The 72,089-nt window shown below is 41.0% G+C and overlaps 4 protein-coding genes across 7 annotated transcripts in view; 1 reads left to right on the top strand and 3 right to left on the bottom strand.

Moving 5' to 3' along the window:
• The window catches only part of adpgk (ADP-dependent glucokinase), an 8,857-nt gene extending 1,413 nt beyond the window's left edge, over positions 1-7,444 (bottom strand). Inside the window, exons 1-8 of one of the 4 annotated variants that reach the window (XM_083666626.1) lie at positions 7,393-7,444; positions 4,348-4,582; positions 3,789-4,014; positions 2,667-2,729; positions 2,452-2,572; positions 1,686-1,882; positions 1,337-1,435; positions 1-945 (exon numbers count right to left, since the gene is read on the bottom strand). The exon at positions 1-945 is cut by the window's left edge and continues 1,413 nt beyond it. In XM_083666626.1, coding sequence (XP_083522752.1) covers positions 382-945; positions 1,337-1,435; positions 1,686-1,882; positions 2,452-2,572; positions 2,667-2,729; positions 3,789-4,014; positions 4,348-4,568 — 1,491 coding nt within the window. In that variant the 5' untranslated portion in view covers positions 4,569-4,582; positions 7,393-7,444 and the 3' untranslated portion in view covers positions 1-381. Of the gene's footprint in view, positions 946-1,336; positions 1,436-1,685; positions 1,883-2,451; positions 2,573-2,666; positions 2,730-3,788; positions 4,015-4,347; positions 4,583-5,907; positions 6,045-7,392 lie in introns of those variants that run through there. The other 3 variants (XM_083666627.1, XM_083666628.1, XM_083666625.1) reach the window with 3 other exon arrangements.
• Positions 7,445-29,673: 22,229 nt separating this feature from the next.
• oaz2a (ornithine decarboxylase antizyme 2a) lies at positions 29,674-45,226 on the top strand (the record flags this gene model as incomplete). The annotated part of the gene is made up of 5 exons (XM_083666542.1): positions 29,674-29,742; positions 39,954-40,091; positions 41,376-41,548; positions 42,423-42,508; positions 42,892-45,226. 5 exons carry the CDS (start codon positions 29,674-29,676, stop codon positions 43,020-43,022), a joined length of 597 nt encoding a protein of 198 aa, XP_083522668.1. The 3' UTR covers positions 43,023-45,226.
• A 4,837-nt stretch (positions 45,227-50,063) lies between these two features.
• On the bottom strand, positions 50,064-56,103 carry psma4 (proteasome 20S subunit alpha 4). Its single transcript, XM_083666631.1, has 9 exons — positions 55,969-56,103; positions 55,685-55,709; positions 55,553-55,595; positions 54,787-54,949; positions 54,403-54,480; positions 52,546-52,634; positions 52,121-52,251; positions 50,977-51,100; positions 50,064-50,525 (listed from the first exon to the last, which is right to left on the bottom strand). The coding sequence occupies exons 2-9, from the start codon at positions 55,685-55,687 to the stop codon at positions 50,371-50,373; spliced, it is 786 nt and encodes a 261-aa protein (XP_083522757.1). The 5' UTR covers positions 55,688-55,709; positions 55,969-56,103; the 3' UTR covers positions 50,064-50,370.
• Positions 56,104-59,827: 3,724 nt separating this feature from the next.
• ireb2 (iron-responsive element binding protein 2) overlaps positions 59,828-72,089 on the bottom strand; it is a 16,468-nt gene continuing 4,206 nt past the window's right edge. Inside the window, exons 6-22 of the mRNA XM_083666274.1 lie at positions 71,741-71,810; positions 71,420-71,603; positions 70,779-70,918; positions 70,227-70,398; positions 69,994-70,094; positions 68,390-68,506; positions 67,567-67,726; positions 66,954-67,089; positions 66,791-66,875; positions 66,464-66,620; positions 66,008-66,132; positions 65,277-65,381; positions 64,787-64,929; positions 64,355-64,502; positions 63,269-63,391; positions 61,721-61,906; positions 59,828-61,433 (exon numbers count right to left, since the gene is read on the bottom strand). Of these exons, the coding sequence (XP_083522400.1) occupies positions 61,323-61,433; positions 61,721-61,906; positions 63,269-63,391; positions 64,355-64,502; positions 64,787-64,929; positions 65,277-65,381; positions 66,008-66,132; positions 66,464-66,620; positions 66,791-66,875; positions 66,954-67,089; positions 67,567-67,726; positions 68,390-68,506; positions 69,994-70,094; positions 70,227-70,398; positions 70,779-70,918; positions 71,420-71,603; positions 71,741-71,810 (2,263 nt within the window). The 3' untranslated portion in view covers positions 59,828-61,322. The remainder of the gene's footprint in view (positions 61,434-61,720; positions 61,907-63,268; positions 63,392-64,354; positions 64,503-64,786; positions 64,930-65,276; positions 65,382-66,007; positions 66,133-66,463; positions 66,621-66,790; positions 66,876-66,953; positions 67,090-67,566; positions 67,727-68,389; positions 68,507-69,993; positions 70,095-70,226; positions 70,399-70,778; positions 70,919-71,419; positions 71,604-71,740; positions 71,811-72,089) is intronic.

Genomic DNA, 72,089 nt, shown 5'->3' on the forward strand with positions numbered 1-72,089 from the left:
AAAAGTCACTGTACAGATCAAGACATCACTGGTGGGGTAGGTGGGTATATGGCACACACCACCTTCAATTAAGAGATAGGGCTCCAATTTACCTGAGCAAAAACATGCCAAAAAGTGAGCAAAGTCAGCCATATTAACGGTAATATTTCTAATAGACGTGATGAGACATAATCCAGTTGGAGTTTTGAATATTGCAACTAGCGTGCGTGATGTGCACGGCATTTTTAAACTTCACTAAAACAGATTGAATGATCACTGTTTTCTCAAAAACATTGTTAAAGACAAGGTACAATAACAATCATGCTGTATTAGGTATGTTTTTGCTCAGTTCAGCACCATTTGCTCAAACAAAATGGAGCCCATGGACTGCAACATAGGAGTTCACAATGGCTGCTGTGGCCTGATTTCTGAGTATAGAAGTCCCTCTGCCGAGATGGCATCCCCAAGCCCTACTGTCCGGAGTGGCTGCTTACACACCAGCACAGGTGTGAGATGGAAGGTCACGTTGCCACGGTGCCACACCGTGACTGGCTCAGCTGGGTTAAGAGACAGCCTCTCGTTGGGCTCCTGGTGGGAGCTGTGGAACTCCAGTGGAACTCTGAGGGCTACTTTGCTGGGGTCGACGGTTTGGAGGCCACAGGCCTGAGTGCTGGCCACGCGCGCCCCTGCCGCCACCGCCGCTGCCTGGTTGGCCCAGTGACCGTCCACCGTGGCCAGGACGTGGTAGGCCAGGGTGTGGAAGTGGATCCTGGTGAGGTCAGCCTCTGCCTCGGGGTCACTTCGTCCATGCTGCTCCAGGACCCAGAGGAGGATGTCGCTGACACGGCCCACGTCTGGCATGCCGTCCCAGGAATCCAACTCCCTGTGAGGCCCCGCGCCGGCCTGGGAGAGGAACAGCAGCTCCTGCTCATTCAGACCAATGGAGTTGACAATGGGCATGACCTGCTAACAGAACACAGCAAAACTGGAATGATGCTGATGATGCCTATATTATACAAACACAAGACAGGGTCAGAGACTCTCCATTCCACTACCATAGAAATACCTTAAGCCGGCAGGAGCAAGCACACAAAGTAGCACGTGCATGTCAGAATCTCTCTCTCCATTATCACATAGCAGATAGACGTTTATCTGCTATGTGATAATACAAAACCAAAAAAATCTCACTCTGAATTTGAGCCTGGCAGAATATCAAACTTGTTCATCATTGAATAATACAAAACCATACAAGTGTATTCTACTAATGACAGATATATTTTTAGATTATGCCAGACATATTTTTATTTTTAGATTATGCCAGACATATTTTTGTCTTCTTTTGGACATACACTTATACCTCTTGCATAATGCTGTTCATGTAGTCTTTGTCAGTCATGCTGGCCAGCTCCAGGTGAATGGGGACCTCGTTGCGGATGTCAGAGATGGCCACCACTGCCTGAAAAAAGTTAAACAAACCAGTTGTTAGTTGCACATATTTGTTTAGTCTCTGCTGGCAAGTCTTAATAGTGATAAGTAAGAGTGCTATGCATCAATTTCGGGCACACATGTGTGACTTGAAAGTTAAAACATTAAAACAAATTTGTAAATTTGTAAAAAAAAACAAATTTTAGTTTAGGGTTAGCATGTTGGCATGGTGTGTCTAGAACCCTGAATGTACGGTGTTCTGTTTGGCCTTGGTAATGGACCTCTTTGAGCCTCTCCTCCCACATCTGCCTCCCCTGGCCCTCCATCATGTGCAGACCCGACAGGACCACTAGGTCTGGCTGGAACTGGTCCAGGCTGGCCACTAATGTCTCTAGCGCACTCATCCCCCCATTGGACACGTCATGGGAGAAGATGAAGCGATTGGCCTGAGGTGCCTGCGTCGGACCCCACTGCTCACCTAGATGGAGAGCAACAGGAAGACACTGAGGATGGATTGCACTGGTGAATCTGCCACTTTAGGTTGGTCATCTGTCAGTCCCTTTCCACACCATTTGATAAACCCCTTTCAACTTACAGTTCGGGATTTGCGAACGGATCGGTTCACATATTTGTGTTATAATAGTTCATTTATGCAGTAAGGTACGAGAGGCAGTGCTAAGCTACTTTACATGTTGTATTCAGGTGATCCGCCTGTTAGCATGGTTACTACTACTACAAAAGTCTGCATAGGCTGTATTGGCTGATCGGGAGGCTCCTTTTCCATTTCCAAATGGTATTTAATTGTTAAAAAAGTATTCTTCACAAACCATTATCACACAGTTAAATGAACACTTCACCGATTTTTTACCTCAAAATCGAAGAGCTTTGGGGAGGAGTGAGCTTACCGTTCCTGAACTAGCTACTGCCTGGTTTGTTTACATCCATAAGCACTGCTCTAGCACACATCGATCACTTGTGTTTACTAACATGCATCCTAGCTGAGACACACCTCCATGGCTGGCTGGGAGCTGCAAAGCAGCTTCTTACCTGCTTTGTACTCCAGAATGAGGTGATACTCATCTGTCTCCTGTAGGGATTCAGGAGGGACAACTATCTGCTCATCCAGCATCTCATGCAGTTTAGGTCCAACAGGGCCACACAGTAGAACCTATGACAAAAGCCTCAATGGTCAAGTTCCAGAAAGGAAGACGTGAAATGTTGTGCATATTGTCATACATTTCATTTAAGAGCGTGCAACTTACCATCAGCTGAGGATAGGTGGCAAGTTTCTGGCCAATGAGAGCAGCGTTTCCTCCAACATAAAGCTAAAAGCAAAAGTGAAGTTAGAGGGCATTCGCATATAATTGATATAAAAAGGTGTCATAGTCGTTTTGTGAGTTTCTACCATTATCATTAGTGAGGAGCAGATTTGGCAGCCAAATACAGTATCAATTTTCATATCAGTTTTATAGCACTAAATGCTGGTTTGTGTGTCTCCAAAACAGCGAATGGCATTCTATTTTACCAGCGTATTGCACCAAGGTGTAGCCCAGAATTGAAACTAATTAATTACTGTGGATCATGCTGAATTAAATTTGACACAGACACTCAATCCTCCCTGGATGCAACCTTTATTTAAAATGAAGACTGGCTCCTCTTCAGGGGGTGAAGTCAATTACCAGAGATGCCAGAATTAAAAAATCATTAATGAAAGCTGTACAATGAGCAAGAGACTATAAACTGACAGAACCTGTTCAACTTCTCTTATTCAATCTTCCCATAGATCTAACAGAAAATAAAAGAAAGTAATCACTTCCACTAAACCAAGTTTTTTTTTTTTTTAAGCAACTACACCTGAGGGGAAAAGCCTCCTTTTAAATTCTATCTCACCCTGTGACAGCACACAATAAGGCTATCACAAGCCATCATAGCGGGCTAGTGGCAGTCATGGGACGAAAAGGGCAAAATGGAGACTAGTGACATCATACTCTCTTGTGCTCCGACAAGGCCATCTTCATAACCCCTCAAGGATTAATAAAGTTGTATCAATTCTAATGAATAATCCTGTCACGTCAGATCAGTGTATATGGATATGTTACACCACTGTTTTGAAGGCACACTCCAAAATCAAAAATTGTGCCCAGACATCAAATCCCCAATTTGGACGTCTCACTCCTAAATAACATACAACATAAGGGGTGAGAACCACTGCTTTAACTCACTAACTGCCAAAGAATTCCAGAACACTCACCACCTAGAGTGCCAAGTGTTTTATGTGGTATTTGTCTAGCAACAATACTTTGATGGGCTACAAAAGGATTGCATTATAATGTATGCATTTTTGGTGAATAAAGTCACCCTTGTCATTAAATGAGTTAACTCACCTGAGCACCAGGGTACTCCGCGGCAGCTCGCGCTATCCTCTGGAAGACCGCCTTGTCGCTGAAGAAACGCTCTGCCGCTGCTCCCTTCTCCATGTAGTGGATAAAGGCTTCCTTCAGGTCCTCTTTAGAGTGCAACACTTCATGATCATAGCCCAACCCAGGGTCCACAGCCAAAGCCTGCAGCAGGCCTACCCCCGATACCACCACGTCCACACACGCATTTACCCTAAGGGGAAGGACAGGCCACAAAGTCACACACAATACACAGTAAAAGTTGACTTGAAGCCCAAGTCCTACAAACGTACAGGACCAACCCAAACTACATTCCGCTGGGTCAGATATTTTCCATTCACACCGCCCTTTCCAGCACTGTTTCTGCAACCATGGTGGATGTGTAACCAGGCCAGCCCAGTACAGCTCAGGTCAGTTTGTATCTGTAGTGCGACCGTGACATGATGTGTTGGCATTTATGAAAGCTTACACAAAAGCGGTCTTTTAGACACCTCAAGTAATGTTCCAGGTGTGGTTCTCTAACACCGAAATGATCTCTGAAACTCACCCGACTGCCACTCTGCCCCACTGACGAGCCGGGATAGTGATGATGGCCTCCCAGGCCGTGGAGATCACCTGCTCAAAGGTGGGGGTGCTAGGCTCATCAAGAGGAGAGGGACGAGGCAGGGACAGGTACTGAAGAACGTGTTCTGGAAGCTCAGGGTTGATGTGGTAGAAGTACCCAACGATTATGGCCAGTATTGCAGCTGCCGCAGCCTTCCTCCACATGTTTCCAAAGACTTCTGCGACACAAGACAACAGAATGCCAGTACATAAGTTATGAACTGACCAATGCAAAGACGTGTGCATGCACTCGAGAGATATAAGATATCTAAAAAATAAACCAACTATGTAAAACAAACTTTATGTCTGTGAGTGGTCTGGGTGACAGGAGCCAATCCCACTTGGTTTCTCTTAGTCTCTAGTCAGAGTGTCTGAATCAGAATGAAATAACCCAAAATGTATTGTTTTAAAGCTATGTAGCAGGGTCAGAGATGCTGGGTCGGAACCCCGGGCCTAACTGATGTCGTCTGATGACGTCTCAGACAATCATGCCTGGGAAAATAAATCATATAAAGTCTTCTTTTTTTCTTATGTAAAGGCTGTTCAACCTTTCCGGTGTGTCTCTGGTGTTAATGAGGTTGATTTACATCATTCCATCGTGTGGTTGAAATACTATTGAATTTTAAAACAAAGACAAATAACACATATGCCTATAAATTCATGGAAGTCGTGTTGTTTTTTTTGTATCGTATCGCTAAAGTGCTATTAAAGTTTAAACATAATATTTTTCTTTTTTTTTTTAAATAAGTGGTCATCGTACACGTTTATTCCACCATGCTGAGCTATTGAGATTTGAAGAGACGAATATCCCATATGAAACTGTTCCTAGTTAGATAGATAGATAGATAGATGGATAGATAGATAGTTAGATAGATAGTTAGATAGATAGATAGATAGATAGCTCTAGCCAACGTTGTTGGGTCAGTCTTTACTCTGACCTCAGTAGTCAGCATGTTAGCTAGCTATCCAGTAATACTGGATGCTGTGTAATACAGCTAGGCTGTTTTACTCTACCTAGTTAAATGTTTCCCTCTGGCTAGTAGCTACTCTGAGCAGGTCGATTCATTTAATTTCCGCTGACTTAAAATGCCTTATGTAACGTTAGCAGGTAGTTGGCCAGCTACATCGAAATTCAACTCTCCAGGCTGAAAACATATAGCTTAGCTACCTAGCTAAATTAGGTAACGTTATTACTGCTGTACAGCTCACACAAGCATAAAATAAACTAATGCATAAAGTAGCTGGCAAACGAGTCCATCACGTTAGCCAAAGTTGCCTCTAACCTACCGGTATACGCTTCGTATATCTTGCATGTATTAGCTAACATAGACTGTCTCATTCATATGCGCTACCTCCCTCTGACAGCCCTAAATCAAAGATTAGAAATAAGCAAGATGGTTAGGTAACTAGCTAGCTTAGTAGCTAGCTAAGAACAGTATTCAACGGCATGATAGCTAGCCACAAACTAGGTTCGTTCGATTTATTTGAAATTGTGATTAATTACCTCGCTAGCTATCCACCTGGATATGCGCTGATTCTAAATCGCTGGGTAGTCGTTAATCAGTTCTGATCATCCAACTTCAGACCCTTATGTTGGCAGTGATGTTTCAGTTCCCGGCGCCACGTCTAAACCAAAGACAGAATTTATCAAGACATCTAGGAACTGATTTTCTAAGTCATCCCCCGATCACGATTGTAGGAAGTGTCATGGCGGCGCAAGCTTACTGCGCTCATGCGCAGAATGATGTGGTGGTGGTGTCAAGTTTCTGTGGCTAAGGTGTGCACTGTTACTGTACACAATCAAATGAACAGTAAATAAGAAGACAATATGTTTGTCATAAACTGCAGAATGTAAACATAACTGGAGACACTCATCACTTTTGGAGTGTCCATATGTGAACTGTACACCCCCCCCCCCCCCCAGAAGTACCAGAAGTAAGAATTTATACAGGAGATGCTCCATCGAGGCTTTGTACCATCAATGATTTCACTTAAATACAAAGATTTGACTGTTCGAAACTTCCCTGATGTTATTAATGACATATCAACCTTACACGAAAGCAACCAAGATTATATCATAAAAATGTTAAGGGTACAAGACTGTGTACAAACACTATATGAACTACTGTACATATTCCAAGACCAAACACTGGCACACAGGAGATGTCATCACTGAACCTGATGTGATACTTTTAAAAACACAAAATAATGTGAGTGAGGTCTAAAATAACAATAAAATGTTGTTATTATAAATATAACAAATTAATTGTGTGATCAAAACCGGCAACTGTTGAGCTATATTTGTAATTTTATGAGTGTTGAGTCGCTAGTCGTCACTGTTTCACACCTGTCGTTCAACATATCCACTGTTATCAGTCTATCCTGAATAAATGGGAGAAAGAGAGAAGTCTGTGTCCTGGGCCTTCACTCTTTTACGGCTAGATGTATGGAGCTGTATTACAACTTAATATTTTGGCGACGATTACGCATGTTGGAGATGGGTCATGATGAACAAGCGTGGAGTGCATGCGGAGATTCAACACCGGAGCGACACAGCCTCAAGGGAAATGTAGTTCATTAGAGCTCTTCGCCTGTTACTAACACCTAACTTTTTTGTTGTACATTTATATCACACATATTGTCAGGCTTGACTGACACCAGAGCATGTGCGCGGAGCGTCGAGATTCTCTCCCGCTCCAATACCGCTCACATTACAAGCTCAGGACATGATCCAACCAAAAATATTTTGCAGATATTCCAATAAACCCTGCATGGATAGTCAATGACATGATAAAGCCATGCCAGCCGTCCTACTACTGCCTTCCAGATCAGTGTCACTTTCACTTTTATTACTGAGAAAATTGTATGTTTTCTCATTGCTTTAAAAGCTCCAGTATGTAATATTCAAGCGTCCTAAAAGCTTCTTAATGGTTGTAATGTTTAGTCGGTCGCATCAGGGAACGAAACATGAAAGAAACATTTTACTTACGAACGCTGTTTTAGTCTGGAAAAAGTGCATTAAAAAATGGACTGCCTTACCCGACACTTGGTTTACATATGAACATGTTGTACTGCCAGAGGTGTTCTAGGGGAGTGGACTCACCGATTTTCGCCTTTCTGTTACTGGTGGCTGCCTCTTTGAATCGTGCACGCATGCAGAAACACAGCAGATAATGTTTGACACTGCATTATTTACATTAACAATATTGGTTTATCTGTAAATAATTGTAACCTGCATGTATATGCCAATGACACTGTTGTATATATGCTTTTGCCCCCACGATTGACCAGGCTCTTTCTGAGCTACAGTCTGCATTTACTGTCCTATAGATAGCATTTGTTGGGTTGAAATTGGTACTTAACACTGGAAAAAACAATTATATGTTATTTTCCAAATCTGATTCGTGCATATGTACTTTGGGTGTTGCCCCCATTGACCATGTCCCCACATGTCCCACGCTTATAAATACCTGGGTATTGAGGAGCTTGTTAAAAAGCTAAGATTTCAGGTGGGCTTCTTTTATAGGAATAGATCTTGCCTTTCCCTGAACAGCAGAAAGCAGATTGTGCAATCAACCTTCATGCCAGTGCTTGATTATGGTGATGTCATCTACCAAAATGCAGCAGCCACTATACTCTTAAACCTTTGGATGCCATCTACCATAGCGCTTTATCACAGGTGATTTTAATACTCATCATTGCATACTTTATCAAAAGGTTGGCTGGTCCCGTAGATCTCTTAATCACTCTTTTTTTGTGTATAAAGCCCTACTGTATAAACTCCCAGCTTACCTAACCTTTCCAAAACATGAACTCATTCTCAGTGTTGGTTAACTCTTGAGGTTCCTCGGGTATCCACGGAATTGGGTAAATCTACAAAAAAACATAACAGTTGTTTGTTCTGGTGCCACTCGGGCAACTAAGGTGTTGATTGAGGACCTCTTTGCTGAAGGATGTGATTGTTTCTATTGATATATTGTGGTTTTATATGATGTATTGATTTATGTATTTAACTGTGTTGTATTGTGCATATGTTGTTTTGTAAGATATTGTGCACAGGGTGCACCAGCAAAAGAGACCTTGCTCTCAGTGTATTTTCTGCTGTATAAATAAAGGTTAAATAAACAAATTTAAAAATTAGAAGGCATAACAAATGGCCTAAAGGACTGTACTGAATAGCAGAGCTAAGGAGGGACTATACAATGGGAGGCCATAACCAGCATCAGTCAAATCACAACTCAACATTGAGAGTTGGTCACTACCATGAAGTAGATAGAAGAGAAAAACATTGACCTTTGCATGAAGTTGAACAGGTTTAAAGAGGAGCTGATCGAGAGAGAGCAACACAGCCAATCCCTCGAAAGAGAGCTAGTAAACATGAAGAACAAACTGCTCTGCAACATTGGCACAGAGGTAACACACTTCTCTGTTGGTGCACCTCTCCTGTTCAGCCAATGCCTCCCAGCAATAATACCTCCTAGTATAAAAATACCTCTATTGGTAAAACTTACATGTGTCACGATCAGTAGAGACCAGCTCACAACCTTCCAGTCCAGATGAGAACCTACGTCAGTGGAGAGCACACTCACAAAATGTGCTGCTCATGGATTCCAACGGGAAATTCATAGAAAAACATGAACTTTTCCTTCATCATACATTGGCAAAGATATGGTGCCCAAATACCCAGAGAGCTTGGCTCACCCAGCCATTCACACCGGTACCACTGACCTGAGGACACAGCAAGAGAGGGTGTCTGACTCATTCAGGGGAGTGATAGAGAGGGCATCCACTACCTTCCCAAACACTCAGATCATCGTCTCCACCCTCCTGTGGAGGAGGGACTTACACCCTCCTGCGGAGGAGGGACTTCTCACCTGGATGGTGACCCTCTCACCATCCAGAAGGTGAATTCCAGCCTCTCCTGTGACTGTGCCCCGAGACCCAACTTCCATCTGGTCCAACCCTGGAACTGCCTCTACTACAAAGTCCACCTCAACAAAGAGACAGTCCCCATATTTACCAGGACCTTACAAGATGCTGCCCTCAACTGCAGGCCCTCCATCCCATTGATGAGCAGCGCACCAGCCCAAACCCCTCCAAGACTGTTCAAACCCCTCCAAGACTGCCCAAACTCCTCCAAGATTGTTCAAACCCTTCCAAGACTGTTCAAACCCCTCCAAGACTGCCCAAACCCCTCCAAGACGGATTTGAAGACAGGCTGATTATTAAACTGGTTTGGAAATATGATTAGTGTGGGAAACTCAACTGTTGACCAAGCCTGTGGCTACTGCATTCTATTTCCATTTTCATGTTATCTGGATCATTGTGTCACAGAAGAATGGGCACGCCTGGCCGATAACCTGTTGTGAATTAACTCCTTCATGACCTTTCCTCACCCTTTCCTCCAGGAATGCTTTTCTCCAGGAAGCATGTGTATGTGTATCTTACAAGTATTTTCATTATTGTGTAATGTATCTTTGATAATGCTCCAGAGGATTGCAGCCAAATGGCTGATCAGTTTGTTATGCAGGTCGCCTGGAATGTAAATGGACTGTTATCTCCGGAAACTGATTGCCTGTGGAGAACACTGTTTATGATTTGAATACTGTTGTTATTTTATTGCTTGCCAGAAGGTTTCCCCCATTTGATAAAAGGTCCTTTGATGTTTTCCGTTTGGTCTTACGTATAAATTGTGTTCAAAACTCTTGTTCGAGGAGTCTGCTTATCTTCTAGGTGGCATTAGCACATATAGTTTGCTAACCACAATATTATTCTTTAATTGATTATTTTATTAGAACTTTTGCCTCTAACGGTATGTTCATATTTTGTGTAATTACATGTTGATTGCATAATGTTACATTATTATTTGTCTAAATAAATCTACTCAACTTTGATATTATGCTATCCTCATTTATCCTATAATCCCTCAAACTGTTAAACTGCAAAGAATCTAAGCAAGACATATGCTTGACCAGGTTAAGCCTAGAAATGACTTCATAGTCATTAGTTGTGTTGTAAACTCAAGCATTATCGGACACCACATATTTGCATCTGTAGTAAATAGTTTCTCACTCGAGATACTGTATTTCCGACGTGCATATTGCATGATCAACTAGTTATTTGCATCCCGACTAATTAATATTGAAAGAATCCAGTGAACAGCTCTTACTGAGGCCACAGTGTTTAGGACTCTCAACTTTAAACCTCAGGCTCATCTATCTCTTTATTTATTGAAGTCAGAAAACTTCTTTCACTAACTATTTTCCACTCCCTGACAATCCAAGATATACGACCTCACTTCACCTGCTTCTTCCTTCCAGTAGCAGGAGCCGAGCTGTGACAGGAGCTGCAGACCCTCCCCCCACCAGTGACCTCAAAGATATCCATTACATGCTGAGTCTGCTCTGCTCCCTTTCCTTAGGAGCATGCAGCCCCCATCAACAGCTTCAATCTCACCCCATGATGACAGGGCAGCATCCTCTCTTCCCACTGGCTCCCACTATGGTAAATTTAAAGACAATATAAGGGTTAGTAATCCCACACCTAGCGAAGAGATCACAGGAAAACAGATGGTCCTAGAACATTTGGAGAATTAAGGCAGTAAAGAGGGGTAAGGTCAGATTGAGGGGTTGCTATAGGGGAAGAAAACAAAGGATCAAAGCAGGAGGAAACAGGATAGAATAATTAAAGATATGGTAATTAAGTAATAAACAAAGTTGAAAACAAAAGGCTTTTGAAAAGAGCCGGGGTGTTAGAAAGGCCCGATTAGACAAACGGCCGCCAGCCAGGTGGGAGTCGCCCACCTTGATGACGAAATGTAATTCTTCAATGTTATTGGTGTATGGAGACAGGAAACAGAAATGCGTTGAATAGAAGGCGTTAACCTGTGTGAAATCTATAAAGACAGGTGACTGAGGTAAAAACAGGGTCAACTTTGCAAACCTGAACAGCTACATATTCTGCATGAATAGTCTTTGAATGAATCAACAGCTCCGGTTAACGGTATTTTATTTCAAAGTATTGTTACTTAAATTCTACGACACCACCTTGGGAGGACAACACCAACCACCACCACCCTTCATAAATGCCCTGCCACACCATTGGTCGCCATCCAGAGAGGCCAGTACCCCCCTCCACACCCCACCTTTCTGCACCCAGCACACCCCAACCAGAGAGGGCAGTACCCCCCACCACCATTTTCCTCGAGTGACAAAAAACTCCCACCCCCCATGTGTTCAGCTTCAAATTTAGCTTTGAATCTAATCCCACTCCAAAATGTTAGTGGTAGTTAATATAGTCCTTTCCTTAAATATTTGGTTTCCTAAACATTAGGAATAATAAGTCATTCATATATAATGATTTCATAACATCAAATTGTATAAACTTTCTCATGTTAATAGAAACCTGGTTGAATGCGGAAGAATATGGCCCCTTGAATGAAGCCACATAACCTGGTTTCTCTTTTCAGAAATCTAGACTCACTGGTCATGGTAGGGGGTGTGGCTGTCATATATGGAGGAGGTTTTTGGTGTAGCCCTGTGTCACTTGGGAATTTCTCTTCATTTGAATCTCTCAATCTCACTCTATATGTGTATTAATATATCTCCCTCCTAAACCTAACATTTTATCAAAGAATTCTCCTTCCTGTCAGTGATAATGGCTAAATATGACACAGTCATAATTCTTGGAGATCTGAACATCCACATATGCTGCCCAAATAATCCTTTAGGTCTTGAATGTATGAATCTAATAGGGTGATTTAATCTTGTAAAATCTCTCACAGGGTCTACACATGAACATGGCCATACTCTTGACCTTGTAATGTCATATGGCCTGATTTCAAACAGCCTGGAGACAAAGGATAGATGTCTTTCAGACCATCTTGGTATTGTTTTTAACATGCTGTGTTCTACCCCTACCAACAACCTTTCTAATTGCGTTAGTTCTCTCATCATTAACTCTACCAATGCAAGTCATTTTGCAAATGTTTTCATATCTTCTTCTGCTTACTCTGTTTCAATTCAACAAACTGAAGAATTAATCAATTGTTTCAATGTATGTGTTTGGCTACTCTGATACTGTGGCCCCTATTAAAACAAGGCAAAAGTAAACTGCCAAAGCTTTACCATGGCTGAATGACCATACCCGTGCTATAGAAAGAGAATGTAGAAAAACGAAAATGGGAGGCTTGTAAACTACAACTTTTCTACATTCATATGAAGGACTTGATGATGAAATTCAATACTTCTGTTTGGGATTCAAGTGTATTGATGCAGTGTACTGAGACTTTTTGTTGTCAAATAAACCTAATAATAATAATAATAATAATAATAATAATAATAATGATACAACTGCCTGGTTATGCAGCATTCAGTCTTGTGATGAAGAGAAAAAGTTGTACGCCTCTAAGTTTTTTAAAGCCTTAATTTGGTCTTTTGAGTAAAAAGTTGGTAATGTTTGGCAAACAAAGTAGTTGTAGATGTCTGGAAACTAGAAGTTGGGAAGATGATTTCTCAGTTGCACATGGTGCCTACGTGCTTGGACCACAAGTGCAAGGGCCTGTGCTGTGGTGCTGTACCACATATTATCCATAAGATGGTGCCACTGGATTATACTAGTGCTAAAGTGTTTTTCTCCATCGACATTGGATGCATATCCCATTCAGACACCACTCTGCCTCCCATAGCCTTTAACCCTAACCCCCTGAGAGGGCAAGAGAGGGAGATCCAAAATAAGTCCAGGTGTGGTGTCCTGTTGTGGGTGATTGGAGTGGGGGCATTGGCCCTTGAGGGGTTAGGAGAGAGTGAGGGAGAGCTATTGTTCTATAATCTGCTTTTAAATGTTGATTGGAGGTGGTGGTTCCCGGCCCTGAGATGGTGGTTAATGAGCTTGAGGCCCACACATCCACCGCAGGCCTTGGCAGTGCTGCCCCCTGATGGTAGGATGATAGGGTGACAGGAGGGGGTGGCAGGGGTGGTGGAAGGAGTCGGGTGATGGGAGGTTTTAGCATCAGAGGTGGAAGGTTTGGGGGACTAGGGTCCAACTCGTAGCATGTGTAGGTCCAGGTTGGGGACGAGGCTTCGGGTTGGGTCAGATGTCCAAAGCACAGCCAACAGGTGGAGGTAGGCCTAACAGCCTAAAACAAAACATCAGTATACAACAGAAATATTTGGGTATCTGTATTTGCCCAGGTGAAAATCATGTTTTTATTTGAAGACAGGGCATATTTTCACAAATGTTTTTCAGCTTAACACTTTGATAGGTAGAAGGGAGGAAACCAACCCTTTTACAGCATGTTTGGAGCATGTTTAAGGTTCCCGCTAACTCAAGGACAGAATGCATGTACAAGCAGTAACATTAGCTAGAGGATACACAAAACAGTGACTTCTAACCATCGGTCGGGTGAGCAGGGTGAGCAGGGCTGTCTCCACAAACTATATAGGATACCACGCCATGGGCATTTTAGAAGAAACTATTTTGTATTAACATAGTTTTTTGGTCATTGTATATCGGTCATGATGGAAAATGGTAATATGCAGCAATGTCTAAATCCAAACATTGTATAAATGAATCTAAAAGGATGTTGATTTATTGTCTTGTGCCAACCATAGAGAAACTATGGAGAATAACTGTTGGACAACGTTAAAACCAAACATTGCACAGTAGAATGTGGTAACGCCATCATACCATATGGTTTATGGTTGCCATCCAACGTTGCTACATTGTTCATCATGGGTTGTAGTAGTTTTAAATTGTTGCCCATCACACAACATTGTGACAAGGTTGCATGTGGACTGTAAAGGAACGTTTTCTCATAATCCAACATTGTAACAAAGGGATGTAAATATATATTCAACCTTTATTTATACAGAGAAAACACATTGAGACCAAGGCCTCTTCTGCAGGTGCACCCTGTCCACAATATTAAATACAATTACAAAACAAGACATAAAAAAATACAACACAGTAAGATACAGAAATCAATACATCATATAAAACCACAATATTATGTTATATCAAGAGAAACAATCACATCCTTCACCTAAAAGGTCCTCAATCAACACCCTAAATTGCCAGAGCGGCACCAGAACAACCAACTGTAATGTTTTTTTTAGATTGTTCCAGAAGTGAGGTGCACCATTTAAAAACTATTATTTTTTAACTGTGGGATGGTCTGACACTGACCATCAACTGTCAATGTTAAGAAAACGTTTATTTTCAACCCATGTGCCATCATGTAGCAACGTTAGATGATGAGCATCAAATGACAACCTTAAGTCAAGGTTGAAAAATAACCATCACAAAATAACGTCTAATAAATCGCTAAACTTTCAAAAACAATACTCTCCCAACACCAGTTTGGTTAGTTGTTGCATAAGTCTTTATGCAAAAGACTGTTGCATAACTGTCACATAAAAATAAAATGCCCGTGGGGCAGTGTTGTTGTTCATGCAGAGACATGATACATCCATTCCTCACCAGAGAAGCAGCACAACTTTTAGTCCAAACACTCGCCTTGACTACTGCAACACCAGTTTGGTTAGTTTTTGACTGTTGCACAACTGTCACATAACATAAAATGCCCGAGGGGCGGTGTTGTTGTTCATGCAGAGACATGATATGTCCATTCCTCACCAGAGAAACAGCACAACTTTTAGTCCAAACACTCGCCTTGACTACTGCAACGCACTCTTGGCCGGATTCCCTGCCTCCACCATCAGGCCTCTGCAGCTCATCTAGAACGCTGCCGCCCGTCTGGTGTTCAATCTCCCCAAATTCTCCCATGTCACTTCCCTCCTCCGCACCCTCCACTGGCTCCTGGTAGCAGCTCGCATCAGATTCAAGACCCTGGTGTTCGCCTATCGGGCGACAAAGAGAACAGCCCCTCCCTACTTGCAAGTAATGGTCAGCCCCCAAACCCCTGCACGATCACTCCACTCTTCCACCTCGGCTGGCTGCCTAGCACTGCCACCTCGTAATGCAGCAGCCGCACTACTCGGTCACGGCTTTTCGCTGTCCTGGCGCCCCGCTGGTGGAATGAGCTTCCCACTGCTGTCATGACTGCAGAGTCACTACCAATCTTCTGCCGTAGATTGAAAACCCATCTCTTCAGGCTACATCTGAACAGCCCCTCCTAAAGACCTCTTCACCCCCACTACCCCCCTGTACTAACCCTAACCTTAACCCTAGGACGTCTTCACCCCCACTACCCCCCGTACAAGTTTTTCTCCTGCCGCCCTGCTGATCCTGATGAAGTTCTAGCTCAAGATTCAAGATTCAAGATGGTTTTATTGTCATATGCACAACAATTACAGAGCAATCGCTGGCAATGAAATTCTTAAGCCTTGGGCTCCTCCAACAGTGCAATAAGAAGTGTAAATAATACAAATAAAAGAAACAACAACAATAACAATAGTTACCTAAATACAAAACTAAATAAATGTAAATGTAAATGTAAAATGTAAAAAGTGAAATGTAAACAGACGTTTTTATCCAGATGTCGACAGGTCAAGGCCTACTTGTTTTATAAAGCGGTTGCACTTTTACAGAAGTAGGCCTAATAAATTCATGGAAATAATAGGACACACTCCAGAATAAATTGAACTGAATAAAAAAGAAACAGAAAAACAAAATCCATGTGCTGGCCTTACCTAGACACGTGCTGGCCTTGCCTAGACACCTGTCTTTTAACTAGTCTCTGTGTGCAAGACAAGCATTATATTCAACCCCTACAGGCCATAAAACCGGTTATTCATCACATAGGCCTAATCATAATAATACAACACTGTCTAGAGTCCCCCAAGTGCAGTCAGTCAACCACAAGAAAACAGAGGACATTATAATTATATATAATGACATACATATTGACAACTAACTGACATGGAATGTCTAGGTACAGTAGAGAGCATCTGCTCCAGTCCAGCACCTGTACTTTTACGTTTACAGAGACTCAGTCTTCAGAGTGAACAGGACACACTGCTTCTCTTGCACCATGGCATCACAGCCAGGTTGAGAAACCGGTTAGTTCAAGTCCCAGATGCCTGCCTGACACAGGGCTGTGGAAGTAATGGGGGTCAGACAACACCCTTCTCTGCAGGCAATCTTTCAGAGAAACATAATCAAGCAAGCTCAGAAAATCCTTTCTGACCGTTCCAATGGGGTCCACAGCTTCTCCTCTCAGGCCAATGTTATAGGGTCCCTCAGTGGAAGTTTTTGTTCCCATGTCCTATTGCTCAGGCAGTACCAAGCCAAATGCTGGCACAGATGCTGTCCTGTCACAATGCATTTTCCAGCGCAGTCTGGGTTGTTAAAAGCTGCTCAGCTGGCCCCAGAACATATCTGGTACCAGCCTGCTTGTACCCATGCTGAGGGTCAGAGGTCAGAGGTCAGTGGTCAGTGAGGCTGTCCAACCAAGCCTGTCCACTTGGTGGTGGTAATGCATAATGTTTTACTTCACTCCAGGAGGTACGCATGACTGTGCCAGAGACTACCATATGCAGAATATGTCACCAGCACAGAGGCTTCACTCCAAGGTGCAAACCACTACCTCAAAAAGGATATTCAGGTTAAAGTTTGCTAAAAAAGTAACTAAAAAGCCTGCAAAGGTCTGGAAAGGGTGGACAGATAAGACAAATATATCCATGGACCAGAGTGATTACAAGAGAAAGTTTGAAAAAAATGGATCTGCCCAAGGTTTACAGCATACCGCCTCTGTGAAACATGGTGGTGGAGGGGGTGTTATGGTTTGGGCAGGTATAGCTGCCACTTGAACTGGCTAATTTGTCATCTTGTCTGCTCAAGTATAAGCAAATTCATTGAATGGCACTTCATCATACAGTAGAATATACCCAGTGTTTGGTGGGGTCAATGGGTCGCAGACTTCAGGCAGTTATTGCATGCAAAGGATTGTCGACCAAACACTGACCATGAGTGCATAATTTGGACATCATATGAATCTGTCCCAATATTTTTGGTGCCTTGAATAGGGGGACTATGCATAAAAAGTGTTGTAATTTCTGAATGGTGAAACAATTTTTGGTGTACAAAAATACCCTTAAATAAAAGTTCACAATCTCTAATTTAACTATTTATACCTCATATTAATTTGAATAATTTCACTTAAAATCCAAACTTACTATACCGCCTAAAGAAGAAAAAATGCTTCACTGTTCCATTACTTATGCAGGGCACTGTATGTATGAGATCTGTGTGTAGGAGGGCAGTGGGCAATGTGGGATGTATGTACAGTTAGGTCTGGAAATATTTGGACAGGGACACAATTTTCATAATTTTGGCTCTGTACGCCACCACAATGGATTTGAAATGAAACAATCGAGATGCAATTGAAGGGCAGACTTTCAGCTTTAATTCAAGGGGTTGAACAAAAATGTTGTATGAAACGTTTAGGAATTGCAACCATTTTTATACACAGTCCCCCATTTTCAGGGGCTCAAATGTAATTAGACAAATTAACATAATCATAAATAAAATGTTCATTTTTAATACTTTGTAGAGAATCCTTTGCAGGCAATGACTACCTGAAGTCTGGAACCCATGGACATCACCAAATGCTGGGTTTCCTCCTTTGTGATGCTTTGCCAGGCCTTGCAGCTGTCTTCAGTTGTTGTATGTTTGTGGGTCTTTCTGCCTTTAGTTTTGTCTTCAGTAAGTGAAATACATGCTCGATCGGGTTGAGATCAGGTGATTGACTCGGCCATTGCAGAATATTCCACTTCTTTGCATTAAAAAACTCCTGGGTTGCTTTCGCAGTATGTTTTGGGTCATTGTCCATCTGTACTGTGAAGCGCCGTCCAATCAACTTTGCTGAATTTGGCTGAATCTGAGCAGACAGTATATCCCTAAACACTTCAGAATTCATCTGGCTGCTTCTGTCTTCTGTCACATCATCAATAAACACTAGTGACCCAGTGCCATTGGAAGCCATGCATGCCCATGCCATCAGACTGCCTCCACCGTGTTTTATAGATGATGTGGTATGCTTCGGATCATGAGCAGTTCCGAGCCTTCTCCATACTTTTTTCTTCCCTTCATTCTGGTACAGGTTGATCTTAGTTTCATCTGTCCAAAGAATGCTCTTCCAGAACAGGGCTGGCTTTTTTAGATGTTTTTTTTGGCAAAGTCTAATCTGGCCTTTCTATTCTTGAGGTTTATGAATGGTTTGCACCTTGTGGTGAACCCTCTGTATTTGGGTCATCCCAAATACTATCTGCGATCATCCACCACTGTTGTCTTCCGTGGACGTCCAGGCCTTTTTGTGTTGCCAAGCTCACCAGTGTGGTCTTTTTTTCTCAGAATGTACCAAACTGTTGATTTGACCACTCCTAATGTTGCCGCTATGTCTCTGAAGGATTTTTTTTTGTTTTTGCAGCGTGAGGATGGCCTGTTTCACTTGCATTGAGAGCTCCGTTGACCGCATGTTGGTGCGTTCACAGCAACAGCTTTCAAATGCAAATGTCACACTTGGAATCAACTCAGACCTTTTACCTGCTTAATTGATAAAGAAATAACAAAGGAATAGCCCACACCTGTCCATGAAACAGCTTTTCAGTTACATTTGGTCCCTTGAAAAAGAGGGGGCTACATATAAAAGAGCATATAACCCTTCCTCCAATTTGGATGTGAACCCTCAAATTAAAGCTGAGAGTCTGCACTTTAAGCCCATATTCATTATATAACTGTAACTTGAATATGTTTTGGTAAACAGCTAAAAGAACAAAAATTGTGTCAGAGTCCAAATATACAGTATATGGACCTAACTGTATGTACAGTATTATTCGAGAGTGAGGGATGTGATGTATGCAATATAGTATGAATGGGAAGCGTGCAATACAATGTGTAATGTATTGAGATGTATTTTATTTTTCTTCCAATTTTCCTTGGGGACAGTAACACTTATCTTACCTTCTCTGTCATGGAATTTCATAATCAGATTTACGTAGGCCTAATGGTGCCGTAACATATTTGACATATATACATATGTTTAGCTCAAAAGAAGAAGAAAGTATGTCATTGTAATAATGTAATCAGGAGAATTCTTATCCATAAATCAGTCTGATTCCCAATCATAACAGGGTATTTTTTATCATTATAGATAAAGAGAGGGCGCAAACCAAAGTCCTCATTTAATCCACTGGGAGCCATCATGTCAAGAGTGTATATCCAGTGTGCCTCTCTTTTGAGAAGCATCTGGTCCACATCTCTCCTCTTCATGTATCTTGAACCTGTTTAATTCCTATGAACTCGAGCGTGGATTCAGAATGAGAGAGGGGTGACAGACAGCAGATGACTCTGGGCCAGAGCTGGCTCAGTGCTGGCATCATGAAGTGTCACCAGATCTGGTCTGAGTGTGGGAGATCCGTGCAGAGGAAGGTTTATGAATTTTCTTACGGGCCAGCTCTGGCATGAGGTATGTTATGCATTACAGTTTATGTTGCATGATTAGGTAATTGGTTAGGGTTTAAGGGTCGTCCCAAGGATCGCACTTTGTATCTACCTGTGGCATAGCTGTCGTTCTGTGTTTATGCTTTTCATAAACAACAACAACCAAAATTGATGCTGGGCAATAATGTAATGTTCATGATGTTCTTGTGACTTGTTGTGTCTAACTACATCTATGGTATAAACCAAGTCCAGAGAAAGGACTTTTTGTAGAAGATATCCAGCCTACAGTTTAGTTAAATGGAGATAGTCAACTAAGATAAAGCCAATGCATTTGTGGGACATTTCTCTATTTATCTCCATAAATAGAGCCTTCTAAGACATACGTTTCACAGGTGCATGGAAATCATGTGATGGCAGATACATCAAATAATGCTTTTAAGCAGTAGTTTCAAAGTGAAAATAATAAAGCATATCCTATTCATAAGTGAGCAGACATCTGCTGAAAATAATATAAATTACTAGAAAAATATGTTCCAGTAGAAACTTGTGGGCTTGCAAATTGTTATTTTGGTAGTGGAAAAGGTTTAAAGATGTTTCAATAGATAGATAGACTTGCTGGGTAGTTGAAAGAAAGTGAGATCATTTTATGACGGTAGCAAATAAAGTTAGAGATGGTTTGGTTGGATGGATAGAATGTTACATAGATAAACAGATAGATAGGATGAGCCAGGGGTACTTCAGTGGAGTGGGTAGAGAGTTGGTTGGATAACTGGATGAGAGTTTTTGGAGTTACAAAAAGCTTAATAGTTCAATGGGTATGAGAAAGAAGATTTTCTGAGTAGTTGAAAGAAAGTGAGATAGGTTGGTTGATTGGATGGTTGAATGGATAGATGAAAATAGAATTATCAAAACAATTAAGAGGTTAATCAGTATGGGTTATACTTTCACTGTCCTGGCGCCCCGCTGGTGGAATGAGCTTCCCACTACTGTCAGGACTGCAGAGTCACTACTGATCTTCCGCCATAGATTGGAAACCCATCTCTTCCGGCTACATCTTAACAGTCCCTCCTAAAGACCTCTTCACCCCCACTACCCCCCTGTACTAACCCTAATCGCAACCCTAGAGATCTCTTGACCCCCACTACCCCCCTGTACAAGTTCTCTCCTGTTAAAAAAAAAAAAAGCCTTCTGGCATTACGCCTGCCAATGGCCCCTGGTGTGAGCATTGATTACTTTGTCTTATGATGACTGTTGGATAGATGATTCACTTACTTAAACAAATGTATTTGTTGTAAGTCGCTTTGGATAAAGGCGTCTGCTAAATGCCAAAAAAATATATATATAAATGTAGATAGATAGGTTGTCTGGGGTTCAGTGGAGTGGTTAGAGTGTTGGTTGGTTGAGTGGTTGAGAGTAGTATAGTTGGTTGGTTAAGTGGTTGAGAGTGGTGTCAGTGGGGTAGAACTGGTAGCTAAGAGAGTGCATTGTTGTGTAATCATTTTAAGAATGTTCTGCAGGTCTCCTGCTGTTTCTATTTAAGAGTCCTGAAAGTTCCATGACAGTTGCAGTAAAAATGTGCTCACAGAATGTTGGCCTAAATCAACATTCCACTATGTTAACCGGATAAGAAGTTTTGGAGTTACAAAAAGCTTAATAGTTTAAAAAGTTTAATCGGTATAAAAAATGAGAGATTGTAATTTGGAGTTGTTGGCACATTTTACAGTTTAAATAGTGTTAATAGCTTAAAAGGTGTAAGATTGGCAGTGGTTAAAAAATTGCATCTTTAGGTTTCCGTCGACCTCCATGTAAAAAAGTGCACTTTCAAGTTTGTATACTTTAATAGGTATCAAAACCAAAAGTCATAGCAACATGAGTTTGACCTCTGTGCACGTTTTAAAGTTGGATTGGTGTGAATAGCTTAAAAGTTGTAGGAGCAGGTACAACAATTGGATTAATAATAATAAGTATGTCAAAGAACAATAGTTGGACATGCTGAAGCAGGCCCACCTAATTATGTAACACAGGTGACTTGCTTGCTCTATAAACCACATTTAACTTTTAATTATTTTTAGAAAATGTTTTATGGAAAAGGACCTGGATTTGGGACTAAAGTTGTCTTATAAAATATAATATATAAAATAAAAATATACCAGTCAGAGCTAAAATGCTACTTCACGTGGGCAGTTCTTCAGACATTTATGATACATGCTTAGTGGTGTGCCTGCAACATAATTCATTCATACATAAACTGTGCGCTGCTCTCACATTTTGAGAACTGATTGTATGCTCAAATTTAGTATGAGACTTGAGCAGATTTTATTATTCAAGCCCCTGAATACTGGTGGCCCTAGATCCATCGGCTCAAAAAAAAAAAACAGAATCTGTTTTTCTGACACAGAAAAACACCACTGGCCCACCAGACCTGCATTGGAGCTGCTGCTGTCCTTGTTTTGCCCAAGCGCAGTCAGGCATACAATGACTCACCCAGAGGAAAGTATGGAAGGAATTCCCCAGAGTCGGCACAAACGTGGACTTGGCTAAATCCACTGTTGTGGTGCTTGGCCTTGTTTGTGACGATTGGGGATTGTTCGGTGAAACAGTGTTATTCTTCACTTGCGGAAGGGCATGACGGGCCGGACATATCTGGCATAGCTTCCTGCAAGTGGCTTTGTGACAGAATCACAGAGATTAAAAGAACATGGAGGGAATCACAACACACTGCTCGGATGCCCGTAAACGCATTGAGTCACACCGATGGCCCACACACTATTTCTCCTTCCTGTTCCCCTGCCCACTGTGGGGCACAGAATGGTTTCATTCAACAAAACCAAGGGTATTGACTCCACAGATAAATAAGAACACATACAGATGCAGATGTATCCCTATAAAAAGGCAAAACATATGGCCGTTGCACAATGCTTTTGAAAAGTTTTTTGGTAAAACACACCAGACAAGAACAGCATTGCTGACAGTTACTAAGAACACTGTGTACCCTGTGTTTGAGACTTCTAATGTAATGCTGACTCAGACTCATTTATCAAACAAGCATATAGTATGCTCAAATCAGATCATAGTGAATGTACGTACATTTCCACAATAAGTTTTAATAAGATGTATACATTTGCACATGATTGTATGGTGCATTCAAATCTCATGTCAACTCTGAGATTAAGTGGAGTGGGTCAAAATCCATACAAGATTAGGGTTAGACAACAGCCATAAATAACACTTTCATCAACATAAGCAAACAGAAACAGACAATCCATTTTCAGTCTTTTTCCAGTCAGTAAGGAAATGGATCAACAAGAGAAATGTAAATAGAAAGCTTGCAGCTACCGTGGGAATGGTCACCGTGGGAAACTGGGCCTTTTTTGTCCATTAGCTTGGATAACCAGGCCCAGACCACAGTAGCTTACAGTGGAACCCCACCCATATCACCACCATAAGATCAGTGCCTTCCCAGGCAGCAGAGTAATAATGGCCCCGGCCTGTTTTCTACCAGCACCTGGATGTGGCCCAAGTACAACTTTGTTCCCCATGCCAGAAGTGGGCCAGCTCTGGCTGCCATTCCTAAGCCTTATCTTTGCCATGAAAAGGCCAGATCTTGGCCAGCATTTTGGATGTGGTCCAGTTATCACTTGATAAATGGTCCAGATATGGGCCAGGTCTAGTTGCTTAGATGTGGTAACCATTTCTGGCCCATTTCTGGCCATAATTCCAAGTGGTAACTGGGCCACATTCACATGTTGGAGATTGAGATTTGGCTAGGTTTTAGATTTTCATGGTGATGATTGGGCTTAGGTCAGGCCACCAGAGTTGCTCCACTTCAGACCCAGGGAACAAACAATCTGGCCCATACTTGGTCCATTTGTGGCAATGTTCTGGCTTAGTTATGACAATCAGATCTGGCCCTGTTGTGGTCAAGATTGATATTTCACATGTGTATGGTAACTAAAATTCTGTTCCATTATTCCAAGTGGGATGCATTTCAATTGGGTTCACTATGTGCTTATTTTGGACAAGATACCAATTTAACTTATTGAGTGTTGAGGGTGAATAAAGTATTTAATAAACATTTTAGAGCACCAAGGGTGACTTTATTCACCAAATTGCAGAAATTATGCTTTGAACATTATGTTATGTTCATTTTGTAGCCAATCAAAGTATTGTTGCTAGGTAAATGCAGTGAGTGTTCTGGAATTCTTTGGCAGTTAGTGAGTTAAAGGACTCATGATATTCAGATAATTCCTTACCCTGAAAGTAATCTATGGCCCAGGAGAAATGTTACCATTCAATAGCCAATGCTCACTTTAGTCAATTGTGCCACTTCTAACAAAAAAGGTGCAATGGAAACATGTGATTATTTGTTACTGGGGACAAAAAAAATTGATTGTTTAAACAAGTCCAAACCATGGATAATGCTGCATTCATGATAAGTCAGAACTCAAGAGTTAAAATGAATGCAAGTTATTTACATAGAGCTTCCCATTTGCTGGTTGAAACCCACATCGTATCATCTTTTTATAATGAGTTTCCAAGTTGGAAATATCAGAATTTCTTAGTTCCGTAATGTCATGAATGTAGCATGAGTTTCTCCTGAAATAAAGACTACTTTCCAAATAAGGATCCATCTGATTATAACATTAAATATCACAAACGTATCATTTAAGGAAAGGCAAACAGTTTGAGCACTTAGGAGGGAAGTAGAGACGCAATATAGAGACTCCACACACAACACACACCACGCAAAATACAGAGACTCAGGTCAAATACAGGCAGTGCTGGGTATTTATTTAACAAATTCCAAGAACATTTAAGACAATAATAAAAAATTAAAAAACACCTTTCGTACTTGAAAAATTAAGAGAAAATTATTGATTACAAGAGCATTTCACTATCCAGCAACACAGCAATCTAACCAAATGCATAAGCAGCCTAGCCTTTGGCCTCCTGCCAAAGAACTCCCACTAAATTACACTGAGCGTACATACTACCTTAATAAGTGCGGCATCAGGTGTGTTGTGTCTTAATCAGCCACATCTAGGAGGTGTCGCTTATAAATGGAGTGTGTTTTTTGGACGTCAGAGGACACTGATGTGTTATAAGTTTGTATTCTCAGCCAATTTCTTCAGAATTATACCTATATATTGTATTGTGTGTATTGTATATTGTATGTATAGTGTATTGTGTTGTATCAGTCCAGTAATTTGTTAACGTCTTGGTCTGGGACACTGATGGTCTGTCTGATGAAATCTAGACTTATTTCAAGTTGATTTGCTCAGATCTTGTCAGTTTGCTTTTTTTACTGGCCACACCAATATATTCATCAAAAACAAATGAGATGAGTTTAGATCACTGTTGGCTCAGTTGGGTTGGGATGTGACTTGGGATTGTGTACAATTTCACAGGTGCTTTGAAAAGCCAAACCACCAGTTTATCAATTTCAAGATATGTCCCAGAATTTATGATTAATCTCCTCATTGGCTAGGACATTGCTATATTGTTCCCAGCAGTGGATCAGCATTTCTCATGTCAAGTAAGGTGAGAGGAGGGATGAACATAGGGTTTGCGGGGAAACGTGGAATAGCTTTCACAGAATTAACATTTTCATGGAATTTCTTAGCAAATGAAAGTGACCCAGCAACTACAGTAACTTATTTGGGCTACAAACCTCAAGCCAAAGTTTGCCAATAAGCAAACAGCCAATCTCTCACTCAGTACTGGTCCCCCACATTCAGACCTACACTGGCATAGTAACAATGTGAACGTAGACCAAATATGGCCCAGTAACTACAGGAACATATTAGGGCCAGATATCACATGCCAGAGCTGGCAAATGAGCAAAATCACTCAGAAATGCCCCCCACATCCGGACCAGGTCTGGCCCATATAATACTTGCAGTTTCCGGCACTCTGCCACATGTGCCACCACAAGACCAGATCTGGCCCGCAATTGTCTGCTGGCTGGGTTTCTTCTATGTGAAACGTCCATTTCTTCATTGTTCTCAAGCTTCCTCCGGGTTCTTTTTTTTACTTTGACTTTTTCCGGGTTTGTGATGTTGTTCTCTGGAAAGAGCTTTCACTGGGACATGGATGCGGCCGTGGCGGAGAGCGAGTTCCCACGACCCCCTGCACTTCCTCCACCTCCTTAACTGCTCACTGAGGGCTCGAAACAGGAAGGCACTGAACAGCCTCCAGTCCATTCGGAGAACAAGCTATGTTGGGTAAGCAAACATGGCAGACAGGACAGAACAAGGTCTGGCCATCCCTTTTACTTGAAATACATAAATACAAGTGATATGATACAGAATGGTGGGAATGTCAACAAAGATGCCTAGACACTGCACAGAGACAAATGAACTGGCAAAAAAATAAAACAATTAATGATCATGGATTCTTTTGAAGAATGTTAATAAAATGCCCCTACCTGTACATCATGTTATGTCAAAAAGCGAATTGTTGATTGTTGGTCAAGCTACATTCCATACATGTTGGAACCTCTGCCTGAATAGAGCTGTGTCCCTTTGATCATTTATAAACACGGATTAAAATATGCATCAATATGTGTGAAAAATGTAGCCTCACAAAATCTCATCTATTTCGATACTTCCAGGTGCGTAACTTTGTTAAGCTAAATAACGCCTCCTTCCCCAATATTCCTCCTAACTCGATAATTGACTACATTTTGGACATAGAAAGAAAGGCCTCATCTCAAAAATGTACACCTTAATCTCCCATCTCACAGAGGCCTCTCTTGATAAAAAACAAAAAAAGTTTGGGAAGATGAACTTGGCAAAGTTATAGATGACAATGACTGGAATGGTGCATTAATTCGAGTGAATGACAGTACGTTTTGTTCCAGGCTTAATCTGATACAATGTAAGGGCTGGACAGCTATTATCAAGCACCTTGCTGAGGCTTTAAACATTGTGTTGACACTGTGTGCAGAAATGGCCATTTTTGGAGTATTATCAGGTCATCTAATAATCAGGAGGAAAACTAGAAATGATATGTGGGACCAGGGGTGGGGAAAGGGGGGGAGGGGGGTTAAAACAAAATTAGTCCTTAATGTTCATTGTATTTCATTGTACCTGTTAAATGAATAAATACATTTATAAAAAATAATATATATGCATCAATATTTTCCCCAAAGTAAGTCGTTTCATGCAAAATCCACCAAAGGAGCAGATTTATCAAGGATTAGCCACTGGCCAGTTCCATATTGATTGTTACAGTAGATCTGAAACAGGTATTATAGTGCAATGGAACACTTGCCTCCCAATTCACCTTTCCGTGTGGTGAAAAATACACTGTTCTCAGTGTCAGCTCTCTCACTCTAATTATTTAATTATGATCACTCATGACACCGCTGGCTCTGAAAGTGACACCTGAGTACTCTTGGAAGGTCAGTTGAGTTGAAGAGGTGACAATGTAATACTCTAAACATGCTCTGAGCAAGAGTCGCCCCCAAGTGCTCTCGAACCCTTAACTCTATACTCTTGAACCCTTAACTCTTACACTAACCTTGACAATCTGAAGTTCAAAGAAAAACTAACTTTCGATCAATGCTAACAGGTAGGTCCCATATGCAACACTTCAGACAGGCTGCAAGGGCATATTTTCATTATTTGAAATCACTAGAAATCTCCCACACTGTGGTTTTAAAGCACTTGCAGTCATAGTCTAATTTATTATTAATAATAATTCTAATGATATAACAGTGTTTATACTGAAGACTCCAGTCAAACGAAGCATACAGTACCTGTAATCTCCTGAAGTGTGTGTGTGTGTGTGTGTGTGTGTGTGTGTGTGTGTGTGTGTGTGTGTGTGTGTGTGTGTGTGTGTGTGTGTGTGTGTGTGTGTGTGTGTGTGTGTGTGTGTATTGGTGTCTGTTGGTGTAATGTATGTGTGTACATCCCCATCATGGACACTGAGGTAGGCATGCCTTGGCCGCATTACTGTCAGACATCTTAACTGCACTGAGATGTGACTCTGCACCTCTGGGGACACTGCATGGGAGCTTATTTCACCTGCAGGTAGCTATCTCAGCTCTCTGACACAACCCACAATAATCCCATAACTAGAGAATGACATCATCTTAATATGGGAGAATGGACAGAACAAGGATGGCCTCCACAACAACATGATGCTTCTCTAAACTTCACCCCAAAACAACTGAAAACTATAAGAGGAGACATTTTGAATCATTGAAGGTCAACAGAGGTTGAAATCCTTCTTCAAATGTAAATCCAATTCACACAATTACCAACCACTGCCCATGCGAACGTCTCTAGCTAGAATTACCCCTGTGTGATTGGGTTTGACCTGGTATCTTTACAGTTTTAAAACCACTCCAAAGTTGTATTTGGCCAAAGAAAAAAGTCACGTTTACAGTACATTCTACTGCGTGAAATAGAGCTTGTCAAAGTGCTTGTCAAACATTCTCAGTAAGCAACATTGTTAAGATGGTTTGCATTTTTCCCAGACATACAGGGAACTAAGGTTACGGAGCGCATTTCTGAAGAAGTGGAAAAAACCGAACTCTTCCAAAGCAAACAAATCAGAGAGAAGAAAATAGGGCGGACCATGTGCAGAAACAGAGATCAAGTGCATTTTGGAACCAAACATAACTTTTGTATTCAGAGAGTGTCCCGCACTTCAAACATCCTTCAAACACCCCTCTAACACGTGCCAAGGGTCTTAACTGTGATTTCCCTGCCACACAATCAGGACATTCAAGCCAGCGAGGAATTCTCCAGCATTCCCATGTTTGTTGTGATTACCTGCCCGAGTAAATATACATGTCCCGGACATACTGAGGGAGAGTGCCAGAGGGGAAGAGATACAATGGGTCCTTTAATTAGATCAAGGAGGTTGTCCAGAGAATACGATCTGATGGCAGAGGCCAGTAGATTGGACCCTATTTCACTCACAGACACAAAAACACAGTTGCTCATTTACACACATGTACACGTACACGTACACGTACACGCACACACACACACACACACACACACACACACACACACACACACACACACATACATACATAGACACATAGACACATACACACACCGGGTAGAAATGACCGTAGAATAATTAAAATATGTAGAACGGACACACCTATTCACATCAACGTGGTATGCTTGTGTGTGTGTGTGTGTGTGTGTGTGTGTGTGTGTGTGTGTGTGTGTGTGTGTGTGTGTGTGTGTGTGTGTGTGTGTGTGTGTGTGTGTGTGCGCGGTGTGTGTATCACATGAATAGCACACAGTCCTGCCTCTCTCTGGTTTGAGATGAGCTTTCTTTCGGATGCTCCAGCGCCTTTGACTAACCCAGTCAGCCATATTTCCTTATCTAACCTCTCCATCTGGCAACAGGAGGAGGCCTCCTTTTGCTCCAATTTTCCACACTTTGTTCTCCACCTTGTGCTGCTGAATATTTCATCCCCATGGGAGGGATAGAGTCTCAAGCATTGTTCGACTATCTCCTTACTTCTTCAGCATGGGAAGATCGAAGACAATGAAGTACTAGGTACTGCACGTTGAGTCAATCCCACACAGCGACAGGTTGGGATGCTGAAACTTGAGCTCTGTTTTCTTTTTCAGCAATCGTCTCATGTACAATCCTGTGACCCCTCAGCAGAGAACATTAGAGGCAGCTAGGAGTCAGTTTGTTCTACACTGGTTTCTGCTGAGTCCCACTTTAGGTAGGACTTTGTTAGAGTATCTGCTTACGCACAAGATGTTGACCCTAACCCTAACCCCTATAGTGATGACACAATGTACGCTCGAGCTGTCAAATTGCATTTCTATTTAGTCTTGCATTGCGTCACATCATTGTTCATATTTTCCACTGATGGGACAGGGTCATGGCCGTAACCAGGCACAAAATCAGGGCCATAACCAGGAACAAGGTCACGGCCATCACCAGGGACAAGGTCAGGGCTGTAACCAGGGACACATTTTTACCACGGTCATATCTGTCTTCCCACTCCTAGTACCCCAATTTGCACCCAGATCAAAATGATCCTGTGTTGTCTTTATTCAACTTCCATTACATTTAGTTCCCTCCATCCTCTTCCTAAAATAAACTGGAAAACCATCTCACAACCAAATGTTATGTGGTCATAAAAACATGAGTTTGATTGTAGCATGTGATGTGTCATGCTGGTCTTCAAATGTAAGTCACAAAGGATGATCCAAAAAAAATCTGAAAGAGGAATTTGAGAAAACACGTGATCATTTTGATTAGAATTAAATGCTCTGGAAAACCTGTGGTGATTTTCACCCATCTCTCTGCTAGGATCAAGTAGCAGAGTTGGTGTCTTTTTACTAATCTTTTAATCTGCTTGGCAGAGGGGCTCTTTTCCACTCTTGTCTTTACATAAGTGTTTCCATGTTGGATATACTGCTCTAACATGAACCACTAGATATGCTCATCACAGTCACAGAGAAATCAAGATATGATGAAACAGTATGTGTCAGATTATCATTCAGCTAATGATGTGTGAAAAATGAATGAATAAAAATAGCTCTATTCCTGGGAATTCTCAGGACAACCTGACATGGCCCCTCAACACTGACACTGTGGTCAGAGAGGCACACCATACCTCTACTTCCACAGAGGAAGACATTTGACATGACGACAAATATGAACTAACTTTTACAGAAGATGAGAGCATCACAACTTATGTTAACTACACTGAGTATGACCACAAGGTCATACAGAGGAAACGTCACAGGTTATTATAACCCAGTCTCCAAATTATTACATTATTACGATCGTTTCTGCAGACCAAAGAATATGTTCTGTGTGAACGTGTTATCTAGCTATACTGACAGGTAAATACAAATGCAGAAGGCCACATAAGGAGATTATGGGTGGGTGGTGGAGGCATGAACCGCCTGACTTGGTTCGAATCATGCTTGGGACACTATGTTTATTTTTTTTGCTAATTGTTGTTGCTTATGCTAATATTTGCTAATGCCTTCCCCTGACAAGTGACCCTAACCTTAACCACTTGAAGTTAATGCCTAGCTTTAACCACTCAAAGTTAATGCCTAAACTTAACCAGTCAAAGTTAATGCCTAAACTTAACCAGTCAAAGTTAATGCCTAAACTTAACAAGTTGAAGTTAAGGTCTAAACGTAACCAGTAGAAGGTAATGCCTAATACTGCATTAACTATGTCGCAAGTCGCAAGAGCCTAATAATGCATTAACTATGTCGCAAGTCGCAAGAGCCTAATACTGCATTAACTATGTCGCAGGTCTTTTTGCCTAAAATCTTATCATCAGGAAATTAAATTGTTGGATTTAAATCTGAAGATTGACTTGGCCAGTCAAGACTTTTCCACTTTTTGGCCCTGAAAAACTCCCTAGTTGCTATGGCAGTATGTTTTGGGATATTGTTTTACTGTATGATGCAGATTCATTCAATGAATTCGGAGGCATTTGCTTGCACTCAATCAGACAAGATGTTTCTGTACACTTCAGAATACATTCTGCTGCTGCCGTCAGCACATACAATCATCAATTAAGACAAGTTAGCGAGTTCTAGTGGCAGCTATACATGCCCAAACCATAGCACCCCCTCCACCATGTTTCACAGATGAGGTGATATGCTGTAAATCTTGGGCAGATCCTTTTTCTCCCAACTTTCCTCTTGCAATCACTCTGGTCCATGATAATATTCATCTTATTTCTCCACAATATCTTTTTCCAGACCTCTGCAGGCTTTTAAGGTCCTTTTTAGCAAACTGTAACCTGACCATCCTTTTTGAGGATGCAGTGAAGCATCTGTAGTTTGGCTGGTGACGTATTCTGCGGATGGTAGTCTCTGTCTGACGCATTCATGCCTACCTCCTGGAGAGTGTTTCCTGATCTGTTGGACAGTTGTTTTTGTTTTTTTCTTAATTATGATGTAAGGTAGCTAATATGCGTTTGTATCGAGCTAGCTTTATGGATAGTAAATTAAGTGTAATTTAGCTAATATACATTTTTATTGAGCTACCTTTATATAATGTAGAGTCACTACAGTATGTATCCAATTAAACATTAGGCAGCTATAAGCACTGTTCACTGCTTGATCATTAAAATGTACATATGACAATACATTTTGAACTTGAACTTGAGAGTGGGAGGGAGGGGGAGAGAGCACAGTCTGCTGCAAAAGGTTTAAAACATATACATATATATATATATTTTTATAAATAAAAGTATATCCCCCACTATATCCCCCTGCCCCCTCGCATTACATTTTTACTTCCATACGTATACAGGACAATTTCTGGACAAGATCCGTGAATATTGCCAGGCTTACTTCCGGCTCTAAACTACCCATGATCCTTTGAGCGGGGCATATAAATAGCCTTCTTCAGCGTCAAGACTGCAGTAAACACGAAGCGGTGGCTGAGCATGGTAGTTAACTGATTCAAGCAGTAGCCGCACATATTGTTATATCGTGCTAGAATCGCACCAGGGTTCACTCCAGTCCGTTTAGTTACGGATGGTTCACTTCTCTGTGGAGCTTCTATTAAATAGTCATTGCTTTGGTTGTCAGAAAGGACGTCAAGTTGTCCATCTCCTCAAGGGTATCATGCTGAATACCGAGGAAAGGTAGGCAGTTCATCTTTTTTTTCGGAACAACAGTTTTTTTTATTTTTATGATGTTCTACAATTAGGTTTTTATGCCTCGGGACATTTTAGTTGTTTGTTTGTTTTAGATGTTTTGCTCATCTGACAGTTGATTTACAGGTCTTGAATTTGATCATGAACTAACTTTTTTTTATTTTATTTTTTTTATACAATAAACCGTTTGAAGAAATGGTTTTTAATAGCCCACCTATGCTGTACCAAAAGGCTCATTGTAGGCTCCGGTTAATGCCACCAGCCTGCTTCTCATTCTACTGTCAATACAAATAGCCTATGATGGGTAGTAGGGTACAGTAACACTGGACTTATTGCACTTTCTGCAAGTGCAAACATCCAATCAATTGTTGCTATTGTTAGGCTATTATTCATTTTTTTGTGAGAAGATGAACCGATGGCGCACTGTAGTTTGTCAAATGATCCTCGTACTCCAACATGAATCCAAGTAGGTCAAAATAATATGCTTGACGTCCAGATGAGTTATTTTCATGGATCAAATTACCAAAAACATTTCCGCCTTGTGTTTTGCGCACGGCGCGTTTTGTGCAGAGAATAATCCACTTTTGGTGAACAGATGTGACTCGAAATGTCATCCTTTTAAATTTGGCATCTTTTAGATTTTGCATTTAAGGGAAATATATAAGCACCTCTTACTATTTTTCACTGGTTCGATACGGTCGCTTAAACAGATGTAGGTTAGCTCTCATAATCGGCTTTTAATTGTTTCTCATACCAGCAGCTATTTGTTTATAGCAGAGCGACAAGGCTACTTGAATATTGATGCATCCTATATCTGCTATCGGCAAAATCTCCGTTATCACCCAAACTCGTAAACACGATTTGATACACAATTTAAGAATGTGGTCTAGGCTCAATATGCGATGATGTAGGCCTGTCAATATCCTAATTTGTATAGGCCTATTATAGGGTGCTTTGGTTCATAAAGGATGCATACATGTAAATTAACCAGATATTGAAAGTCTGTTTGGTGTTAAAAAAAAAAAAATATGGTTAGTGGGTGTGTATGCTGCCTATTCTTGCAAGTGTGAGATCCATTCTTTATCTGATGTGCAGTCCCCTGTGTGAGGCTTTGGTTCTGTCAGCTGGGGATATCAGCTGCCCTACATCAGACTCCATTACACAACCCCCTAGCTCAGCTAAAGCGCCAATGAAATCATGAAGCCTGCTCACAGTAAAGCTTCATTAGTTTTGCTGTTTAAGACTGCTGTGAGACAGGAAACCTTTGAATAGGTCAGATGCGACATGCACAGATCTCATCAAAGCTGTGTCTGCTTTGTTGGAGGAGGGCATCCTGAATGAGACTAGTAGTGTTTAGTGAAGAACAACTTCATTATGTAATGAAAAAGCTTTAAGTCCTGCTTGGCAAGTGACATTGTTGTTGTTTTGACTTGTGATAATGATGCTCTCCAAGTCTTTGAAATGGTTCAACATGACATCCTGTTTACCTGGATACAGACCAATCTAACCTCCAGACTTATAAACTGGCACACCCTTTGGAAAAATACAATCATAGATAGCTGTAAATAAATCAGCAAAAAGTAATTTGATCAACTGTTGTAATCAAAGGGTTGAGGCGTTGTAACCAGGACGGACCTTTATGTGACTAGCTTAGGGAGGTCCTTTGCAGACAAGCAATTATGTTGAATGACACGCTGATCAATATGAATGATAGTGTCATCTGTTGCAAGGTCATGGAGGCCTGTGATATTGATTAGCTACCAATTATGCGATTCCTCATTACTTTGCCAGCTTTTGTTTCTGTTGGTAGTTATTCATCTATGACAAATGATACTGTTACATATATTATTTACCATGTTTAGGGGCAATTTATGAAGTTAATTCAAACATTTAAAAACATGCCATTAATTCTAATAAATAAAATCGTATTTTTTCCATTCTTGAAGGGGAATTTCTATCCACCTCCTTAACTGAAAAGGATGTGAATGTGAACGCAACTGAATGTGAACCCTGGTAAACCAATTACAGTGTTTTTGTCTTACAAGTTGTAATGAAGGCCATGACCAACAACATTCTTAAGCCTCTGTTTAGGTTTGTTGACTTCAGCTACTGTTCTGACTAGGCAAACACAAACAAGTTTGAACTTGTGCTTTGGTGGTAACATGAGCATTTGTTTTCGAGGGCACCTGCTCTTTCCATTGATATAGGTTCTTCCCATGTTATAGCATTGCAGAGTTGTGTGATCTGGACCATAGCCCATCAAAGTGCAATTAGCACCGTGTGTTAACAGTGAATAGGTGGATTGGTGTTTCTTAGAGCAAGTCTGATCATGGTCTTGCTGGCGGCCTCGTTAGGCAGTATCCTGTTTTGGAAATTGTGTTCCTTGGATGTCTGCCACACACACTCCTTCTAGTCACTGGGGCAAACATAGCATCCACAGCCATTATCCTAGGAATGATTAACCCAAACTAGGCCTTATTGTCTAAACCCTAACAACTGCGAGACCAAGTGCAATGGTAGAAGAAACCCTTTGAATTTTGACTGACTACAATTGGAACTCATGAACTTTCCTGACCAGACGAGAGCAACAAAAAGGATGTGCATGAATGTTTGTCCAATCCCTTTAGGTCGTAATAGTTCATCAAAACAATGTCAAACCTTCATGCATCTGTGGTTTGCTTTCCTGGGTTGATCTGATTATACAACCACCACCTCTCTCTCTCTCTCTCTCTCTCTCTCACTCACTTACACACACAACTTCCAGCACTTTGAATCTTTGTGTCAAGTGCTGTGCTTGCAACATGAGGATTTAATATCTCACTAGTATGCTGATACAAACTCAAGCAAGGTCACCACTGCAGAACTTGTACAGTATTTAATGCAATGATGCTATTCATTTCTATATAGATAGATAGATAATTCTTTTTTTCTTTTTAAATAGTGTATTTCTTTGTTTCTGTCTCAGTAGGTGCAGTATACTTGTCCACCTGCATTCTTACATAGGCCTAGTCTAGAGTGCTGTCACTCAGATGGTTATGTACTCTCCTTTAAAAACCTGGCCCATACCCTTCTTTTAGAGTGACCTTGTGACCGGTAAGTGGGTCGACGAGCTTGGGCCCAGAGCTGGCAGGGAGACGTTAGCCAGGGAGGGAAGAGAGGGGGTTGGGGAGGCTGATGTCTGAATGTCAGAGGGCGAGAGTGTTGCCTTTCAAAACGAGTTGGCATTTCCATCAAGGACACGCTCTTTTCTATTAAAGGGAACACAGAAAAGAGTGGCAGTTCTCTACAACCGTAGCTATCTAAACCTGCATCCCAAATGGCTACTCAGTGCCAAATGTTATGGAAATATGGCAACATTACTGCTGTAAATTTAAAGGGGCATTTAACCACTTATAATGATTAATTATCAGCAGGACCATACCAGTGTCTACTGGTTTTAAGATTGATTGTGACAGGGAGATGGAGCGTGTGTGGCATGCTGGTGAGAAATGAAGATGTGCTGGTTGGGTTACCTGTCTAGTTGCCAGGCGGACGGACCACAGCACCTCGTTTGCCTGGTGCTCCTCCCCATCAAACCAAAGAACCAAAAGCAAATGTATTTTTCAGAGTAAGGGTGTAAACATGGCAGATGTGTGAACCTAGCAACCAAATAAGGTCATGTGCTTCAAGCACAGCCTGTGTCGGCACATATGCTGAGTGGATCCAAAACATTTTCTGAGCTCACCCCCCCCTCCTAAAGCTTCTGAAGTCGAAAACCTCACGCCTCCTAAAGCTGCTGGAATCTCCTTGTGACATGACATCACGTAATCAGGTGTCTGACGAGCGTCATGTAAACAGGGCAAGTGACCAACTGAGATTTTCCGTGGTAGGCCAAAGGAGCATTCTTCCTACGTCGCACGCCATCTCCATTTCTGGGATGATGGGGAGAGAACAACTAAATAAGTATTAAGCAAAAGTATATAATAACTAAATTAAGCAATGCGTGTCGTTCCGGCAAACCACCTACCAAGTGACTATTGATGATAAATCACGGCCTTCAGGGTATTATTGTATTATTACAAACAAATCTGAAGAAAACAATGCTTTAAGCATTTATTTTGGAATGGATTGTTGTGGTTTATGCCGTGCACTGACAAATATAGTTCCCAAAACTACAAACTGCGGCGTAGGAATATCACAACAGGTGATTTAACTGTGACAGTATTGTTGGCTTTGAACGGCTCTCGGCCAATCACAACGCTTGTTTTCATCAACCCGTTGTATAATGAAGAATATACAATAATGATGAGGTGAGGGCACTTTTAGCAGCCAAAAATTACCATCTTCACGTCAGTGTTGCAGCCTGCACGTTTGTATGGGTGTCTCCAGTGACATTCCACTTTAACAGTGAATTATGTTTATCGTTAGCTAGTATGCTGGTGTTGTGTATTGTTTGACTGGCTGTGTTGGTTCCCACACTACATAGCCACACACAAGGACCGGTGATGATGTTGATGATGGAGTTGCTATTTATTGCTCTCCAACAAGCACATTGGGTTCTGGGGAATATAAGCCCAGACTCTCTCTCTTTCTCTTTCTCTCTCTCTCTCTCTCTCTTAATTACACTGGGGGTCAAGTGAATAGACTTACACTCACATTGCACCTGTTACATCTGCACATCCAATGTTTTTTAAGTAGAAGATCAATGTAATTATTCAACAGAAAGCAAGAACATCTGGCATAAAAGAAAGTGCACACATCAAACTACATGACGTGAAAATGAAATTACCTGGTCCCTTTGGGAGTTTGATAGATTAGGGTAGAAAACAATTGTTCATAGTCATTACTTTACACCTGCTTATGGGTGAAGTACATATATATATATATATATATATATACACATACATACATGGAAATAAAAATCCACATTTAAAAAATCTAAAATCATGGTCCACATCTAACTGTAACCGACAGTCGCTGTGTAACAGTCCGCTAGTAAGCGCTGCCTGTTCCACACAATCCTATTTTGCTGTGGTAATGTGAAAGCTAACAGATTTTGGAACAACATGGCTAACAGCCTGTCTGTTGCTGTTAAAAAGGAAACCAAACCATAAGGAGAGCAATTTCCTCCAAACTCCTAAGAACATGGCATACCACCAGTGTGCAGTGGCAGTGAGCCAACCAGACGCTCCCCTTAGTGAATTTTACCCCATACGGCTTCCCACCCCACCCCACACCCAGGCTGCTATTATTATGATTGGCATGATACATGGTGGCGTAACTCAAAACGCCAGAGATGTGTTCCCAGCCCCAGACAAGCTATTTGCATAGGTGTTTACAGATCATGCACTTGTTTTTGATGCCTTTCCACCACACGTCCCCACCACAGCTTTCTCCTCCTCCCTCGTTCACTCCCTCTGCAATGTCACGAGTTGGCTGAGTGGCCTCTTCAGTTGAGGCTTTTCAATGGCTGTACAAACACTTGCCACAAAGTGGGCCTTTTTAATTGAAGTTGCAAACATTGTGTCGCTTTTTTTTACATCCCAGCCCTACAGGACAGGGGACAGCCATCTTGAAGAGCAGTGGTGTGTGCAGGCTTTTGGTCAAGCCCAGTTCCCACACTCCTAATTCCAATAGTTCTGCTTCAAATAATGATTGTTAGTGGAGTTGGTCACCCAGGCATGTTACGGAGCCGCTTGTTTACAGTTTCAGATGTATTTTCCCTGTGAGGCGTTAACAGTACCAGCAGTCACATACCTTGATGTGTCAGAGCATGTGCACTGTGTTACCTGTCTATTAGAGGCTTGGCCAATGACGAGTACTGTGCCACTGGAGCAGGTTACAGCCTTTGGATCTGATTAGAAGGACTGCATCATTAAAGGTCCAATTAGTCACTTTTACATTTTACAGTTGAACCCAAATATGTACAGTATCTGTCATTTGTTGGGAATCATAAGATCAAAAAAGTTAATATAAAAAAAAATATATATATAGCAGCAAATCCTTCTGAACAGTAAAATGGATTGGTGAAAGCCAGCGCTCGACCTGTACATCATATTTTGAAATCTAATTTAGTTGGGTTTCGTTAGGTTCAATTTAAAAATAAAAAACCCACATAATCTATTATTATTAATAGACAAAATCTCACTTTCTGCTCCTTTTAAAAACAGCCCTTGATTAACACCAACATATGACTGTGTGGCAACAGTCTGACAGATTGATTTCAGTGGAAGAAAGACATCAATCTACAGCAAACTGGCACTTTCATTAGTAAATGGTGTCATAAAATTATAAATGTCCAAGTAGAGTAGCAACAGGGGTGGGTTAGTGGACCGAGTGTATCCCACTGGCTTTGTCTTTTTATGATACACAACCACTTAGTGTTATTGTAGCCGTATATCTGAGAACGAAGAGGATTCCAGTCGGTGGTTAACTAAATCATGGTCTACCTTGCCAAGCGTATGGCTGTCCTCCAGACACACCACTAATAAATAGAGGCCAGGCAAATCCGAAACCCTGAGAAAAATAAATGGTAATTCTGTCAATAGTGAAACAACGATGTGTTATGTCTATGGAGATAGATTAGTGCCGATGTTATTGTAAATAAGAGTACAACTCACAAATGTGTACTATGATCCGTAAACAAAAAAACACAAAGCACAAATATAATTGACCATCATAATTTACAATCACCTCTTGACTCGGAAATCATTATTATAATAATTTAGAATAAATAAAATATTTGTGAGTAATTGCTAAATACATTTGCAAACAAATGTCACTGTGTGAATAAAAATTAAAGCAGTGACAAACATCTTTCCAAAGTTATAAATAAAATCATTGCGTTGTAGGTGTTCAATCATTTCAACAACCCACATCTCCAAGGCTCTCCCTTGACCATTGTCAGACAACCGTATGATCCTGTAACCTTGCCATGAGGCTTAGACCCTGTTAATTGCTGCTTGCAGCTTTTAGAATAATTGTTATTTCTACGACTAGAGATGATCCGATATTGAGCATCAGTATCGGCCGATATCGGCCTAAAATGCTGGATTGGGAATCCCGAGATGGAGAATGCTATTTATTGATCCGATGCCACGACGCAAACTGTCCTTAAAAACTTGCTAAATACCTGCATCGTCACCTGACGACTGCACAGCTGCGATGACGCAAGCGCAGTGACGATAACTTTAAGTTGTGTGGCGTAATTCATTCATGTTGTATCATGTATATATGTAAATCAATAAGTTAACGTTTCCCACTTTGAGCATGGTGTTTTACTGTTTATAGACAAGAATGATGCCAAGCATAGCACATCCACACACAGCTTGTGTATAGAACAGTTTGAGCTTGCTGTTTTAAAACAGAAAGGAAAAAGAAAAAAAAGACTTATCGGATTGATACTTAAAGTTCAATACACAGAATTGGTATCAGCACTGTAAAAAGTGGTATGGGTGCATCCCGAACCACAACGTGACGTGTCTAAAATTTTTCATCTCTTTCTCCGTTCCCTTCCTCCCTCCCGTGCAGCTCTTCATTAGTGGGTTCCCGGCTGCACTGCTCCAAGCGCCAGGCCCCAGGGCCTCTGTGGTGCTCCTGATGCCCCTCACCCACAACTGAAGATCCCGGGTGGGCGGGGGACTGGCAGGGATCACTCTCTCGGCGTGCTACTACACAAGGTGAGAGTCGTTCGACTTCCCTTTGCGGTTCATCTCATGAAAATAAGTCTATGGCTTGTAAGGATAGGATATAGATCACAATGAAGGAGTTATACGTCTTTAAAACGAGAAACCAATTAAAGTGTCACTAGGGTCAAGTGTTTGTCTCTGGACGGGCACTTTGACTTAAGTATCCGATCCATGAAGTCTGCAAAGCACTTCCTCTTTCCTCCAGATCACCCCGTGCCAGACTTTACACAGTGAACTTTATACAGCGAACCATCAAAGGAATAATCGAATATAAAGGTCTCCCGTGTGAAACTGATAGCTCAATTCATTGCCAAGGGAGGGCCAACCACATCCTTTAGCAATACCGGAGGCTGGCCCTCCATAGTAGCATCCAAGCCAAAGCACACATCATACTTCTCACACAGTTGGACATAGGCATCTCTAGAGAGTAACCCAACTAGTGAATGCACATGTAATGGGTGGTATGTTGGTAAATGGGTTAGTGTTAGAGTGTACAGATACCATCTAACAGAGACCTTTAGCTAATTCACTGTAGTACATAGTAGTAGTAGTAGTAGTAGTAGTAGTAATAATAATAATATATCTATAGTTTCGTCTTTTTCATATAGAGCTAAAGGAAGTGTCGCCCAAGGGTAAATGGTTAGCGTCTGTGGTACAGCTGAGGCTAAGCTGAGCACGCACATTTAAAGGGTGGATGTTTTTGCATGTGCAGTCACACCTGACTTGGCTCACTCGCCCTACCTCTCTCATGCCCCGAGGTTCGTCCGCGTCTGTGTGTATTTGCGTGTGCGTCCTTTGTCTGTGTCCCAGACATGTGACTGTCCCGCTGGGCTAAGAGGGTTAGGCTCAGACAGATCAGTCACACCTGTGATATCATCCTTGCCTGCGCAATGAATGAGGCCTTTCATTGAGCCCATATGTCTGCCAGGCAGCTTCCTCCCTCCTCTTCTGTTAGCCAGTGTTGTATCTGGCAGGACCAGAGGGAAGGTACGTCCAGACTGAGTGAGAGAGAAACATGATAAAAAAACAACAAAGTGGGGGCAGTTTAATTCCTGGATTACTTGAGGTTTAAATGAATCTTGCACTCAAATATGCCCGACATGTGATGGGCAAACTAGTGCTGGTGGAACCCACAGAGAATTGATCCAGTCAGTAATCCTGGACAGAATATTTGCATGTGTATTTAAAAGTGGTCCTACAGGCAGCTGTCCTAGATGAGCGGAGGTGTCTGACCACTGTGTAAATAGAGTTGTCTGTCCTCCTGCCTTCCTTTAGGACGAGAGGTTGACCGTGACGAGGGCAGCTCCTGTGAACGGGACGCCCCCTGTCCTACGCTTCCAATACCAGCTCAGTGAGCGCCGCACGGCCTGCTGGGATACGGCCCTCTCCTCAGACAGCCTCTTCTTGGAGATCCCCAACGGGACACTGGCGGAGGGGAGCAAAGAGGGGTACGCACGCACCACACCTTAACTTGCCCTCTAGTCCAGAATGAGGCTTAAAGGGGCCGTCCAGCCAACTCCAGTGGCTCTGATTTCAGTTGCACAATATCCCCCTAGATTACAACAAACACACTCCTCCCTAAAGCTCCTTGTCGTTTTCAAAACCCTGTGATTATCCCCAAATACTACGAATAATACTAATAAATAAATACTAATAAACTAATACTAATAAATCACTCAGGGTAAATTCCTCAAACTAGCGCTACCTGTCTTAATGTGATCTACGTTCTTAATGTGATTTACAGAATGCATTTGGAAGCCATTTTCACATGCATCTGGACAATAATTTTGATGTAAATAATTGGTGAAGTTTCCTTTTTAAGTAAAAGCACTTTTGGCTTGTAAATGTGCATAGATCATCATCCTGTGAGGGGGGAGAGACCAAAAAATGACAGCTACATACAGATAATCTACTATTACACTGTTTCTCTCAATACCCCCGTATTCCTGAAAAACAAAATGAAGCTTAGCCATCATCCAGGACTATTATAAATAATGAACTCAAATCATACTGGCTAATCTTGATTATAAGTGCGATTTGTGGTCCCTCGTTGTTTTTCATAGAAATGATTCCCTCGTCCCTTCCTCTTACAGTATGAATAGAGGTGAGTCATATCGACGTTGTCATTGTACTGCATTGTGACAGGTCAGTCTCACCTTGGTGGCAGTGGCACAGCCTCCAACACGGCAGCGCTGAGGAGCTCATTTGGAGGAGCACTGCAGCTGCCAGCCACAGCATGATTATGTAACTTGCCGTGCTTATGTAAAAGCTCACTGTGCGTCATTTCTCTCTCCCCCACTCTTCTCTTCTCCTCTCCGACAGGCTCACCAGTCTGCTGGAGTTTGCTGAAGAGAAGCTGAAAGTAAACCACGTGTTCCTGTGGTTCAATAAAGAGAGAGAGGATCGATGTAAGAGCCCGGCCGCCGCTATCGCTGTTTGTCTCTAGCCCCCAGGATTTGACGTGTGTGATGAAAGCATAGAGACAGTGAATGGCGGAAGTGGGGTTTAAACGTTTAAACCTAGTTTAAAGGGACTGCCGTATTCAATTTCATAAACGGCCTTATTTATTATTTACAGTTAAAGTAGAGTTGAATCCAAATAATGTGCTTTGCCATTTAGGTTGTTGCATTTAGCCATTGGGACTATATAACACATTGGGAATCAAGAGTCAGTTCCACTCCAACCGTAGACTATTTTCATGGAAAGAAAACATAATGGAGAACGACTGATTCTGATTTGTCAAGCTGAGCAAACACTAACAGCGCTCTGTATGTCCTGTCTTTTTTAACAGTGTCCATCATCAAGACGTTCCATTACATGGGCTTTGAGATTGTAAAGCCAGGAGACCCTCTGGTGCCGGCTAGAGCAGACCTGGTGTTCATGGTCTACTCTCTGGACAACAGCAGCTCCGATGAGGAGTGATCCAAACACCTCTGGACGATCCTGCCGCTTCCTGCCTCACCCAGGACCCCACCTACACCTCCCCTCCCACAGTTGCCTTCTTATCTACCCTCCACCCCTAAACGGTGTCACCCCCCACCCCCAAAGACAGCTTTCCTCCACCCATGGGGAATGTTACCACCTCAGTAGTGATGCAGCGGCCCCTGATGAGCGCAATGGGGAAGCGGGGACGGGTAGGGCTCGGACTCGGACTAAGTCATCACCTGATTGGTTTGAATTTTTCTATCATCCCACTGGTTGACTCCCCTCCTAGTCTGTCTTTATACAGCCCCTAAGCAAGAAAACGGTGTGACCTTTACGGATGTTTGGTGCTTGAAGAAATACAGCATATCTTCCTCTGACAGCTTGCACCGAATATCAAAGAACTGGGTCTTTCGGTCTTTCAGTGTAGGTTGTGTATAAAGCAGGTCTTGGGTGGCAGAATAAGGGATTTATTTTAAGGGGATATTTGCCTGGGTCTTGTTTGTTCAATAAGCATTGTGAATTGTTTTGCTTCATTTCACTTTCTCTTGGGGAATAGTATAAGATTGATCTTTCTGTGACATTCACTGTTTAACAATATTTCTTTCTCATCTTGTTGATTATCAAGTCATCATTCCTACATATTGTGTCACTGGGATCGTTTATGTTTTGTCCCTGCCCTGTTCTGGTGAGAAATTGAAGATGAAATGGCAGTCTGGGCTGACATTTGAAAAGGGAGATACGGTGTGTGTTGAAACAGGATAGTGAGCGGTCCTCCGCAGCTGCAGAGCACGTCTGATGTTGTTCATCAATGCAATTAGCCCATGAAACTAACATCTGAATTATTTAGTAGAGGTGCATTGAGAAGGGTGATGATGGAACAACATTAAACTTCAATGTTGTATTCTATTCCACTCAGCTACAAGTCACATACAGGAAAATAGCTTGATGTTCAAGTTTTACGGGGGTTCTTTTGGACAGGTTTAACAAGGTTTGACACCGTTTAACAAATACATAGACAAACACAAACAAGAATAAGATGAGTTTCAGTTCTGTTCAGGTTCACAATCCCTGGTCCTGCATAGTAGATGTGGTTGTACTCACCCAGAGCCCCGTCATAGTAGGCTACCATCCCCACTACTCCTCCTTGTTGAACGTTAAGATGATCCTGAGAGGGTGGTGGCAGGCCTTTTTGTGCCTCAGAAAAGAGAGCAATGTTCTCTTATACTTGAGTCTTACTGCAGAATGTCCCAATTTTCCACACTCTTCCTACTGTACTCTTACCTAACCCATAGGAAACTAGCCCATCAAGGGAAAAAGTCATGACACAAGCACTTTAGGTTTAGGCTATACACATGTAAACTGAATGGAAGTGCATTAGGATCCAACACAGTGATGTGACCAGCACCTTTATTTGTTTTGCGGTGCTAACAAGCCTGACAGAACTGCTGCCAAAGAAATGCTTCTCGATTTAATAGCAAGGCGAGTTTCTGTCAAACATAATCCTTACTATATAAAACACGTTTAGATTATGACTCACTCTCACACACACACACACAGGCTGTGGTTACACCTGGTATCAATATGCAACATTTATGAACCAAATAACTATTTTGATTTTGATCCATTTGATTGTAATGTCTGCACCTGGTATTAAATCCGGTATCGATGACGGTGGACGGGAAGAACTGAACAGTTCACAGAACGTCTTTTGACATATTTTTAGACAATCTGGATATAGAAGACTTGTTTACACCAGGTGTCACCACGGCCACACACACACACACACACACACACACACACACACACTCACTCCAAATCAGTCCTGGGTGAGTTTGGTCAGGAAAGCAATGCACAAATACATTCCCTATACCAAGAGCTTTCTGTGTCACAGGAACATGGTCAAGTGTGATCTGTGCTTGGTGTCCTATTCTCTGCACAACTACAGGTGACTCGATTTTTGCATGTACAGTACGTAGATCTTGAGTCTCGATAGCTAATGAATGATAGACTGTAAGGAAATGTCTCTCTTCATCTTCAGAGTTATATTTTATGTATCTTTCTTGGTTGCTTGTTTTGTTTATATAACCTAGTTTTATTTTGTTTACAGTGTCATATAGAAATAAGGACTGACAATCCATAATTGTATACCTTGAACTTTTCTGTCTTGGGTTGGGGGGAAGAATAAAAGTTGTTTTAATCCATTTTGCTTGTTTTATTTTTATTTTTATTATTATTATATGGGGGAAATTCAACTTCACTTTTTGTGCAGATTGAATTTGTGCCTTCGGAAAGTATTCAGACCTCTTCACTTTTTCCACATTTTGTTGTGTTATAGACTCAATTTAAAATGGATTAAATTAAAAGAATTTGCCATCAATCCACACACAATACCCCAGAATGACAAAGCGAAAACAGGTTTTTAGAAATTTCAGTAAATTTATTAAGCTTGAAATACAGAAATACCTTATGTACATAAGTATTCAGACCCTTTGCTATGACACTCTTAAAATTAGCTAAAATGCAAAAATGTCATCAACAAATCACTCAGTAAGTTGAATTGAGTCCATCTTAATGCAAGGATAATAGTTCATGTAATTTTGGAATTAATATCTTTGTTTTTATAGGGTGTCTGATTTGCATAGGAATCAATTACACACTGTAGATCAGGTTGTCATTACAAACTGAGCAAATGGAGAGGAACAAAACTGCTCTGGAATGCGACCCTGAGGCCTGGGGAAACAAAGTTGAATGGTGGAGAGGAAAAAGCACAGTGAATGGGACATCATCTCAGTCACTCTACAAAATTGGTCTCTAACCAAGTGGCCAAAATTAATCCCTTAATGGAAAATAATCTCTCTCATATCCATAATTGTGTTTACAACAATGAATTCAAGTGATACAGCAAAGAAAGTGGCTGGAAATGTGTTTATTTGGTTTTACTACAAAGCATTATGTTTCAAGCAAATCCAGCACATGCAATGCAGTTTCTGCACCATCTCTCGTGTGAAGAATAGTGGTAGCTGCATCAAGTTATGGTTATGTTTGTCACTGGCAGGGACTGGGGAGTGTCAGGATTAAGAGAAAATTATGAAATTTGCTGAGTTGGTAGTGACATCCTAATCTACACAGTGTGTGATTGATTTCTATGCAAATCAGAGACCCTATAAAAACAAAGATATTAATTCCAAAATTACATTAACTATTATCCTTGCATTAAGCTGGACTCAATTCAATTTATTGAGTGAAGAAAAGGTCCTAAGACAATTATGTAATCAGGGTCTCCACAGATTTGAAATCTGTTGATCCAGCCAAGTTTCCAGCCAGGGGGAGGACGTTTGCGGTTACAGTTGAAAATCACAGATATTCTTTTTTTTTTTAGAGACCTTTGAGGATCTAGTCTTGTGAGGGTGTCACTACAGGGACCTTATCAGGACCATACTGGAACCTCGAAACATTGATAATATGGACTGAACAGAATTCATTTGTGTAAATACGAGTGCATGATTAAATGATGAGCTAAATTAACAGTGTTTTGAGGGTTTTAGAATGCAGTTATTGATTTGAACTACCATGTTTTAGAATGGCTGTTGGCGTCTCAACTCAACATGTAAAATGTTCAGTTTTCAGTCTTAAGGTGAGAGAGCTGTCACAGCAATTCTGTTGACAGTTAGCTTGCTATAACTAGCTTTCTATCTAGTTGGATTAGCTGTCAGCAAACAACCTCCTGTGAGTATTCCTTGTCAAGATGATTTTTCTGAAAGGTTATGAAGAGCTCTTCTCCTGCTGGGCTTGCGGCTCTCCTCTTGCTGACTCAGCCGCTACCTCTAAACAGTGTACAGCACATTCAACCGTCATTGTCCAACACTGGCACCCTGCCTAAGACTCTCTGTCCGAGTCAGTTGATCTGTCTATTTTCAGTGTTGTTGTTGTTGTGCCCAGTGCCTTATCATCCTGCTTCTTAACCTTGGGCATAGTTCACACGCATGATAGTCATCAAGGCAGCGCTAAGGGCACAGAGCTGAACTTTCTGCACTGCTGTTGGTAAACAAAATGACAGCCATGGAGATGGTACTATAACTGCTGACCTTCAGCGTATCTGCTATTAATTGTGTGTTTCTTGGCAGCTTCATCATGAAGTACCTTTCATTTATCTGAAATGCTATTTGGTCAGCTAATGCATTTTGTTGATGGATGAACAAGATGGCCTTTGGACATAGCAGAAATCTGAAGTAGAACTCCTATTCTAGTTGTCACTAATCCCTCCATCAAAGGACAGAATTAGATAGTCCCTTCTGACCTTAATCTTCCCTTGACATTACATAACAGCCTTCAGTTTGAGGTTATGTATGACTATCATGGCTTTTCTCATCGGGTCCTGGGCGACGTCAACAGAATTAAAGCCAATGAGAATAAATAATAAAGAATCAAGGACTAATCCCTTCTAAATGTGACAGTTGCGACCATATACATATAAAATTGCTGCAGAATCATCTTTTAAATCGCTTCTTATATCCACCGACTTCTCCATAAGCACATATACACTCACCAAGGAACACTATACTAATACTGGGTAGGGCCTCCCTTTGCTCTCAAAACAGCCTCAATTCTTCATGGCATCATCCACAAGATGTTGGAAACATTGCCTGAGATTCTGGTCCATGATGACATGATTGCATCACGCAATTCCTGCTGATTTTTCAGGTGCATTTTCAAGCTATGAATCTCCCATTCTACCACACCCCAAAGGTGTTCTATTGGATTCAGATCCGGTGACCAGGAATGCCACTGAAGAACACTGAACTCATTGTCATGTTCATGAAACCAGTTTGAGACGACTTTTGCTTTGTGATATGGTGCATTATCATGCTGGAAGTAGCCATTAGAAGATGGGTAAATTGTGGCCATGAAGTGATGCACATGGTCAGTAACAATATTCAAACAGGCTGTGGCATTCAAGCAATGATTGATTGGTATTAACAGGCCCAAAGTGTGCCAAGTAAACATTCCCCACACCATTACACCACCTCCACCATGAGAAGGTGTACAGGTGTTCCTAATAAAGTGTTTCGTGAGTATAGGTTTGAAACACTGTCAGTGATTTCTGTATGCACCTAAATGTGAAAAGGAACAAATGCACTTGAACATACAAATAGCACTTGATTTCTATTACATATCTGATCAAGGAATGACAAACATGATTTGAGGCTCTATGGTGTCTTCTACGTACAGTGTGACCATAAATAATAGAGTAATCTGTATTACTGTATACATTATGATGACATTAGAACATCAGCAAGTGAGAAAGGGCCTGAATCCGAAAAAAAGGTACAGAAGATGTTATCAGATAAACTGGATTTAGACCCCTAACAGATTGAAGTGGAGCGCCACACCGGTCTGGCAAAGCTGCCTCCAAGGTAGACAGACCCAAAGCTACCTCCAAGGGGGATAAACCCAAAGCTGCCTCCAAGGGAGACACATCCAAAGCTGCCTCCAAGGGAGACAGACCCAAAGCTGCCTCCAAGGGGGACAGACCCAGGTCGATTGTTGTGAAGCTCCTTATACACATCCTGGCCATCCTGGAAAGGGCCACACGACTGAAAGGGTCCAATATCTACATTAACGAGGATTACTCTGAAGCAGTTCAACAGAAGCAAAAGAAGTGTGGAAAACGTGGTGACATTGCCGACCTAAGACACAACCAACTCATCATCCATCTCTGTGCACAGACCTAGGCCAGGTCGGCTTGAACAATCTCTGTTGGCATGAACTCAAATGCTTGTTTTAACAGTTATACTTTTCCCCCTTTATGGATACTACACCATCTGTTGCTTCTTCACTCAACAATCAGGTTGGTTTCCTGAACTCGTCCACTAATGATCTATTATTCAATACTGACGTTGATATGAATTTCACTGTACCTCACTACCCAAGGCTTACTTGCAACTATTACTCAGAGGAGTCTCTCAATTCATTCTGTGTAGAAAACAACATTTGTAATGATAACTGCTTTCTATGTTTTATTTGAACATTCAGTCTCACTAAGAACTTTGACAAACTTGGTAATTATCTTTTTTTATTTTCCATTAGTTTTACTTAGGAGTAACTGAAACTTGGATGACCAGCCACATAGTTTCATTGTTTTTTGATTTTTGCTCCAAAAAGCAAACACAGTGTACATTTTGATGAGGACATTTGAACATATTTGTACAAGTGTACCTTTCACCAAATTTTTAGGCATACTGATAAAAAATCAACTGGCAAATCACATCAACAAAATTGCTAGAAATATTGATGTAATCAGTAGAATACATCATATTCTACCAAGAAAAGTTATTGTAAATTTGTACTATACTATGATACTATCTGTTTGTCATACTGTAACATTGTTTGGAGCAACTCTCACAAGAGCAATCTAAACCATCCTTTCATTTTGCAGAAGCATTTTGTAAGGATGGCAACCTTTTCTGACTGCTCACTAGCTCACACCCTTTGTTTTAGTTTTAAGATTCTTAACATCTATGACGTCAACAAATTACAGATCTGCCAATTTGTTTTCAATTTCAAAAGGAATCTTCTACCCATCAGCTTTCACAACATGTTTCAGTTCAACAGACAAGTTCACAGTTTCTCCACAAGATCTTCCTCTAAACTCCATACTGCCTATTTCAGTTAAACTAGTAAAGGACAATTCCCAATGCGTTACAGAGGTCTTCTGAAACAGCCTCCCAGATCATCCGAAAATGTGCTGAAAAAATAAATTATATCTCCAGGAGCAATTCTCAATTGATGGCTTTCATATTATTTTATTTCACAGTTTTATTTTCATTAACATTTTTTTGTAATGCACATTTTAGACTAGCCAACAATAACTTCACATTTTGTTTAATTCTTTTATTAATATTATATACATTTTCAATTTTGATTTTATTATTATTCTATTACTTTTAGGGGAGGCTTCTAGACAAGCCCTACAAGGTTTCATAACCTCTCCTTGCACAATGTGCCTTTTCTTATCATTTTGTCTTTCATTTGTTATTGTGTGTGTGCAAATCCTAAATAAAAATAAAATGACACGATAAAAGTTGTTCTACTATAATTTTTGTGTATAGAAGTCATATTCATCATGAGCAGTATATTTCAAATTTTGAAAATATCGCTGACAGTGGATCTAACTTAAATACACTTCCAACTGTTTGATGTAATCCATAGAGGGAGATGTCCAGGAGACTTCAGGAAGACCAACAGGTTGAATTTATACAGTATTTTATCAAAGAAATTCAACAAACAGTAGTAGAGTACATTGTAGAAAATATTTTTTTTTTTTTAAACAGAAAAGTAATAATGCTCATTTATCTTTTTCCTTCTGCTCCTTCTCTTTCTTGTCTTTCTCAGCTTTGGCTTCCTCTGCCTCATGCTTCTTGATCAGTACCTCCACTTCCTTCTGTTTCAGCACCTTGATGCAGGTCTTTCCATTCTCTCGTGTCAGAGTTGCGATCTCCACTAGACAGGGAAACAAATAGGAGAGACCGGGGGGTGAGGTGGGAGGGTAAAACGTTAGTGAGCAGAACACATGATGTTTTTTTATTTTATTTTTTTATTTTTTTATTTAGTTTCTGTTTCAGGAACCGGTTCCTCTCCCTGATGTGAAAGTATGTACAATGACTTTTGTCAGGTCCAGTACATCAAGTGCATTATGAGGGGTAGAATGACAATGGCCACAGGCAACCATGTGATACAGTGTAAAAATACCCTTAAAAAAAAGCTGACACTCTACTTTCACCTCGTAGTAATTGTTTGATTTCAAATCCAAACCTTTGAGTACAGAGCCAAAAGAAGAAACGCTTCACTATCCCATTACTTACAGGGCAGGGAGGGCACTGTAGTACATGGCTGACTGGTGCAGCCCCCAATATCACACATCAACTCACAAGTTCACAGTGCATACACACACCTTTCTCTGCCGACAGCTTGCTGACATCCATGGTCTTGTTGAGAACTTTGACAGCCAGCGCGAGAGCAGAGGATAGTGTAATCTCTCCCTCTTTGAAATCCTGCTTAAGCATGGAGACTGCTGCCTGGATGAGGACAAATACACACTTAAAGATTCACTCCAGTGGGGGGGGGATTTGTTACATGGTTTACCTGACACCTTGAAAATGACAGATGAAAGCTGGTTCAAAAACCTGATGCCAACACTGTAGATGAATATTCCTAACCCTGCAAAGAAGGGCCAAAATTGCTTACAGTCGTGGTTACTCAAATCATCAAATTTCAGTTAAAAAGGTTACATTTTCACTGGAATCGGTCTTGAACATACATTCTCTCTCTCTCTCACACACTTTACTTGAGTCGAGTAGGCTGTACAATCAGATGAGTGCTGCGTTCACATAAATACTGTGTTCCTTGTCACCCTGTTGTGAAATATTGGTGATTCATTGTGTCGTTTCTACTACCTGTTCCTGTCTAGTATCTCTTCATATGCAACAACAGCGCCCTCTGGAGTCCAAAGCTTTCAATAGTTTCATACATGGTCACCAACCCTAGTCCTGGAGATGTTGCAAATGTTAGTTGCAGCCCATCATTAAACTAGGTAAAACTCTACTCTCTCTACTAGGTAAATATGACACTGAAGACATGTGTATTATATGTGATGGTTGCCATGTAAGAATACAGCACAAACACCCAATGTGGTTGAGATCCAATTCTCTGCCCATCTCTCTGAGGTGGGCACTCGCTCACTCCCATAAATGAATTGAAAAGGCATGAACTGGTGGAAACATTATGCTGGAAAGTCCCAATCGTTTTCATTGTCTTGAAAAGGGTCTACGACCGAAACGTTGACCTCATACATTTGTGCAGAGGTAATGGTGTGTTTCGGAATCCTTTCCTATAATGAATGGACTTCTAGGTGCTTTCATTCTCTGCACCACAAGAGAAACAGCATCATGGTGTGTGTGTGTGTGTGTGTATCTATTATTCCCAGGAAACTCTCTCTAGCCCGTTCTTGCACCAATCCAATACTTTTAAATGCATGAGGGGGAAGAGGGTTAGCGCACTCTTTGGGGTAGAGAATTGTTCCGCAGGGATGGACTTACTGCACTGTTATTGCCAATGCAGGTGGCCTTCCAGCCTCCGTAATTGCCGCTGGGGTCGCTCTGGTAGAGCTGGAAGCCGTGATGTTTGTCCCAGCCCATGTACAGCAGAGACACTCCAAAGGGCCTCTTCCCTGTAGGAGAAGCACACAAACAGAAAACGTGTTTGATTTTGAATTAAGAGAGACGACCTCTCCAGTTTAATATCTACGATGTCTGACGTAAACCCTGGGGATTATTCAAGTGTTGTGGAATAAAACCTGGTTCAAGTTCAACTTCCGGGCGTGAGTGGAGAAGGCGTTACGACTCCATCACAAGTACCATGGAGTGGGATACTCCAGCTAATTTACTGTGACTAGCAAGTGAGTCACTGTTTTGTTGAAGCGAATCATACAAGAAAGCCTCACAAAGTGCAGTTAGTAACCCACCTCCAAACTGAGTGTAGGCCTGCTTGATATCACACAGGGCTGTGACCAGCTGTTCACAGGGGATGGGTTCCTGGTACTGCAGGAGGTATCTGAGGGAAGTGATGAAGAAAAATGAAATATACACAAATACCTCAAACCTTCTCATCACCGATTTCAAACGAATTCACATTTGGAAGCAGCAAGGATGTGCAGAGATGTGTGAGGGGCATTTGGGGCATTTACATTTAGTATTAACATTTGTTAACTGTACTCAATTGTTTTGTGGAAACACCTTGCACTCATTTTAGTTTAGTACAGCTACTTAAAAGGCTATAGTGGTCCCTACACAAACCATATGCGGCACATGACCCCAAATGGACCACAGTTTTGAGTTAATGAAATATCTTTTTTAGTAAGTAAAGACATGAGTACATGGTACTCAAAACTGTTTGCCACACAAAATAGATTAATTGTGTAACACATACTTGAATATTTCTGGTTTACAAATGGGTATTTAGAAGTTAATTGGATTTAATAATCTAAGATATTTCTACTAAATAATGTTGTGTTTGAGATACATTAGTCAATATTTTTGAGTATTTAAGTTCCTAGTGTTTTTTTTATACACTGTACTCAAAACGCTGATGCATTTATTTAGGATCTATCTATTATCTTTTTTTTCTGAGAGTGTACCACATATTTCTTCTATGATGAAGAACCTTAATTTAGCAACTGTAATTGTTAGGTGGAGGGCCGGACAAATAGTCTTGCACACATTTCCCGCCAATGGGGGCCGGTCCAACCACCCTAACAAAACACTTGCATGAACATAAGCTCAGACTAAATATTTAAAGTCTAATGCACAAAAATAAATTAATTTCACAATTACTTAAAAATCTGCTTGAAAAATAATTATGTTCTATTGACAGTAGTCTAGTTCTATTATGCTGTGATTGACTTTAAGTTGGAACTACTAGCAAAGCAATGCTCAATTTACAAACTTTGTTTTGTTAGGAATACCAGATACAACAGTGCTGTTGTCACTTAAAAGCAATATGTTACATTTACTTAAAAGTTGGTCATTTGTTAACTTAAAAAACCTAAGTAGACCTCACTTCCCATCAAGGTTTATGTCAGTACCACATAAAGATTTTGAGTAGGCTACACTTTTGGAAATGTTCAAGTTCAGCTAACTCAATATATGTGTTAGCAATGCCTGGAGGTTTACAGTGTAGGATCTGATAACTTATAAGGCATGTTTAACTAAGATTCTTAGAGAATCAATGGGTATACCATGAATTGAAATGACCTTTTTATTTGCATAACAAATCACAGATTGTGTTTTTAAATGAATTGCACCATGCCCAGGTATTCACACCAGCCACACAGCACCATGTTGTGTGGAACTTACAGCAGTTTTACTACCGCTGTTGATGGCGCAAATTGTGTTAGTAGCATATTTTGACCTCATGGCGCCACATTAGGCAAAATGTGGGTAATTTTCGTGCAGTGTAAAGTAAGTGATACTTCCATATTACTTGGAAACTATCCAAACACTATGTATGACATGTTAACACAGCTGGGGCAGGGGCTTCATACAGACCAAAACATTGGCAATTAATTAAAGCTTAAAACTCATCATCTCACTTTTCCAGGAAATAAATATAAGCATGTTCTTAGCATATCTATGAAGCGCTGTATGGCCAAAATAATTATCCTTACGGTGAAGGGGTGAGAAATATAATCGAATCAAGTATCCCTTTAAACCAGTGTTGTTTGCAAGAGCAGTGTCCAGAGTTTATCTTTGTTTGGTCAGAGCAGAAAACGCTAGCTGGATGCGAGTGTTTTCCTTTTCTAACATCATTGGGTGCAGCTCACCTCTGTGCTATTAGCCTCAGCTCATTGGTCAACACGTTGGCATCGGCTGTAATCCCAGCAACGCTACAAGCCATGTCCCTGCAACACAAGCCAAGAGTCAGTGTCACATCAGGTAGAACCGGAAGGCTGTTTCATGTCTTCCACTACAAAGTTGTGGTTTGAGAAAAAATACAAGAAATCTGAGGATGAATCCGGTTATTAGTACACAACTACTTTCTGGAACAAATAGTGTACTTTCAGTGAAAATACAATTATTTTACGATAACCTTTCTTGAAGGTATCTTTTTCACCTTCAACACAATGCCATTTGTCCATACCTCTAAAGAGAACAATACTGGGCTAGGTTTTCATCCGAAGACGACAAAAAACAAAACCATATCTCACTCATTCAACTTGTAGATCTTTTCTGAGAAAAACACTTCGTCCAACAGCTTGTGGATGTTCCTCCTCTCAGCTGCCAGCAACACCCCGTCATTGGCCAAAATCCCAAGACATGAGCCAGCATGGCCAATAGCCTCCATCGCATATTCTACCTGGTATAGCCGCCCTACCAATGACATGACACAGACAAGTCTATTGTATGATGCGTTTTTCACTGCAGGTCACAATGACTTTGAAAATGTTAATCCTGTCTCATTGTTCTATGTTTGTATTTGTCAAACATCATTTAACATTAGACTAGACTTCTTCAACTGGCTGGCCGGGATCCAGCCCTCCATCATTTTAGACTGGGAAAGAAAACCACTGTGTGCTATGTTTATATTCAGTAAGTGTTATTCAAAAGAAAAGTAGGCCTAGAATAAGTTACATTTAAAATAAAAGATTGTATTAAGGTACTTTATACAAATAATAGTGGTGTGTGCCCGTTGTTTACAAGTGTATACAGTTATTGAGAAGAATAATCGCATGCATGTGGAAAATGTCTGCCCCTCCCCTGCAAATAACATTTTTAAAATGTGGCCACTTTAAGAATATAGTTGAACAGCCCTGGACTAGAGTGTAATCATTGCATCCTCCCTAACAGCTATGCAGTAGAACAAATCACTTGCATCCATCTGGGGAGGATGGATAAAGTGGAATTTCAAAAGTAATCAAATATATCTATAAGTGGTCAATCATGTGAAGCGAGCCTTTTGTCAGAAACACTTACCTTCAGGTGAGAAGATGGTCGTTCGTGAATCATATCGTCGAGACTATAACAAAAATAGCATAGCAAGATCAGTGATCAGCTTTCCAGCATGGCTTCCTTGTCATCCAAGTTCATTTGATTAGGCCTACTCACCATATTTTGCGTTTCCTTTCAAATCCTGAGGAGGTGAAACAAACACACATTAACTGACAAGTTTAATTGCTCTGCACGATGAGCTAGCCTGACTCCAAAGATACGAACCCATGTTTCATGGCTAAGCTAAAGCTAGGATAGCCATGAAACATGACTAAGCTCAAGCTAAGGGTGAAACTGAAAGTAGCCACCTAGCTAGCCACGGCAAAAAGATTTTCACAAATAACTAGCTATAGAGAGGACTAAATACATTTCCAATAAGAATGCATGGTTCGATACTCAACCTGCTGGTTAGAGGGGAGATAGCCCGGACTCTGGAGGCGGAGAGGACTGATGCTTCAGTTCATTTAGCTTCAACTTGTCTCTTTCTGCTTTACCTCTAGCCTCTGTGAAATCTGTTACCCGATCAATAGTAGTGGAACTCCGCCTACCTACTTCCGGTGAATGTAAACGTCTGGAAATAAGGATTCTTTTCAAAATAAGAGCCACCAACTCCATTTAGCATTTGGAAAAAGTAAAAAGGGATCAAGGAACCACAAACAATATGCTAATTATCTTAACAAATATGATTTCATTCATCACCACATCATATTTGCTCAAAGTGCCCTATTTGGACTGCTTAGAGCACATTATTTTGAAGTTGCGAAAACAGCGAAAAATGTAACTGGAAGTCTTAATGGAGGACGATGTTGATTATTTCAGCTCACGGAACACAGAGCTCTTTGGAGCTGGCAAACGTACGATTTGGCGAACATTAACAAATAGAAGCGCTCCCTCTAAACAGAAAATATCAAGTTTAAACCTTGGGAAAAAAATTGTGTATTGTCCATTATATGTGCCCATTGGGACACTGTTAGCTATTGAGACTTCAAAATAAAAGGGCGACGTAAAAGATCACTGGAAAGTGATGGGATCACAATATTTGATCATATTCTTCATTAAACAAGGACATATTAGCCTACGTAACAGTATCTATCGTCTTTGGGTTTTTAATTTAGTTTGGTGTGTATAGCTAAGACACACCAAATCAATTTTTAAATATGCAGACACATTCAACCTAACTTCCTTTAAAACAGCTTCTTGAAAGTGTATATTTTTTCAGTTACAAGCATTATGAATTTGCATTGGTGTCAATCCTAACCCTAACCTTTGTACAGCTTTTAAGATAGACCCACCAAACCAACTTTAAAATGTACTGATTTATTTCAAATTAAGGGTTAACTTTAATCATCATGGCCATACTGTAGATATGCTACAGTAACTAATGTATAAATTGCAAACTAATAAAATGGAAAATGTATGTTTTCATCAAAATAATCGAAGTGATTGATATAATCTGACATGTAAACATTGAAATACACAGTGCCCTACATAAGTATTTGGACTTTATTCTTTTGGCTCTATAGTTTAATCTAATAGATTAATCAAACAATTAATATGATCTTAAAGTACAAATTGCCAGCTTTTATTTGATGGTATTTGTATAAATATTGGTTTCACCATTTAGAAACAACAACACTTTTTATACATAGTCCCCCTATTTCAGGGCACCAAAAGTATTTGGACAGATTAATATTATGTTCAAATGAAGCACTCATGTTTAGTATTTGGTCGTCGCATATCCTTTGCCTGCAATAACTGCCTCAAGTATCTTCTCTGTTGACGCTCTGCCAGCCAGGCCTGTACGGCAGCCATCTTCAATTGTTGTTGTTGGGGGTTTTTAGGTCTTTTTGCCTTCAGTCTAATCTTCAGCAAATTAAATGCTTATTCAATTTGATTTACATCTGGAGATTGACTTGGCCATCATATTAATATTCTCCTCAGCTGTCCACAAAACCTTTTCCAAGGACTCTGCAGGCTCTTTTATGTACTGTAACCTGGCCATCCTGTTTTACTAACTAGTTGTTTGCACCTTGCAGTGTAGCCTGACATATTCTGGGAATGGTAGTCTCTGATACATTCATGCCAACCACCTGGAAAGTGTTCCTGAATTGTCTGACAATTGTTAAGGGTTTTTTCTTAATTATGGTGAGCATTCTTCAGTCATCCTCTCTAGAAGTCTTACCAATTCTTTATTTATTTTAATGATCTACCAAACTTAATGTATGCCTGCAAAAAAGATGCAACAGAACGCAACTGACTAATCAGAAACACCCATCAAGCCAATTGTCCAAATACTTTCAGTGGCCTGAAATAGGGGGACTATGCATAAAAAGTGTTGTTTCTAAATGGTGAAACCAATATGTATACAAATACCCTCAAATAAAAGCTGACAATCTGTACTTTAACCTCATATTAATTTGAAATCCAAACTTTCGGGGTATAGACAATAAAAAATAAAACATTCTAAACTGTTCAAATACTTACAGAGGGCACTGTATATATTCAAGTAGGTTTGGGTAAAAGGATATGTCTTATGGACTGCTGCTGGGTCTAATTCCTGCCTATGGGGGTTATAACACAGTATGAGAAAAATGTCTTCAACAAGTCACTCAATAAGTTAAATTGAATCCATCTGAGTGCAAGGATAATAGTTCATGTGATTTCGGAATGAATATCTTTGTTTTTATAGGGTCTCTGAATTGCATAGGGATCAATTACGTGTGAAGCAACAACGTTTGTCACTGCCACGAATCTGAACAGAGTTTTTCTTGAAAGCTTTGAAGCTTAAATAGTACATTATTAATTCCTTTCGTTCATGCACAGAATATTGACCTGCAAACATAGATTTTACAATTGTTATACAGTATGCCATGGTTTTGTGGCTTGGTTATCAGGAGAAAAGGAAAGAGATGCTACAGGATTTGTGTTGCCCAATTCTTTACATACAATTTTGGCTTAAAGGAATAGTTCACCTAAATTACAAAGTCGAATATTTGAATTAGTTACAGTGCCCAGATACAGAACCAAAGTGTGGACTGTAATCTGTCCTTGTCCATAGACTCTTTTTACAGCAAGGAACCAAAAATGTGATTTGGTAATTTGGGTGAACTATCCCTTTAAAGGAAAAGACTGTCACCATGACTCAACAACAAATTATTAATGGTCTTCGTTGTCTACAGTAAATATAAAATATAACCAGGAAATATTAATAAATACAATTTGATACAAATTAGAGAAAAATACAACACCCATTTTAACAACACCCATTCTCTTCTTTAACCATGTACTTGATGCACTTGCTTTGCACACACTAACTTTTTTTTGTTGTTGAAATTGTGCAAATAGTACTCCAACACTTGCTACACCACACACAGCATTCTTTGACAGTAAGTTAATACTGTGTGCTTGTGAATCCTCATTTACACAATGCAGTCAGTGAGATGCATTTGTGAAGCCCAGAGAACTGATCACACTAAGGGCTCCATTATGCTTCAGCCAAAAAAGTGGCAAAAAGTGAGCAAGGTCAGCCATAATAACTACCATATTTCTAATAGACAGAATGGAACACACTGTAAAGGGAGTTTGGAATACTGCAGCTAGCCATTGTGTGGTGTGCAATATATTTTCATGCAGTTTACTTAAACACCAGTTGAATAATTATTGCTCTTCTAAAACATTGTTAAAGGCACAATAAAAATGTTGTTGTAGAGTATTCTTAGATGTTAGGTATTTGTTGCTCAAGGTTTGAAACCCTATGGCAGCACATTATGTTACAGGAATAGTTTAATTAACAAACATTTCCCACAATTATTTTTATTGAATGTTTACTTTTAGTATGTGTTATCTGTTGTGCCTGGGCACTTTATCTGTCTCACCGTGGGAGAGTGAGAAACGTCCTCTCGATTCCTTTGTATGTCTTGACATGTGAAGAATTGACAATAAAGCCACTTTGAACTTTGAACATTGAATATACTAATGGTTATGGTTGATTCATGTCGACCACAGCCAAGATATGTGGGAAACATTTTCATTCTGTAATTTTAGTAAATTATCCTTTTAACAGAAAGCTGGACTTGAGTACCTAATCAAAACGACAAAGGCAAACAAATAGTCCAAATCCAATTCTTGAAGAATGCTCTGAAGAGTGAGAAGCGATGTAGTTCGACAACCAAAGAGATCATCACAAATGTATGTTTGTAATATCCGAGGAACCTAAAAAGATTTTTTAACGGAAGACTCACAGAATAGACGGTGCGAGTCTTGCGCCGAAATGGGCCATTGCCTTTATTAGTTACAAAGTATAATGATAACAAACAGTCGTTGTTCACTCTATTGAACATAAAAGAAAACGTTGGGTTTACAAACAGTTCCATCGGTCGTCATCGGTTTGTATTTATTATGATAGGAACAAATATGCAGGAAATAAATTACTGTTATAAATAATGATGACCACCTTATTTATACCACAGCTGACAGAATCATGCTTTCTAAAAGTATATGCTAGAATGTTCAAATCCCACATTTTAGATGTCTGCATTTGAAATATATTGGATTTAGGTTACGTTCAATCGTACTTTTCATCGGACAGTCAACTGAGGCAGTGTTGTCACAGACAGCCTAAAACATGCAAAAATTTCAATACCAACAGAAAACAAACAATGGTTTCAGACTGTGTTGTAAACCTTTGTAAAAGACCGGAACCTGACAAGCAACATTTATTTTTTGACAGAAAACCTCGATAATGGTTATGAGACAACAGAGTGAAACCACCACACTGTACAGTAACTTTTACCTCTCAGCACCAGTGAAATTGACACTATTAACCTTGTCAAATAAAAAGTTCCACCAATAACGGGTCTGCGCAGCCTCAGCAGAAATAAAAGGCGGTGTTGCTCAGTTTTCCTCCGCATTCTCAAAAAGGTACATTGGGGTACTGTCCATAAGCGCCAATGCAGATATCCCAAGACATTTTCTGTTGCAAGGGATTAGTCAGCAGGAGACAAGCACGGCAGAGGCCCCACCCCATTTAAAGCCCTAGGCACTTCATATTCATTTTAGGTATTAGGGTTGGAGTCAAATATGTTTATATGCTGTCTGAAGATGAATTTAAGTTCCAATTCAAGATAAGAAAAAAATAGAAATCACAATTTGTTTTACTTTTGAGTTGAACCCTGATATTTATTAGCAATATAGTGGTAGAACCACTTTTCTTTTGATAAGATAGGTGACATTTTCACCTATTTGTTATACCTATACAATCCTTACAGATCCACACAACTGTCAAGGGGGTAGTGGGACATTATGTGAATATGGGCATGGGGTTATATCAACACATGTCCACGATAGATTGGAATTCTATTGTGAACATTCAAGACCTAGTTGAACAGGTCCCCTGCAAGTTGCTCTAAAGTGGACATTCTTGGTCTGAATACTGAAGCACATCATTCTTGTCACATGGTCTTAGGGTTGAAGGAACAATGGGCTGTCCTGAAGCGTAGCAGACTGGGCTGGGGTGGGCTGGGCTGGGATGGGCAGGTCCATGAGCCAAGTGAACACTGGGTTTGTTAAGTCTGAGGAGGCATTTGTCTGGTCTCCTGGGGGTCCATCTCTGTGCATTATCCTCTCGGTGTGTCCCCAGTTTGACTCCTCATCAGCCCATTCTGAGGAGCCTGACCAGACAAGATAGCTGTACCACCGCATAAATAACCCTATAAGTTGAAATAGCACTGGTACAAGATTGAGTGGCAGAGGGCTTCTAGAGCATGGTCCGAGCCACATATCGGAGAATTCCGCCGTGCCGGTATAAGGCAACGTCCATCTCGTTTTCAAATAGAGCTTTCACGCTGAAGACCTTTCCAGTGCTTGTCTAGAGAGAGAGAAAAGACAAAAAAATGTGTGTTTGGTATATGACAAAGGTGATGAGGTTCTTTTGAGACTGGCTCATTAAATGAGTTGCTTGGGTTGGATCATTACCGGTATTCAAATTTACAATTCCTTAAACGCCCAGTAACCTTAACCTCACTAGAGCAGATCTGCACTTTAAGGCATTTTAACCTACATTTCAATAGCCCAGAGCCTTCTATTCAAACGACCTCTATTCTAGTTCAAAAAGATACAATTTGATTCAACCTGGGAGTTGATTGGATAACACACCTTGACGGTGAGTTGTTGGCGCAGAGAGAGTTCCTCTGGTATGATGATGGTGAACTTTTCTTTCCCACAGAGCTCCAGTGAATCAGCACTCTGGCCGGGCAGGAAGACGAGCGGTGCGATGCCCATGCCCACCAGGTGGTTCTTATGCATCTTCTCAAAGCTCTCAGCTATGACGGCGCGTACGCCCTGAGAACAACCCAACATCAAGAATTAGTGACCATTAGGAACAACACACATTTTTTTCTTCTTTTGGCTCTATACTCATACTAGAATTACTATGAGGTTAAAGTAGAAATTCTCAGCTTTTCTTTAAGGGTATTTTTGCACATATTGTTGTAACCATTTAGAAATAACAATACTTTTCAGAAATAGCCCCCATATTTCAGGGCACCAAAAGTAATGGTATAATTGGCTTGCTTGAGGTGTTTCTGGTAAGTCAGGTGTGTTCTGTCACATCTTTTGTGCAGGCATAAGAGAGCTGTTTCGTATTGATTCGAGGCTTTGCATTTGCCTTTGGAGTCTGCTATTGATGTCTGTCAACATGAAGACCAAAGAGGTGTCAACGAAAGTCAAGGAAGGTATTATTAGGCTGAAAAGTCAGGAGAAAACCCCTCAGAATCATAGCTAAAACCTAAGGCTTGTTTAAGGCCTGTTTTAAAAGCCCCAACAGTCTGAACAGCCCTTAGATTGTCAAGAAGAGAGTTCCAAAGGCGTGGTGCAGAAAACAAACAGTCCCCCATTGTGCGGAGCCTGGTTCTGGGTGCATGAAGCAGTTTGGAATGGCTTGACTGCATTGGGTAGCAGGTTAACAATTTTACCTTTTCTGACCTCTCTGCCAAGAAAAGAACCTGTGGGCTTACTACACGTGTGAAGTAGTAACAAACAACACATGCCCGAGGGAAGTCCTCATGTGTCATACAAAACACAGATGCAGGTAGCAGTTTTTTTTAGGAAAACAGTGATGGCTAGCAGTTGTAATGCATACACAACACCAGCAGTTTCCCAAATATATCTGACTTCAGCACAACCAACAAAACTAATTGTTATCGGAGGGAGAGAGGTTCACACGTTGACAGAGAGTCCTCCACTGAGTCAGAGAGGTTAAGACTGTGTGTACAAAAGTGGCTATATTGATCCCACACTGATCTGAAATGTTATCCAGGATAATTATATTGGAACCGGGGAAATTCTAAAATCGGCTATAATCATTTAAAAGGACTTTTCTATGAACAAATTGAGAAAATGTCAGATTTTCAAGGTATTCTGAACCTCTTGTCTGCTCGAGTACAAGCAAATGCATCCAAATTCATTGGATTGTGCTTCATCATACAGTAATTACAATGACCCATAACATTACTGCCATAGCAAGTAGCATTGTTTTTCAGGGCCAAAAAGAGGATAGTAAAATGGGTCACAGACTTCAGGCAATTATTGCATGCAAAGGATTGTCAAATTGAGTTTACGTATTGTTTAAGGCCATTGACCAAAGCACTCTTTTTCTTTGTCTCTCGCCCACCCTTGCACTTAGTTACTGATTGTGTCCGTTACCAGTAGGTAGGGTCCTTTGGCTGCCCAGTCCCGAGAGTTTCCTGAGCCATACTCTTTCCCTGCCAGGATGATGAGGGGAACTCCGTCTCTCTGGTAGCGCTCTGCCGCCTCAAACACGTCCAGCTAACAGTACAACACATTTAAAAACAGTTAAAAACACATCCTGTTAAACAACATGGCTCATATCACGTAGACTTGGCACATATACACAAGGCAGAAGGTGAAGAGAGTTGATGGAGAGAGGTGTCATCAGCATATAAACTTATCTTGTGATGTGTGAAGCCTATAGTTATACCTCTGATGGGGTCAGTAGTTGATACGTCAAATTGTTAGGGCTAGGAGTTTTATAAAAAATGACAGATGAGGTGAAAGGGGACAACCCTATTTATATCTAGCTCCCAAGATCAAGCTTCCATCTTACAGAAAAAAAATAACTATATATTTTGTTATCGAATAGCTTCCACCCAATGCCAGTCATGAAGTTCTCCCTATTTTCATTGCCTTTAAATTAGCATTTAATATGATTCAACCAGACATGAAGGGGGAACTATTCTGTCCCCCTACATTGAGCCCTCCCCCTCCTATGAAGTATTTGCCTTGTAATAATTGTATGAGTATTGAGTATTATTAAAGCCTCATTTGATTCATTCTATTTGACCATTCTTGCACTAAAACAGCACAAACTCAACAATTCTTTGCACATAGTGATAATTACATATCAATATTAGATATGCTTTGCTATTAACAAAATATAGCCACAAGTCTCAGCCAAACCTTCCTGTGGAAACTGCCGTTCTTATAAATGGTCTACAGACATCCTTCTCTTCTATCAAATTACAGATTCACCCAGTCCTCATCCACTTGTACAACTCGTTACTCAGTAATAGAAAGCTGTTTTTTCCCCCCATTTTTTTTCTGCTCAATTACCAAAGAATAATGCAGAATGGTACACACCCTGGTACAACACCCTCTCTGTCCATCTGAAAGCCAGAATATTCTGGAGAAGACCTTTCAGACCTCCTACAACAATATAACCTCAGATTGGCAGACATAATTGACTTTCATCATCTCATCCCTCTCACTTACCGTCTGGCCTGATGGAATGTGCAGTGTCTTGGGGCCAGGTTTGCCGATGAACCGGTTCTGGAGCTTGATGCTGGCGAATGTCCCTCGGGTCATCACTGCATCATTGCCTCTACGGGCACCATAGGAATTGAACTCTCGTGGCGTAAGGCTAAGAGAGAGGTTTCCAAGTTTAGAGGTTTAATAAGAATTACAGTACAACATGACTACTCAAAGGAATGCTTCACAATTTTTACATCTTTGTTTAACGTTTTAATGTAACTGTGCTGTTGTAAAATGACCCAGATGGTTTTTAGGAAGGTATCTTTGTTATTTAGTTATGTCCAGCAGCAGCCCACCAGCCTAACACGATAATACCCCTGAGAAAACTTTGACCTGACAAAATACAGTTTCTCCTCGACTGGGACCTGTCTAACAGAGTAGTAGGGTTCTCACCGTGTGCTCAGTAGGTACTTGGCAGCAGCACTGACCCGTGCGATACTCCCAGCAGGGGAAATGTGGTCTGTGGTCACCTTGTTTCCAAGGAACAGCAGAGCATGGGCATTCTCTATCGACTTTGGGGACTGTGCCTCTTTAGACTGAAACAGGGATATTAAATCAAATGTTATTTATATAACACAAAGCACATAGGCAAACATTCAGCTTATTTGCATGCTGTGTAATGCAAATATTCAGCATTATTTGCATGTTCAGTAAATAACTGCAAGGAAAAATTAGCAGTGACAAAAGAGGGTAACACTTCTTAACTGAGGCCAGGTTATTTTGTGATTTCTGGTCCATACTAAGTAAATGTTGCTGAATAAAGTCTTCTTTGATGAGGTAACTGCTCTGTTGCTCCTAATACAAGAGCATGTATTTAACCAATAGAGTATCAACAAGGGCTTTGTTAGTGGGAAAATCATTCTATATTAAATTATATACTCACAAGTTTGTTGAAGAAAGGGGGTGAGCGAATATATGTTGATTTGGGATCCCATGGGAAAACCCCAGAGTCTGGACATTCCAGGTTGTTCCAAAACGTGTTACCTTTCTGGAAAAGAGTAACAAACTCTAGACTGTTAAGAGTTAATTAGAGTGAAACACACTCTGCATTTCAAACAAAGTTTAGTAGCAGCTATATATAATACACAAACCTGTAAATGCTTTTATCGTAATTCAAAGCAACATAGTTTTGTTACAAAATGATCTGTTATTACATATACCTTTTTCAGATTGGGTTCACAATTTAGAAAGTAGAAACATACTGCCCTTATTTCAAGGCTCTAAAAGTATTGGAAAGAAATCATATAATATCCAAATAAAGTACTTATGTTTAGTATTTGGTGGTGTGAGGTCATTATCTTACTGTATGTTGAAGCGCCATCTAATGAATTTGGAGGCATTTGCTCGAGCAGACAAGATGTTTCTGAACACTTCAGAATACATTCTGCTGCTGCTGTCAGCAGTAACATCAGTTCTAGTGGCAGCTAAACATGCCCAAACTACAACAACCCCTCCACCATGTTTCACAGATGAGGTGGTAGGCTGTAAATCTTGGGCATATCCTATTTTCCCCAAAAATGCATTTAATAATCTGATTGAGGCACAAATAAAGTTAACATTTGCAGGCGGTTAAATACTTTTAGCACTGTATTAGAAAAAGGCCCTTTAAATCACCTCCATTCTCCCTCTGAGCTCTCTAAAGATGGAGGAGATGACTGTGTCCTCCTCTATGTGCTGGACTTCCTCTCTGGACGGCCACACATCTCTCAGGTACACCTCCTTCCCCTCAGAGGTCATACCTACACCAGAGACACGGTGATAGACAATCAAAAGTGAAATGACACACTTTCAAAACAAGAGAAACATTCAAGGAAAACTCCAGCAGGTGTTTCATTTCCTCATTGGGTGAAAATGGGTTCCAGAACAGGCAGGTGGGATTTGTCCCAGGCCAGGGAAACCTACAGTGAGCGGTCAAGCCCTCAATGCACCTAATTCACTCATCTAAAGCCAAACTGTTTACGCTATTGCTAGTATGATCATCCACAACATTTAGAATAGATCACCTGCATTTAGGTTCTTAAAACAGAGGCCTAAATATGGACTTGAGGTTTGATGCGTGTGTTCACTTACCCAAAGGCTCTTTCTCAAAGTCGATGCCTACAGTGCCGGCGATGGCGTAGGCCACCACTAAGGGCGGAGGCGCCAGGTAGTGGGCACGGACACAGTCACATAGGCGTCCCTCAAAGTGCCTGTTCCCAGACAGTACTCCACAAGCCACCAAATCACCCTACATAGGGTACATGGGGATGATTTGAACTTAATGTACAGAAATATATTGTATATATTTTCAATACATGTCCGTATAACTCTTTCTGCAACCCTCTCTTTGTATGACAAGACAATTGGAAAGGAGTGCAATATAAATATGATAACCATAAGACAAGTTAATTCAAATACCTGTTTGATGGCGTCAACAACAGCCTCTGGTAAAGGTGTTGTGTTTCCGACACAGGTGTCACATCCATAGCCTATTACCTCAAACCTGATGGAGAAAAGAGGGACAATTATATAACACTAAATAATTTAGTGAGACAATCATAAACAAGCGTATGTCACTCACCCTAACTGGCTGAGGTAGGGCAATACTCCACTGGTGTTGAGGTAGTGGGTAACCATGCCGCTCCCAGGGGCGAGGCTGGTTCGTATGTAAGGTTTGACGGTAAGCCCCGCCTCTACCGCCTTCTTGGCCAGCAAACCTGTCAGTCAAAAAAAGGTTCAAATCTCTTTGAAAAGATTCTGACTCAAACAGTAAAACCATTTCAGGTTTTTACATTTAAGGTTTCTCCACACTAATTCTATTTCGTCAATTTGAATAACTTGCAAGCAATTATGGGAAGGAAAATAAGTAGGATAATAATAAGGATAATAACTAAAATATGCACTGTCAAAAAAAGTTACCATGGTTACAATGGGACAGACAAACTTGTCAGTCAGCTTTTCAAACCAGTCATGACTATTCTACAAAACAATGAATCCATAAATGATTTGCAAGTTTCTTTCCAGCAAATGTCTTACTTACATGATTGTATGACTAACAAATGAGTTGAGAAGTTGAGTGTGCAGTATTTATTAAGTTTGGCAATGAGAACGAATGACGATACCTGACGTAAGGCAATGATCTGAAAAGCCAAATATTGTGCATGAACAACACAATTTTAACCCAACCTTATTACCTGCGGTCAGCATAACTGAGGGGTTGCAGTTGTTGGTGCAGCTGATGACAGCGGCGATGACCACCGACCCGTGGGCCAGTTTGTACTCCTGGCCGCAGTGGAGGAACGGGACCACGGTGTTCTGCTTATCTCTGGAGATGTGAAATCCTTTGAAGCCCACCTGAAGAGAGGAAGAGAAGATGGACTTGGGCCGTGAGAAGAGGAAGGCCAGACTAGTTAGTCAGAAAACAGACAAAAAGTTGAATTATGAAGTCATTATCTAATTTGACCCACGGAACTTGGGCGTGATGTTTGAAACAGCCTAACAAATCAACAACACCTAGTTTTTAATTGGCTAAATGGACAAACGGACTGTGAAAAGTTCAACTCCTTCGGACATTTCAGTAAAAAAAAAAAACTACAACTGGACCTTGTCATCTCCGTTGTCCGTCAAAAGAGAAACCCATTAAGAAACCATTGGATCAATCCGTAATTAACGGATACAACAGACGAGTGTAGCCGGGGCCTACGGACCAGGCAAGTACCTCAGAGTGATCTAGTCTCACGCTTCGAAGGTCAATCCCACCATCATATGTCCATCTAGTTTTTATCTCTTATTTCAAAAGTCTTTTGAAACAGTGTTTTTGTCTCTTTTCTCAATCAGATAGTTGTAAATAGAGAATAAAAACCTGAGGTGGGATGACAGGACATTTATAATAATAAATTGGACGAGGATAAATCAATTGGACTAGGAGTTTGGCAGGTTTGCAAATCTGCTACATCTGATCTGTCTCACTCAAAATAACTGTACTTTGACTACAACCTGAGCTCTCTGGTGTCTTACCCTCTCATTGAGACAGCTGAGGAAGTCGTCCTTCATGCTGCTGAATGCCACCCTGTCCTGGGGTCTCTTGGGTCCACTCACATGAGGCACGATGGAGCTTAGGTTGATCTCAATAACCTGGAGAAAGATCAAGGACAAACATTACTTCCTTTACCACACAGTATACTTTGGATTTAGGTCTTTCACCTCGCAAAACAACCACCAGGAGGCATCGTTGAGCATGATGGATATGTTTACATTGTAAGAGTATTGTACTGTTGTTTCAAACGCGATGCATTTTGTACAGCATCATAGCCCTGGGAGAGAGAGAATGGGACGGGGACACAGCTGAGCGTGTCCTAAACCAGGGGTGCATTTTTTTTGTATGCCGGTGCGCTCCTCCCAAATAGGCAATGGCATTAAAATAATGTGTGAACAAAACAAGATTACATTACATTATTTTATTTGTTCCATGTTTTAACGAAAATTGAGATTTAGCCGACTGGTAGACTGGTATGACAATTGTAGCAAACAGACCTGTGTCAACAAATCTCACTTTTGGCACATTTCTATTCACAGACTAAAACCTAAAATCCAGTGTGACTGGAGCGAGATGTTCCCGAGCCAGCCAGGAGTTTAACGTTTATAGTGATATACTGTATGATTGATGGGGGGAGGGTAATCTTTTTCTTGATCGTTTCCGATTAACAAACAAAGGCGTGACAATTTATCCAGCACGCTCTCCCCTTCAAACGATCCACCAAAAATATTATACATATAATATTACTATAAATAAACTGACAAATCAGTAACAGTACTGATTACTGCTAACCGATACTGCATGAGTCGTCATATTATTCCTTCTCGCGAAATAGACTTCCTACAGTACGTCCCTTCCCCCAAGTATCTGAGTAGAGTGGGCGTAAGTGTTAATGTTAGTGTTAAAGTGTTAAACGCTCTTTGCTTTGTGAGCGTGCTGTGGGGTGGCGGAATCTGGACAAATAGCCAAAATGGTGCGTGGTGACATCCAGTTGGCACCTGCTACTGTAGATTGCAGCGCATGACAAATATATGCAACGCTTTATCAGAGCTGTGCATAGGCCTTGTGTCATAAACCTGAGATCCGAACATTTCATGTTTTTTACTCACACTAACCACTATGTTATTCTCTCCTCAAAAGTAACCAGATTTGCTTATCATAATATTTTCCTGTTCTTGATGCTGTATATTAGCTTCAAAACATGGTGTTACAGTATAACTGCCCATTTGGCTCTGACGAAGGTATATCTTCTCATGTGAGATCCTCCTCCGTTCGCGATGTAGAGATTACAATTCACAATTGATCACATTACGTGTGAGCTTAATAGTGATCAAATAAATTGACTAAAACACTTTCCAGAAAATTTAAATTCAATGACGGTTATATTGACAAATGGAAACAAACATGGATATTTGCAAGTGCAAGGCGCATATCCCGTCCTTCACAGCTCTCACTTCACTCCGTGAAATGTCTGCAGCAGCGGGACTTAGACGTACCCCGCTGAAGTGTCGGCTTGGACCTATTAAACCCCTACCTGCTGTCGTAAGGAGGAAAAGTTCTGTCTGTTGCTAAGAAAACCCTTTACCTCAGAATACTGTGGGTCTTCTGACGGGTCCTCATAGGTCCTGAACAGTTTGACAGCCTCCAGGTAAGCCTTTATTAACTCAACTTTCTCCTCTGTAAAGTCTGAGAGAGAGAGAGAGAGAGAGAGAGAGAGAAAAGACAATAGAGAAATTTTTACATTACAGCATATTGTGAGATTCAAATTGTTGACTTAAAGGGGACACTTTACTCAAAATCATGAGACATCTCTCTTACTTGTTTGTTTTAAGTGCTGGAGTGTGACATGGTCGACAGGGAAAAAGCTGACGGTAGCGTTGTACTCAGGGCACATGTTGGCGATGGTGGTCCTGTCAGGGGCCGACAATTGGGACACGCCTGGCCCAAAGAACTCCACAAACCTCCCTGCTATCCCTGCCTGCCGCAGGTGCTGGAAAACAATCAGGCTTCAATGAGAAGTGCATCTAATTACATTCAAACACAGTTTACAATTAAAATAGGAGCAATGAAAATATGTAAAACAGATTACGAATAATACAAGTTATTTTTGACCATAACAAATTTTAGTGTCAGTATCCCAAACCTCTTTCAAGATTTCACTTTTCTTCTATGAGAAAATAAGGTTTAGTTATTGACCCAGTCTAATCTTCACCCAGTGTCTGCCATGCAACAACCTCTCCTTACCATATTTGGTAGGAAAGGGAAGCCCTCTTGTGCATAACAGGATGTAGACTATAGTGAGACATGGTTTTCTGTTCTCCAATATGTAGCACAACCTATGACTATGCCTATGTACTCTCATGTACATACCTTAGTGATGCCCAGGACGATGTCTATGGACGTCGCCAGAGTGCTGATTGATCCCACAAGCTTGCAGCCCACGACCTGGGGGAGTGTCAGAGAGACAGGCTGGCCCAACATCACTGCCTCCGACTCGATCCCTCCCACACCTGGCAGAGAGCGAGAGAGAGAGAGAGACAAAACATTTAGCTATGTGTAAGTGCAGCAACATAGGATTGATGTGCCACTGTGTCTATGCTATGTCAAACTCATAGGCTCTGAGCACATAGATGACATGCTAAAATATAGGGATGTGGTGACTTGCTGATAATTCTATTTCTGTTGTACAGAAACAAAATTATCAGCAAGTCACCACATGAGAGAGAGAGAGATATTCAAACTGGACACTGCACACAAAAACAGAAATTACTCATTTAGTGAGGGTAAATAAAGTCACCTAAATGGTCAACATTCTAGAGTGCCAAGGGTGACTTTATTCAAATAAAATGCAGAAATGATGCTAGGTAAGTAACACATAAAACACTTGGCACTCGAGCTGGTGAGAGTTCTGGAAACCTTTGGCAGAGATAAACCCTTTCCCTGTGTATTGGTACTAATAACGCAGCATTAAAGCCATGTACGATATGTATGGGGTATGGGGTGTTCTTTACCCCAGCCGAGGATGCCCAGGCCGTTGATCATGGTGGTGTGTGAGTCTGTGCCCACGACGCTGTCTGGGTAGAGAAGGCCCTCGCTCTCCTGTACCACCCTGGACAGGTACTCCAGGTTCACCTGGTGGACCGCACCCACATCAGGAGGGACCACGTTCACATTCTTGAAGGTTTTGGAGCACCACTGGGGGGAGGAGTAGAAGTAGGATGAATGCGGCATTTGTACATGTTAGCCTCAACATGTGTTGAGTAATGTCTCAGTGTTAGCCTTAACCTGTGTTGAGTAACGTCTCAGTCCCTGGTAGGCACCGAGAGCCTTACCTTGAAGAACTGCAGCCTCTCTTTGTTTCTGATCAGCTCCAACTCCTGGTTCTTCAGAGACGTTTCAGGTCTATGAAAAACAATGACATGGATGTGAATCCTTCCCTTTTGGCTACTCAGGGCAGGGCTGTATCATTATCACTGCTTTGTTTGTATTGCCAGCCGTTTTGGAAGTAAAAGCAATGCAGTTGGCTGTTTTTTTTGCAGTCTTGCCACCTGTCCAGCAGATTCATCGAGATCAGCAACGTCCACGTCGCACAGACATTATATCTGCAAGTTTAGAAGGCAACTTCAATGTGATATGCTCTGTATTTCCGGGTGCTGGTGGGATGAAAGGTACGGTCTGTGA

The sequence above is a fragment of the Argentina silus genome (assembly GCF_951799395.1).
Source record: "Argentina silus genome assembly, chromosome: 3".
In the NCBI taxonomy this organism is placed as follows: domain Eukaryota; kingdom Metazoa; phylum Chordata; class Actinopteri; order Argentiniformes; family Argentinidae; genus Argentina; species Argentina silus.

What these genes read in the sequence shown, in the direction of transcription:
- psma4 (XM_083666631.1), bottom strand. An exon ending in GACCATCTTCTCACCTGAAG is followed by an intron (nt 54,950 to 55,552) that starts GTAAGTGTTTCT and finishes TGTCATTGGTAG; the next exon opens with GGCGGCTATACCAGGTAGAA. An exon ending in CAAGCTGTCGGCAGAGAAAG is followed by an intron (nt 50,526 to 50,976) that starts GTGTGTGTATGC and finishes TTCCCTGTCTAG; the next exon opens with TGGAGATCGCAACTCTGACA.